The 72089-nt window shown below is 41.3% G+C and overlaps 1 protein-coding gene across 4 annotated transcripts; it reads left to right on the forward strand.

The window, feature by feature from the left end:
- The first annotated feature begins 623 nt into the window (after positions 1-623).
- On the forward strand, positions 624-46146 carry LOC104589806 (DNA-directed RNA polymerases IV and V subunit 4). Of its 4 annotated transcripts, none has more exons than XM_010248242.3 (12): positions 624-812; positions 1465-1539; positions 1720-1785; positions 1899-1973; positions 2133-2179; positions 2305-2359; positions 7688-7799; positions 7968-8045; positions 8122-8155; positions 8231-8299; positions 44499-44596; positions 45930-46146. In XM_010248242.3, exons 1-11 carry the CDS (start codon positions 743-745, stop codon positions 44571-44573), a joined length of 756 nt encoding a protein of 251 aa, XP_010246544.1. In that variant the 5' UTR covers positions 624-742; the 3' UTR covers positions 44574-44596; positions 45930-46146. The 4 variants fall into 4 exon arrangements, with proteins under 4 accessions (XP_010246544.1, XP_010246547.1, XP_010246546.1 ...); XM_010248245.3 differs by lacking the exon at positions 45930-46146 and adding an exon at positions 44756-45065; XM_010248244.3 differs by having other exon boundaries at positions 625-812; positions 45941-46146.
- Positions 46147-72089: the final 25943 nt, after the last annotated feature.

A 72089-nucleotide genomic window follows, 5' to 3' on the forward strand; every position in this document is an offset into this window, starting at 1 on the left:
GAATATATTATAATTATATGTATGATCTATCATATCCATAGACCAATTGAAATTTCTTCTTTAATAATTATTATTTTTTGTATTTTTATATTTTTAGAATTAGAAAATAAATAAATAATTAGTTATATTTTATCATTTGATTACAATGATTAAATATATTATAATTATATAGATGATCTACCATATCCATAAAGCAATTGAAATTTCTTCTTTAATAACTATTTTTTTAAATATATTATATAATATTTATTTGTTTTTTATAATTTTTGAAAATAAATAATAAATAATATATAATTATTAATTATATTTTCACATAGAAGTTGTGCTAATGCATGCTTTATAGTTGGATAGGAGAGTTGGGTTTTTCTCATCCCATAAAACATTAAAACTTAAGAATTATAATTTATAAATTATACTTAATTATAAGATTTTTAATGAAATTATAGTTAACTATAATATATTTCTTCATAAAACTATTAAATTATACTTAATTATAAGGTTTTTCTCATTGTTGTATTTTTATGATTTATTAAAGTATTTATAATATTTTCAGATGTATTATATACGTCTATTAAAATTGTATTTCCGATACACTAATAAATTTCCGATACTTTGAGGCTTGATTGCCTATACACAAGTGACGTTGCGGTGGAGGGAAAAAGGTAAAGAGGCTCCCTCTATCTCTGAAAAGCATATACAAGCTAGAAGTTGGTCTGCTGAATCCTGCTTACTGGGTTCCGTTATGGCGGGGAAAGGAGAGAAAGGGTTTAACATGAAATCTTCGCTTAAGTCGTCATCCGGTAAAAAGGAAGGTTTGAGTCTTCTCATTTATCTTCTTCTTCTTCTTCTTCTTCTTCTTCTTTTTTAACTTTTTTCGTTGAAGCTCCTCCGGTTTCCGACGGAGCACACAGACGCAACACCTTAATTGGACTAAATATTGTAATGCAATTGCTAAGACCATAAAACTAGGGTTTCTGTTCAGCTTGAAGAGAGTTTGTCAGTGCTCTATTCGCATTTCATTACTGCTTGAGAACCTCGTAATTTGGTTGCCAAGTTCGGAAATGCGGGGTTATTAATATCGATATCAAAGGCCCAGGATTTCTGTTGCATGGATTTCCGATGGTTTTTTGGACATATTTCCGTCACTTCTTTATGATCGAGAGAAACAATGGGTCATTAGCTTAACATGTTTTTCTGCTATCTTAGTCCTTGGAGGATGGTTTTGACCAGTTGGCAGCATAAAAACTCTTTCACCAAAGCCGCGGGAACAGGAACCAAGCAAATGTCTACTGAGCCTTTTTAAGGGAGGCCAGAAGCACAAATGCTGGAAAAGGGAGTTCGACTTTTCCATATCAACGAACAAATTTTTTCTAATTTTCTCCCTCCTCGTTCGTTGCAATAAGTGTTTTTATTTTTTCCCCTCTTTTAGTATTTTATTTATTTATTTATTTATTTATTTTGTAGCAGCGGCGAAGGGGAAAGATGGAACTTCGTCAAAGAAGGGAAGGACAATTCGGTTTGATACATCTGATCCTGAAGGTTACTGCATCATTTGCCATTTGCTTTTCATTTTCACATAGTGTGCATTGTTTTGGCTCTGCGCGCCTCTGCCGCGAATTTAGTGTTTTTATATGTTGTTACGATGCTAAACTTCACATTTCAACATTACTTGTTCACCAAATGAAACTTTCTTTCTCACTTTTTCTTTGGAATAACCAGAAGCAGAGATTGATACTCCATTAAAATCAGGTGGAAAAGTCATGCCTGCAAGTGTTGCTTCAAAAGGTATGATTCTTTTATCTCATTTGTCTTTATTTTTTTGACTTTCTTTGAACTCTTCGAAGTGGAACTTTAATGGGTCTTTTTCCCACAAATATCTTCATTCCGTTTTTCTTTAGAGTCATCCAACGCAAAAATCAGCAACTCATCAAAGTCGGGTGGAAAATTCTCGTTTGGTTCTCCAGTTTCAAAAGGTTTGAACCTTTTACACTTTTTATTCATTTCTCTCCAGGCTTTTCCTTGGCTGCATGTTGTGATTGGGATATCAAGGGTCTCTCGGATATATTTCTGTTTTGCATAAGCATTCTGCTTACATTTTAATAATCTGTAATGCGTACTTTATGATTGTTTAGGAGATTGGGGCAAAGGAGGAAAGGGAGATAAGACAGTGAAAGCTAGCAAGATAGAGAAAGATAGATAAGAGAAGAGAGAGATAGAGAGATTAGATAGAAGAGAGGAGAAGAAGAGAAGATAAGAAGAGAAGAGAGAAGAGATAGAAGAGAGAAGAGAGAGGAGAAAGATAGAGGAAAGAGTACAGTATCAAAAGGACCTACCATTCCTGAACTGAAAATCGAAGATGGTTGGTATTTGTCTTGTATGATCAGCCTTTCTTTTTATACTTTGTATTTTGTGGACATGTGTTAATTTCAGTATAATCATATGTGATAGTAATTGCACGATAAGTTTGCAGTTCTTTGGATGCTTTACCTTTTAGTAGCTACATAATTAAATATGTTTCCAATTTAACGTTGTCTTGAATGGTTGCTTCAGGGTTATTTTGGGTAATAGATTGCTTCTGAATTCTCAGCTACTGCATTTTCCTGTTGTTGTGTTTATTAGTTTTTTGATCAGCAATTGCTATGCACTACTGCATTTGGACTCCCCCCCTCTATTATCTTTACACTCCTGCATTTCTTTCTGGTCTAGAAGGGAAAACATGCTAAAGAAATATGCCTCAAAATTTTCCAAAAAGTTGCTGTGTCCTTGAGATTTAATTTGTGCTTTAAATTATTTGATTGTTTGAATTGTTTCCGGTCTAATCCTCCCAATACCCCTATATGGGATGTGGGAGCCCCAAACTAGCACTGCATAGTGATTAATGACTTTCTCAATAAGCAACACTTTTTGAGGAGAAAATCTCTAAGGTGGAAACTTTACCAAGTTTAGATGTGCAAGCTACCAAAAGATCAATGGTTTCAAGAAACCATACAAAAATAGTATATTATCTTGGTCTCCTAAGTCCTGCCTTGCACTAAAGCATCAACAGGACTCCCTCCCCAGAGCAAACTGGTTTAAATTTAAGGTTCAAGGTTGCAAGTTATTAATGGAAACAACTTGTTGCTAGGAATCCACAAAATTTGCTATCTTCCTGGTCTAAATTGTGAGTTATTTGTGGTTCATATATGATAAACTAATTTCAATGCAGCAGAATATGTGAACATGATGACAAGTTAATGATGAAATATAGAATATAGCTGGCGAGACTGTATGAATGTGTTGCTAAATAGAGATTTTAGCAATAAGAAAGAAGAAAACCCAAGATGATGATGTTAATGATATGTAGAAAAATAATATCATCATCATCATCATTCATGCCTTATCCCAATTTATGTGGTTGGCTATGTAGAGAAATAATAGAGAAGAGAAAAGAAATGCCTGGCTAGAACTAGAATTCACTAAACTAGAGATAAGAAATACTTGACTACAACCAGAATTCTCTAAACTAGTGTGCATCAAATAAAATCTTCTAATCTTCAATTATAATGACTGTTTATAGACTCAATGTAAGGGCTCAGATATCCCTTTAGTGACTCCAATTCCAACTAGCAAGCTAACCAGAATTAACTCCTCATTGCATTGGAAATAGGGTAAACTAATATATAACCCACAAGGACAGTCAAATATATAAGCCAATTTGTAACTCTAACAACCCATTACTAATATACTATAACTAGATAAATAAAAGATAACTCTAAAAAATAGACCCAAAAGGTAGAAACTTTCTAGTCCCATCATAGACTTTCACCCTATTACTATCAAAATGTTTACTTGGAACCCGGTAAACCTGATAAGCAGATTTGGGCCCCCAACCCTAAGGGATTGTTCTCTTGTGCTTCTTTGTTCAAGACATTTTGTGATTCCTCAGTTCCTTCCTTTCTAGTCAAAGAGTTTGGTGTAGACCCACTCCAACCAAGGTAAGAGCTTTCTGCTGGGAAGTAGTTCACAGGAAGATAAATACTATGGACCTGCTTCAAAAGAGAAGACCTAATTCGTGCCTCTCCCCAAACTGGTGTTTCTTATGCAAATCAAGTAATGAGAGTTGTTGTCATTTACTGATTTTCTGCCCCTTTGTTGCAGAGTTTTGGCTTTGGTTTTCTTCTTTGTTTGGGTGCAGGTGGACGTTACCTACGAAGGTTACTATGCTATTTGATCCCTCCTGTTTTACTTGGCCTAAGATGAGAGGGAGGATAATGTGGAGATGTGTCAGAGCAGCCTTGATTTGGACCATTTGGGAAGAGAGAAATGCAAGAATCTTCTCAGAGAAGGAGAGAAGCAAGGAAGAAATCAGGATTTGTGTGGTTAGGGTGATCCACTGGATCAAGACTCTGGAATTGTTCTCCTAGTTTTCCTTTGATGATATTTGGAGGAATTGGGAGATAGTCGCTAAAAGTTCTAAGAGAAAGGACAGAGTGGAGGTGGTCTGGACACCACCAACTGGAGGTTTTGTTAAACTGAATTTTGATGGGAGTAGCCGAGGTAATCCAAGCCCATGTGGAATTGGAGGGATGGTGAGAGGTTGAGAAGGTAAAATTATATCAATATTTTCTGGCCCTGTGGGTATGGGGGACTCTCTCAAAGCTGAATTGCTTTCTGCAATTCAAGGGGTGCAGATAGTTAGTGAGCTGGATTTGACAAATGTGGTGATAGAAGGGGACTCGAAAGTGGTGGTAGAATGGCTAAGGAACCCGGAGTCTATAATGTGGTGCTACAGAAGTGAAATGAAGATTATTTGGCTAACCAGGAATATGAATTTAAGGATACAATGGGTGAGAAGATCAGCAAATGGGATGTCGGATGCCTTGGCCAAACAAGGGGTGAACAGGTCTAGTCTATTCAGGGCACAATTGTAATATGCTTTTACTTGTATGAGAGGTAGCAGCTCGTGCCTCTCTAAGGGATGATTGTAAAGTCTTTACATAAAATTTTTAATAAATCTCTAATTATTCATAAAAAAAAGCTATGACTCACTCAAAATGTATTGGGTTTTCAAGATCTTGGTCCCATGGGATGGATAGCTCAGTAACCTCTAACAAACAAGTCGGGGCCCTTGAAAAACATGTTGGAAGAAAAGTGAAATAATTTGTAATTTAACTTACTTAAAAACCTAAGCTCTTTGAACTGTTGACTCTGTCAATGCGCCAAGCCATCAATCTCTTGGTTAGGGCCTTCTCTAGAGATCACCTATGCTAGTGAGACCAATAGAAGCCCAGTTGGCTCCACACGTGAAAGCCCATCTTCCTTGTTTCCCTTCTTCCTGGTTTTACATCAGCTAGTGTTTATTTAGTATGAAAGAGCCCCAACCAAAATGTATGTATTCCCCAAAGAAACTTTCATGTTGAAGCATCATAGTCCTCCTGGGGAAAAGGTTTTGGAGGTGTTAATTAGGTGGTTGAAGGAAGACAGCAATGGTTTGTGGAGCTACAGAAATGAAAAGAAAAAAACTTAAATGGCTGAGTAGGGATATTGAGGTGAAGTACAGCTGGGTGAAGAGAAGTGCTAATTCCATGGCTGATGGGTTAGCCAAGCAAGGGGTGCTTAAGGATTCTTTGTTTTGGGCCACTTTTTAGCTTTCCTTCTTGTTCTCTGTTGTGGGGGAGTTAAGATATTTTACCTCCCCTCTCTTGTACTCAAAGTTTCACAATTTTTATATTCTAATAAAACATTCTGTCATTGATAAAAAAAAAAGGTTTTGGAGGTATAACAAGCAGCCAAATAGTCTATGGTGATGAGTTATCACGGCGAAATATGGATCAAGGAATATGGAGTATATCCATGAAAAGTGAACACCTTTTCAAGTATGAAGTGGGGGGGGGGGTACAAGAGTGAGGTTTTTGAAAGACGTGGTGTAATGACAGACCGCTTATGGAGATCTTTCCATTTTTATTTGAAATACCACTTAACAAGGAAGCAAGGGTGGCAGATAACTTTACAATGAAACTACAGAATGGCATCCCCAGTTCAGATGATATTTAAATGACTAGGAAGTGGCTACAACAATGGAGCTGCTGCAGAAATTTCAAGAGATCTGAATTAACAACAGTGCAATGACGGAGCTGCTGCTGAGATGAGGCCTGCAGATTCAACTTCCAAGATCAAGCGTGTGGGATGTGTAGACAGGACCTAGAAAATGTTGATCACTTTATTGTCCACTGCCAACTAGCCCAGGGCCAGGGGCTCTGGTTGCACTTCTTGAGGGTGGTTAACCTAACCTGGGCAATGCCTTGGCCTCTTAATGAGCTGCTTTCAGCCTGGCCAGTTCAGGGTTTGAGTAGGAAAGCAACTCCAGAAAAGTGTCTCACCTTTGACAGGAAGATGGAAAAACATCTTTCCTTTGGGTCCATTTTCTCCATGCAATAGCTGCTGTCACCATCTCCAGAAAAGTGAAGTTTCTGGATCGGACAGCAACTCCAGAAAAGTGTTCACCTTTGTTAAACTTCTAAGCAGAGGCTGAGCTTGGAGAATGCCAACTGCTTCATGTGCTTCTGTTTTGAAGTCTGCAAACCATATTTTCCTGCTGTAAGGGCATGGACATGTCCATGCCATTGGTCTACTATGCGAATCCCTATCCCAAGTGTGTGAAATCCTTTGCCTAGGTTTCCCAACTACTTTGAATCTGTTATCTTAGTACCCAGTGCACGATAACATAACTGTGAAGTGAGGTTCAAGATGGTGACATGTGGTGGGTTCGTGTGAGAGATTGGGAAAAGCACGTTGTTCAGTACTGGTTCTCCTTAGTGCCCTTGTTTGTACCCACTTATGTGAGCTGGTGTAACCAACTGAACTACTTTCTGACAAAAGAATATTCCAGAATCATTCAGATCACACATGATCTGCATGGCAGGATTTTCTATATATTCAGGTGACAGAACACCTTGAGGGACATTTGTTCATATTCCAGTCAATAAGCTGATTTACTCCGATCTCACCACCTTGAGAGATACCATCTTCCTCATCGAGAAACCCTAATTCCCTCAGCTTGCAATTTCCCCCAGATCTTTCTTGCAGAGCTTCTTCACCTCAGTTCTCTCTTCCCAAGCCCTAAGTGTTATCATTAGTGGCATTCCCTTTCCAACTTTCAGAAATCCACTGACCACTGCCTCACACCTGCATTGTTCTTTCTCAACAAGGCTTTGGTGTTATTCTCTCTTATTAGCTACATTTGGTTGCGAAGTGTGCTTTCCTGAATCCATCAGCAATTTTCTGCTAAGCTGGCTGCTTATGGGCTTCAGTAGGAAAGGGGAAGTTGTGTGGGGATTAATACCTATGGTTGTGTTTGGGTTGTACGGATGAAGGGAATGTTAAGGCTTTTGAGAACAAGGACTGCACATGGAAAGAGGTGTTAAGAAAGATGAAAGGAAAGTTGTGTTTCTGGCTGTCAGTCCATAAATAATTCAATGGACTGCCACATGGTGGATATTTTTTTTTGACAAGGATATACTCTTTTTTTTAACAGCAATAGTCTCTATTGTATAGCTCCATGTAAAGATCCTTGGTTCACATGGCTAAAGCATAGTATTTATTTCTTGTCTTTAGTACAATACCTTAAAAAACTCGAACCATTGTCTTTGTAAAAAGATTTTTAATTTAATACAAGTTTTCTTTTTTACTGATCTTCAAAAAAAATCAGAACTTCCGAAGAACACTGAATGCCTGTTAGATTGTGAGGCAGCAATTATTTTACAAGGAATCCAGGAACAGTTGGTCATACTATCTGAAGATCCAACATTTAAGATGCCTACGTAAGAAATTCATTTAAAGTTTTTAAGTTCTTCATTTCATCTAATCTCATCTTTCTTTCTTTCTTTCTTTTTTCCTTTTTTTAATGAATGATAGAATTTCTACTTATTGTGAATTATGGAATTTCTTGATGTCTGAGTTTTCTTTCTGGGGACGTGTTTGCTTTTCAGATCATTTGACAATGGTCTGCAATATGCCAAAACCAGTAACCAGTATACAAGTCATACATCTGTGCAACAAGTGCTTGAGTATCCTTTAATTTGATATTTTGACAACCTTTAACCTCGTGGCTAAATTTTTTTGAAGAATTAACTCATATTTTAGGCCACTCAAAAGACATGGTGTCTCTGATGGCGAGGTTTGGAGCTCAGCACAAATGACTTAATTCCTCTGTGTGATGCGTCCATTCCTGATTTCATAGTTCTGACTGCAGATGTGCATGATTGGCAATATTTTTCCAGAAACAGTTGATGAAGTGTTTGCTCTTATTCCATCCTTGAAGGTAAGCATTATAGTTTGTTTTTTATTAACCAACCAAACAATTCTTTGGATTTTCATATGATTGATAGCTGCATGTCTATGTTTTATTGGACAAAGGGCAGTCCAATGCACAGGGCTCCTACCAATGTGGGGTCTGGGGAGGGACAGATGTATGCAACCTTATTGGGTGGTTCAAGAAACTGTTGTGACTATTTGAGCTCATCAAAGCAAAATCACCCAAGCATGCATTCACTGGGTGATTTGGTTTATAGCATGTTCACATTTTCTTGGAGGCCATAAGAAATTGTAATGATTATGTGAATTTAATGTTCCACATATTAGGCTACCTTCGTATTTCTTAAAATTCCTAGTAAGGTAGTGGATCCTAGAAATAGTCTGTAGTTTTCATTTGATAGCAATTAGTTCATGTATCACTTGGGGTAGTGACAACAAGCATGCACTTATTGGGTAATTTTGTCTTTTGTTTGATTGATAGGATTTTTTTTGATTGGAAATGGTAACTTCATTAATACAACTTAAGAATAACTTTCCAGATTTAAGTACAGCTGTCAACCCCTAAGTAGGAGTTGAGCCCCTAGTAATCTTTCTTACAAAACTGTCCAGAACATTCTCTCCCTCACAGTCCCTTGTTTAACCAACGTGCCAGCTAAACCATTAGCTGATCTCCTTGTCCATTTGAAGCATGCACCGATCTCCCTTGTTATGTTGAGGATTTCCCTTATGCTGTCTATAATCCAGGCTCCCAACTTACTAGATTGTAGCCACTCAATCAATAATTTAGTCTCCCTCTATCTCAATTTGGTGTAACTCTAATTGTTTGGCATATCTTACACCTTGAATCAAGGCCATCACCTCCGCTCTCAATGAGTCCTCCACTCCTATTGGTCTTGAAAATAAAGCCACAATTCTGCCATTTTCATCTCTGAATACTCCTCCTATACCTGAAGGGCCCGGGTTGCCTCTTTGTTTGATTGATAGGATGTCTATGTTTTATTGGTTTTAAATTTGATTAATAGCATGTTAGTATTTTATTGGCATGCTTGTGACTTGTTGGAGGGTCACAAGAAATTGTTGTAGCCACATGAACTCATCGAAACCAAATCGCTCATGCATGCATCATTGGGTGATTTGTTTTTTCTTTGATTGATAGCATGCTAGTATTTTATTAGAAGGCCACAAGAAAGTATTATGTGAACACATCACAATACATGTTAGGCTACCCTGGCATTCTTTGATTATCATAGTAGTAAACCTTAGAGGCAGTCTCTATTTTTTACGTGTTAGTGGGTTATTTTTGTACTATTTTTGGTAGGGAAAAGGCATGCACTCATTGGGTGATTCGATTTTTCATTTCTTTGTTAGCATGTTTGTGTTTTATTGTAGGGTTACAAGGAAGTGTTGTGACCATGTGAACTCATTGAAGCCAAATTACGTAGGCTTGCACTCATTCAATGATTTGGTTTTTCATTTGATAGATAGCATGCTTGTGTTTCATTGGAGGGTCACATGAAAGTGTTGTGGTCACGTGAATTCATCATTCAACATGTTAGGCTACCTTGGAGGCAATCTCTATTTTTTCATATGTTAGTGGGTTGTTAGTGCGCCATTTGAGGTAGCAAGAACATGATGCACTCACTGGATAATTTTCTTAGAACTGAGCAAATAAGCACACTCTAGCCTGAATTACAATTATAAGGTGACCCAAAACAGATCACCCCTTGATACCCCTTGTTTTGCCAAAGAATGCCATGACATTTGCCAATCTGCTGACCCACTAAAAACTAACATATTCTTTGTAAGCGAATTAACTTTCTTTAGAAGATCCCTGTAACCCCAAAAGGCTGTTTTTGAACTTGACAGCCAGCCCACTACCACCTTGGAGTCCCCTTCAACTATCAAGTTCTCAACTCCAAGTTGACTAGCAACATGTATACCTTGTACCACTGCTAGTATCTCAGCCCTTGTAGAGTCACCAACTCCCGTTGGTCCTGAGAATAAAGATAGGATGTTGCTATCCTTATCTCTCAGAACCCTCCTATTACTTGAGGGCCCTGGATTACCTTGACTGCTTCTGTCAAAATTCAGTTTTACTACTCCTTCCGGAGGGGGTTTTCATTCTGCTTGTAGTCTATTCTTTGTGGAGGCTGTGGATGCCATTACTGCCCAATTTCTCTTTAAATCATCATAAGCACGATTCACGAACAAGTTGATCAAAAAAAAAAAAAAAAATCATGAACAGGTCTGAAGTTTTCAGCCAAAAGGTTGTCCTTGTCATTATACACTCATTTACTTCAACAAGGCTTCTTTCATTTTCTTGAAATATTCTAGTATTCCTCTCCTCCCAAATTGTCCACAAGTTAGCTGCCCTGGTATACTTCTACATTAAATTTCCTCTCTTTGTTAGTCGCCCAAAGGAAGACGGTTCAAAAAGTAGATTTACTTCAGAGGGCAAGTTCCACCTACACCCAATGACCCAAATAACATTAAAACCCAATTCCAAATACTGGCAGCAAAAGAACAAGATATCAACAAATGTTGATAGTCCTCACTCTTCACTTTACACAAAATACAGCGGTTTGGGGACAAATACATATAAGTTCTCTTCTTTTGCATGTTTTCCAAAGTGTTGATATTTTTTTTTTTGATTTTTTTTGAGAGAAAAGGTAAAGTATTTCATTAAATCAAACTGAAAAGATACAACCTTGCTCAGTGAAGCATTGGGCAAGACAATAACACTGTACATCCCAAAAAACCACTATATGAATATCATACAGAAAGATTACTGTGCTCCAAAAAAGAGTTATAAGGACAATTCTTGAACAATTTGTGAGTTGCCACCCAAGAGTATAACCTTCCCCAAATGCTCTTTAAGACTTTCTCCTCTAACCTCAAATTGTCTTAAAAAAGCCTCAAATTTCTTTCGGACCAGATTGACCACACTACAACCGTTGGCAACACCTTCCAAACAATCTTGCCTCTCCTTGACAAACCCCTCAGACCCCAACCTTGTAACATTTCCAATACATTCCTTGAGAGGCACAACTGAACTCCAAAAACCTCTAGCATTTTCATCCAAATTTCCCAACTGAATCTGCAGTGCAGAAATAGATGCTCCATCTTCTCAGAATTGTTACCACATAGGACACATCTGCTTGGTTCCAAAGTATTGATCTTACCTCCAATAGAGCATCTAGGACACATCTTGTGACCTAGATGTATGATGTATCCGTTTTTATTTTTTTAACTTTCTTTTTACTATAAATAAATGTTTGTTGAATCTTATTTTATATTTTCTAGAAGTTACAATGTCAGAGGGTCATCATAAGTTTGATGTTCTCTTAACTTTGTGCTGGTGTAGAATGGTAAGTGTACCCAATAGAGCAAGCCCCCACAAGTTGCATCTAGGCTGCAAACTATATCTGTTTGTCCAAATTCAAGTTTGAATCCAATCTGACTAATTTAATCCAAATTCAATCTGTTTATAATTGGATAGAATAAGGATTCACCCATCCAATCTGAGATTATCTGATCTGATAATATATATTTTTGGGTGTGTGTTTGGACAATATTTAAATATATATATATGCTATCATATAGATCAGCATACTTCTACAGCCTCACTTTTGGGAGCTTCCCCCTCCCATTTTTTGGAAATACGATTGAATGTAGTATATTTATTAAAGAGTCAATGGTTCAATTCTCATAGAAGCAGCATTGTCAATGCAGTGAGGTGATAATAACTGGTCGTTTTGACCTCTAGTCAATGTGATTACTAGTCACTCTCTAAGTGCTGACTAGTTGATGATAAAATATCTGTTTTAATTGCGACTCAATAATAGCAGAATTTGAGGCTGTAATTTATGTTACACAAAAAGCGATGGAGATGAGGGTGGAGAAACTAATCATTGAAGGCGATTCAAAGGTGGTGATAAGTTGGTTTGTGAAAACAGAGAATGCATTATGGATGTTTAAGAATGAGATAAAGCAGTTTAAGTGGTTGTCAAGAAATATGCAGGCGAACATTTATATCGGTACAGAGGTTGCAAATTCACTGGCTGATTGATAAATTAGCAAAGAAAATGGTAAACCATAAACATAAACCATATGTTTGGGTCTGTAATGTAACTGGAGAGAGAGAGAGAGAGAGAGAGAGAGAGAGAGAGAGAGAGAGAGAGAGAGAGAGAGGCTATGCTTGCATGATCCTTTTGTTTTTGTATTGTAAGGATTGATCATCTCAATCTCTGGGATGCTGGATTATAATTTAAGATATTGATGCAATCTCACAAAAAGTCAGGCCATAGGCTAGGATAGGGAATTGCAGCCTTTGTTTTCCAAAGAAAAAGTTCAACCTTAACTATTTGATGTGCCCTTTGTTTGTGGCAACTCCATACCAGCACATCCTTGATTAGAAGAAAATTAAAAGAACTCCACTGCCTTTGTTCTGTCTTATATACCATCAGCCAATCATGTTCCATCAAATATATTCTAAAATAGTTTAAAGATTTTTTTGAGTAGGTTGACATTCTAAAGGCATCAATCCACTCTAAAACCATCTTCCAGCACATCCAAGTTTCCTTTCCTCTTTCCCATTTCTAAATTTAAAAAACTACCTGGTTTGTCTCGGTAAATAGTTCTTTTGTTTTTCAATGACAATCCTGCACAGGACCTCCTCAAATTTAAAAGCCCTTATAATTCTCCATTCCACTAAGTTTTGACAAAACTATTCTGCTTTAAATCTTACATTGCAGAATTTGTGTTAACTTGTTGAGCAGTCTGTTACCAGGATCCTATTTAGTGTTGAAAAATGAAAGAAAAAATCACAGGAAAAGAATAAAAGAGAGGCAGAAATGTATGAAAAGAGACAGAGAAGAGACTGAATGAAAAAAGGGAGCCAGAAAAAAGGAATCAGTCTGCCGCCCCAAACAACTGTATTTATATGATCTTATAAAAAAATGTACCAATAACCAAAATACCATACTTGTCAAAAAAAAAACCAAAATACCATGCCACCCTAATAAAATAATAAAAACATATAACAAAAGCATAAAAATAGTCATAGTAACCCCCTTCGATAACTGTAAAGCCATCCTAGATCCAATAGAGAATGATTTGGAAATATCAGCTATCAATGTTCAGGCTGAGTTCGGATCATTCACAGTCTTCAAATGGAATCCAACATCCAACTCCAAGGATTTTTTTGTCGAAGATGGTGTGGTGGTGCGTGTAATAGGCTTGCCATTCCATCTATGGAAACAAGAAATAGAAGAGTCTATAGCTGTGTTGTGTGGAGGAATCTTGAAAGGTGCTTTCTGGGGCGATCTCTATTCAGTAGCAATCTTGCTAAGTGGTGTGAAGCCAGAAGAAATTCCACGAAAGGTAGAGGTATGAACAGAGGGGAGCTTTGTCTCTGTGTGGTTAGCTTCCTCCATTGAAGCAGGGCTGTGGAAGGAGGCTCGTATGGTAGGATGGGAGGAGGAAGAAGAAGCACTACGTGGACTTGTGAGATTGGGTAATTCAAATGGGAAGGGATGTTTCACTAAGAAGGGCCAACAAATTCTGGGAAGCCAAAAAGCTTTGGGGCAGTTGGAAGGTCAAACTTGGAGAAAGCAAGAAAAAGGTTATGACAAATGGCAGATCCTTTGCGCAGGTGGTGTCAGGGGAAATAGACAAATTTTCCAGTGTCGAAAGGGAGAGGGCTGAACCAGCAACCTCAAATAGGGAAGGTTGCTGGTTCGACCATTAAAACAGGGGGGCGTGACTCTTTAAGTGGTCACATGGGACGAAAAGAAGGGCCCAATCGAGTGGATCCCTTTTATGGTGGGCCGGAGAAGGCATCTCAAGTAAAGGCCTTAAAGTTGGGCTCCTATAGTCTTGAGCCCAAGGCCCATTACAAGACAGATGGGCCGAGGGACACGTTAAGTAAGCACGTGATTGGGAGGAGGGATGAGCTGATAGACGAGATAAAGCGTCTATCTTCTTCAACCCCGAACCCCTCCTCTCGATCGAATAGATCAGGCGCAAAAAAATCTCAAGACTCGCAGTCTCGAGGCTCTCTACAGTGGGTCCCATCCAACCTGGTGAACCGTCTCTCACCAGATAGGCGCAACTCGAGATACCTAAAGCCTAGTGATATGAATAGAACAAGGCTTGAAGATTGGTTGAGTGAACAAAACAACAATGACGATTCTGATAGAGACGAAACGCTAGGTCTTGGAAGTCTGTCTCCGAAAAGCAACAATGATTTTCTTGAATTAGAAAGTTTGCATACAGAGCTGTTGTTTTTGGAGGAAGAGACTGAAGAGGCAGGTGGCGGGAAGACTAGAAATGGTGAAGAAAATGGTACTAAAGCTGTGAAAACTCCTCCTCCCTTCGTCGAGGGAGCTGACCCTGAGTCTAATGAATTACAGGATGTTGGTGGAGAGGGACAAGAATCGGCCGTGAGGATGGATGCGGGTATTCCAGTGTCGGAAACACAGAGAAAGGTTTTCCAAGTGGGTAGGTCGTCAGGAAGTGATTCTTTCACCATGTCTACTTCACAATCTTGTCCAAAAAGGGGAAAGGCTTTAAAACCATTTGCCGCCTGTCAACAAGTCATTTCCAGTGTTTCTAGTCCTACCCCTGTTCTATCAGGTATGGGTGTCAATTCTGTTTTAGGTATTGACTTGTTCGCTATGCCTGTAACAGATATCCCAGCTTCCCATCCAGGAGGTTTTGATGCAAGAGAGAGGGTGATAGTGGAAGGAGAGAGGGTGTTGGAAGGAAGTAGTAAGGGGGAGGCGGATAGAATTTGGGAGTTGATCTGTACAATGATGGGTAACTAAAGAAAAAGGAAGGACTCGTAGAAAGATGCTGTAGCCAAAATAAGTGTGAGCAGGGTAAAATTCTTTCTCAAACATTGGCTGGAAAGGATGAAGGAAAGAAAAAGGATGATTGCTGTATTGGGAAGGGGGGGAAAAGAGGAACAAATAAGAAAAAAAGATCTGAAGTGGAAAGGCTAATTTCAGACATTGAGGGGGATTTAGAATTCAGTGGTAGAGGGGATAGGAGGAAGGGCCTAAAATGAGGAGAATATGGCCTCTTATTGGGTTCCTTTGCTATTTTGTCTCGATGAAAATTATTAGCTGGAATGTAAGAGGGTTAGGGAGTGCAAGGAAGAGAAGGGCGATCAAAGACCTACTCCGAAGGGAAAAACCTGATATTGTGCTGTTACAAGAATCCAAACTGATGGAATTAGATGGGAGATGGGTGAGGAGTTTTTGGAGGTCTAGAGGTTTAGGTTGGAGCTCGTCTCCTTCTTGGGGAGCCTCGGGGGGGATTGTAACACTGTGGAGGGAGGATGTGGTGGAAGTAGTGGAAGAATTGATAAGCAGATTCTCAGTTTCCATTAAGTGCAAGAATGTAGAAAATGGGTGTGTATGGGTCTTAACCAATGTTTATGGCCCTAATTTCTATAGAGAGAGGAATGAGATGTGGGAGGAACTATATGCAATCAAGGGGCTATGGGATGGTCCTTGGTGCCTGGGCGGGGATTTTTAATGTCATTAGATTCTCTGATGAAACCAGTAATCCCAATAGGTAATCTCAACAAGCATGAGGAAATTTAATGGTTTTGTTGAAGATTGTGAACTGAAGGAAATACCTCTGCTGCAAGCCAGTTACACTTGGTCCAACCTTCAGGAAACCCCTTTATGCTCGAAGTTGGATAGATTCTTATTTAACCTTGCTTGGGAGAATAGTTTGGAAAACTTGGTTGCTAGGGCGTTACCCAGGGTCACCTCCGATCACTATCCTATCTAAATAGGAACTGAGTCTTTTCCTATAGGACCCAAACCTTTTAGATTCGAAAATATGTGGCTTACCCATCCAAATTTTGTGAAAAAAGTGAAGGAGTGGTGGGGTGAGGAGGAGAGGGGGGTAAGATGGAAGGGGATCAAGTTCCATAAGAAATTAAAAAGGTTGAGAGCCAAAATAAAAGAGTGGAATAGAGATCAGTTTGGTAGAATTGAGGAGCAAAAATTGGGCCTAATCTCTCGAATAGAGAATTTGGATGTAAAGGAATCTCACAATGGGCTGACCGAGAAGGACAAAGTGTTAAGGAGACAATTAGAAAAGGATTTGGAAGAAGTGTTATTGAGGGAAGAAATCAGTTGGAGACAAAAATCTAGACACAAGTGGATTAAGGAAGGCGATGGGAACACTAGATTCTTCCATGATTTGGCAAATGGGAGACGAAGAAAGAATTTTGTGACCAAGCTAGAGATAGGAGAGGAGGTGATTAACAACCAGGATGACATAGTCAGAAAATTTGTGGACCACTTCAAATCGATTTATAGAAGGCCTTTGAGTGAGAGAACAATCATGGAAATGGTGGATTGGCCAAGAATTGATGAAGGAGTGGTAAGGTGGCTGGAAAGGGATTTCGAGGAAGAAGAGATTAAGAAAGCTGTCTTTCTAATGGATAGATCCAAGGCTCCGGGTTCAGATGGCTTTACAATGGGTTTTTATCAAGATTGTTGGGAGGTGTTGAAAGAGGATCTAGCTGAAGTCTTTAAGGAATTTGCAGACAATCACACTATAAGCCCTGGAATTAATGCCACCTTTTTGGCCTTGATACCTAAGAAGAATGATGCCAACCACCCAAAAGATTATAGGCCTATTAGTCTGGTGACAAGGATCTATAAAATTCTGGCTAAAGTGCTCTATTGAGGATCAAAACAGTCCTCCCTCCCATCATTAGTGAAACACAGGGTGCTTTCATTCAAGGGCGACAAATAACAGATCAGAGCGAATGAGTGTGTGGAGGAAATGAAAAGGTCTAGTAAGAAATGATTCATTTGTAAATTGGATCTTGAAAAGGCCTATGATTTGGTGGACTGGGAGTTTCTATTAGAGGTTATGCGAAATGGTGGATTTGGGGACAAGTGGTGTAGTTGGATTTTTGGGCAGTACTTGTCACTACTCTATTCTGGTAAATGGTACGGTGAGGGACTTTTTTCCAGCTTGCAGGGGTGTCAGGCAAGGGGATCCACTTTCACCCTTCCTTTTTACCTTAGTAGCTGATGTGATTAGTAGGATCATTACTAAGGCTGACAGCGAAGATGCCATTAGGGGTTGGAGAATAGGGAGACACCAAGTCCCCGTCACCCACCTTCAGTTTGCAGACGACCTAATGATTTTTTGTGAAGGAGGTCTTAGTGAAAAGGTAGCAAACCTAAAGGAGCTAATAAAAGGATTTGAAAGTGTCTCTAATTTGAGAATAAATCTGGAAAAGAGCTGCTTGGAGGTAGGGGAGGTCGAGGCTATTGCGGAGTGTCTTGAGTGTTCCACCTCTGCTTGGCCTATGTCATATTTAGGGCTTCCTTAGGGGCAAATCCTAGGGAGAGTAAATTTTGGACCCCAGTGTTAGAAAAGTTTGAGAAGAGATTAGTCTCATGGAAGAGGAACTATATCTCTTTAGGAGGGAGAATTACCCTAATAAGAGCTACCTTGGCTAACTTACCTACCTATTATTTGTCTGTCTTTAGGATACCAGTTAGGGAAGCTAGGAAACTGGAGAAGTTGATGAGAGACTTCTTATGGGAGCCAGGACAAGAAAAAAAGGATCACTTGGTTAATTGGGAAATTGTGTGTAGAAGTAAAGAAGAGGGGGGTTTGGGAATTGGGAGTGTAACTAGAAAGAATCATGCTCTGTTAGGGAAATGGTTGTGGAGATGGCCTTTGGAAAGAGAGAGATTGTGGCATGAGGTGGTGGGAAGCATTCATGGGAGGTCAGAGAATGGATGGGATGCTAGTGTATCGAGGCAAGCTAACCTAGCAGCACCTTGGAAGGCTATTCACTACACCCTTCCTCAATTCCTCAATTTCTCAATTTTATCAGGTATGAAGTTTGTTTTGGCAACTCTATCCTTTTTTGGGAGGACATTTGGGTAGTTGACTCACCGTTAAAGGATTTGTTCCTGTTTTGGAGCAGCTACAGTAATCCGAACCAGTGAAGAAGGAAGAAGATGAGGAAGAAGACAAGAGAAAGAGAGAACAGGAGGGTTTAGTCAAAACTGATTAGTCTACCATTCAGTCGACCCCCTTATGTTTATTAGGTTCTAATTACACTTACAAAGACTAAACTGCCCTCACTTAAGTGTGGGGCAGAGTACTCTAATAAAACAGCCACATAAGCAAAGTACTTAACTGACATGAGATTACTAAACTACCCCTATTCGGCTCACTCTAACACTCCCCCTCAAGCTGGAGAATATATGTCATATAATCCCAGCTTGTTACATAGATGGTTCACTTTCCCTGAGTTTAGAGCTTTTGTAAACAAATCTGCCCATTGATCATTCGAGCCCACATGTTCTGTGTTCATCTCTCCAGCAAGGACCTTCTCCCTCACAAAGTGGCAATCAACCTCTATGTGTTTTGTTCTCTCATGAAATACATGATTGGATGAGATATGGAGTGCAGCTTGGTTGTCACAATACAGTCTCATAGGTTTATCCATGTGAAACCCAATTTTTTGTAGAAGATTCCTCAACCACACTAACTCACAGGTAGTATGTGCCATGGCCCTATACTCAGCTTCAGCACTACTTCTGGCCACAACCGTCTGCTTTTTACTCTTCCATGTCGCAAGATTTCCTCCAAGAAATGTGCAATAGCCCGTAGTAGATCTTCTATCATTCACTGAGCCTGCCCAGTCTGCATCTGTATACCCCACTACTTCAAGTTTTCCTCCTGGTTTATACAATAGTCCACGGCCTGGAGCTCCTTTCAGATACCTCACAATTCTAAGAATTGCATCCCAGTGAGGTATACGAGGGTCCTACATGAATTGGCTCACCACACTGACTGCAAAGGATATGTCGGGTCTCGTGATAGTCAGATAGTTTAGTTTCCCCACTAGTCGTCTATACCTTCCAGGATCTTCAAATACTTCTCCTGTATCACTGCTCAACTTAACATTTGGTTCCATAGGGGTCTCAGCCGGTTTTGCACCTAACAGTCCTGTTTCTTCCAATAGATCAAGAACATATTTTCTTTGGCACAGATTTACACTTTGTTTTGACATGACAACCTCTATTCCCAAGAAATATTTCAATGTTCCAAGATCTTTTGTTTGGAAATGATTTTACAGAAATACCTTTAATTTGCCAATCCCCAATTTATCACTGCCAGTAATGACAATATCATCCACATAGACCACTAATAGAATCTTCCCAGCTTTTGAGTCATAGCTGAACACTGAGTGATCTACCTGGCACTACTTCATTCCAAAACTCTTCACCACTTCACTGAACTTCCCAAACCAAGCACGCGACAATTGTTTCAGCCCATAAATTGCCTTCTTCAATCTGCATACCTTACCATCCTTTCCCTGAGCAACAAACCCAGGTGGTTGCTCCATATATACCTCCTCCACAAGATCACCATGGAGAAAGGCATTCTTTATATCAAGCTGAAACAGAGGCCAATCATACATAACTGCCAGGGAAATTAGTACACAAACAGAACCAATCTTAGCCACCGGAGAGAATGTCTCCATGTAGTCCACTCCATACAACTATGAGTAACCTTTAGCAGCAAGTCTGGCCTTCAGACGCTCCACACTACCATCTGGCAAGTATTTCACAGTATACACCCATTTACATCCCACAACATGCTTACCAGGTGGGAGAATAGTAAGTTCCCACGTTTGAGTATGTTGAAGAGCAGAAAGTTCCTCTTCCATTGCCTGCCGCCAATCAGGTGAACTGAGAGATTCTTGAACATTGTTAGGTATGGAAATAGAGGATAAAAGGGAAACAAACTGGCGATGTGATGTAGAAAGACGAGATAATGAAACAAAATTGGAAATGGGATGGAGGGTAGAACTGCGTTTACCTTTCCGTAAGGCAATGGGTAGGTCAAGGTTTGAAGGTTCAACAATAGGAGCCATGAGAGGATCCGCAGATGAGGTAGAAGCTGGAGGAGGGGCTGGTGTCGTTCGACGTGTATACACTTGCTGAATTGGTGGACGTTCGGTGGTGATCTGCACGGGATGAGGTGATGAGTCTACTCCAACAACAACATCTGGAACTGGATCACTGACAGGGAGAGGAAGAGGAAGTGCGGGTGGAGACGAAGGCGCTTCAGGACTTGAGAAGAAGGGGACTGACTCAAAAAAGGTGACATCAGGGCAGACATAGCACTTCCGGGTAATGGGATTATAACACTTGTACCCCTTTTGAGTCCGTGAGTAGCCAAGGAAGACACATTTAATTGAGCGTGCATCTAGCTTGTCTATTCCAGGGCTCAGATTGTGGACAAAGCACACACAACCAAAGACACGAGGAATTAATGGGAATGGAGATAAAGTGGGAAACAAGATAGAGAAGGGGGACCGACCATGAAGGATGAAGGAGGGCATCCGATTAATGAGAAAACATGCAATGAGTACAGCATCACTCCAAAAACGTTTAGGAACATTCATGTGGTGAAGAATAGACCGAGCAGTTTCAAGAAGCTGACGGTTCTTCCGTTCAACTACCCCATTTTGTTGAGGGGTGTATGCACATGATGTCTGATGAATAATGCCATGCTGTTCTAAATACTGTTGAAATGAAGTAAGAAAATATTCACGACCATTATCTGAACGGAGAATTTTGGTTGGAACACCAAATTGTGTGCATATTTCAGCATGGAATTTTTGAAAAATGGAAAACAATTCACTTCTTTCTTTCATTAAGTAAATCCATGTCATTCTTGAACAATCATCAATAAAGGAGACAAAATACTTGTACCCATTATAAGACTCTATTTTGATTGGACCCCAAACATCTGAGTGAACCAAAAAAAAATGACTCAACATACGACTCTCAACTCTTGGATTGAAGGACACACGACGATGTTTCCCAAACTGACATGAATCACATTGCAAAACTGACAAATGACTCAATGACGAGACCAAAATCTTGAGAGCCTTGAGAGATGGATGTCCCAGTCGGCAATGCCATTGTAGAGGAGTAAGCGAAGTCTGAAGAGCAATTGAAGATCCACCACCGTCAAGATAATACAGTCCACCAGCTTCATACCCCCCACCAATCTTTTTCCCCATCTTGAGATCTTGAAAAACACAAGTGGAAGGAAAGAAGGTAACAGAACAGTTAAGAGCTTTGGTTATTTTACTAACAGACATGAGATTGAATGGAAACTTAGGGACATATAAAACAGATGATAAGGGCACAGAAGCCATGTCAACATTACCAACACCACATATGGGAGATGAGGACCCATTGGCAAGTGTAACAGTTTGTGATGTGGAGGTTTCAGAAAGAGAAGAGAACACACCTGGAGTCCCGGTCATATGATCTGAGGCTCCAGAGTCAATAATCCAGGGAGAGGTTTTAGATGACATGCAAGCAATACCTGATTGGGCAAGTGTGGCAGTGGTATGCTGTGAAGTAGTTTGAAGGAACCGTTCATACTCATCACGCGGTACACTCACCATTTCCCTCCCAGAGGTAGATGTAGATGTGGGATGAGTTCGGTCTGCCGGTTTACTGTCATTGATATCAACCTCACCTGCTACAGCATGATTAGCCCATTTAGAGGGAGGGCCATGTAGATCATAACAGAATTTCACTGTGTGTCCCTCTCTACCACAATGAGTACATTTCCTTGTAGAGTTATTCTTCCCTCTGCCATGGCCTCCCCCTGAGTCACGACCACCCCGACTAATCATGGAACTGCCACGGCCTCCTCAGGGAGCATGACCTCCCCCTCTTGTACTATGTCCAACCCCTCGAGCTGTCACAAGTGCTGATCTATCAGACAGTGTGGAGTTCTCTGTCTGTCCCAAAGAAATTCTACGAAGCCTTGAGAATACTTCCTCAAGTGTAGGAAGAGTAGAGCCCCCCAATATTTGGGCTCTAACTGGTTCATATTCCGACTTCAGCCCCACTAAAAATCTTGTAACATCTAGTTGCTCCCTTTGCTGTTGCTGAACTTTAATATCTGGAGTAAGGGGGTGATAGACATTGAGTTCATTCCTTATATTCTTCATGCTGGCATAGTACTCTTCTAGTGTTTTGGTTCCTTGTTGTAAATCAAAATACTCTTGATAAAGTTGATACACTCTTGTTGTGTTATCTTGTCCAGAATATAGCTTCTTAGCATGCTCCCATATATCCTTAGCCGTATCAAGGAACATGAAGTTGGCACTAATTTTGGGTTCCATACTATTCCACAGCCAAGTCATGATTTGAGCATCTTCTTGCTCCCAATCATCAAACCCTGGAGAGTCCTCCGGTGGCTTTTCATCTCTTACATGCTTTACTTTCTTCTTTGCCTTGAGAACAATTCCACTGATTTAGCCCATGGAACATAGTTCTCCCCATTCAGCTTAATTGAGGTCATTTGTACCCCTAGGTAGTCGGAGGAAATTACCACATTAGGTTTCTGATCATTGTAGCCATCTCCTATTGCTGCCATTGTACTCTTTCACAGTTGCCTCTAACCTTACTTCTCAGCTACAAGCTGATTGATGTTGTTCACAGTTTGATACTTCAGCACCTATTGCAGCCCTTAAACACAACAGTGGGAGCACACACTTGTTCTTTTTCACACTACTGCTGACTTCACACACCTACGACCCACATAAGCATCACAAGCACCACAACACAACAGTAGGCCCTCTTACAACCACTCAATAAAAAAAATTGTGCATCACAGGCACCACAACATAGTCAAACTGCTACACCCAGTTCAGATTTGTTTAACACACTTAAGAGGGCATTACACGACCACAAGGAGCTTGGCAAGGTCACTGCATTCCACCTTACACCACTCGGCCACCTACAGCAGCCCTAACACCACTTAACAACTCACAGCAGCCCTACACCATTCGGCTACTGCACACACAGCCCTTCTTAGGGCAACAATGAACCTAGTTCTCTAGGTTCTAATCGGTACTAACTGATTCTTGAAGGGTTCCTACCCAGAAATACCAGCAACACAAAAGGACTAAATAACCAACCTTCCTTTGAGAGTATCAGCCAACCATTCACTGCTGAAATCACCTTCCTTGATGAAGAAAACTGTGCGCAGCAGAGAGCAACGAACTATGATATCTCAGACCTAGGGCGAACCAGCTCTCTCCATTAACTAACCAGAAACGAAGAAGAGGGTGTCACGAACACAGCTGAGATGCTTTGCAAGCGGAAGCAGGTCAGAAACCTCGCTCTGATACCATGTTTTGGAGCAGCTACAGTAATCCGAACCAGTGAAGAAGGAAGAAGAAGATGAGGAAGAAGACGAGAAAGAGAGAACAGGAGGGTTTAGTCGAAACTGATTAGTCTACCATTCAGTCGACTCCCTTATGTTTATTAGGTTCTAATTACACTTACAAAGACTAAATTGCCCTCACTTAAGTGTGGGGCAGAGTACTCTAATAAAACAGCCACATAAGCAAAGTACTTAACTGACATGAGATTACTAAACTACCCCTATTCGGCTCACTCTTAACAGTTCCCTTCGCTTTTTTCTATTTCTTTGTACAAAAAAGAGGTGGTCTCAAAATTTGTCTCACCTTTGGGAACACCCTTAGATCCTACTTGGGATTTTGGGTTTCGTAGAGGACTTAGGGATGCTGACATTGAGTCTCTTTCTATTTTGCTTGGTTGTCTTAATCAGGTTTGTTTGGATTCCTCCAAGCTAGATAAGAGGGTTTGGACTCCTAGACCCAATGAAACCTTCACTTGTGCTTCTTTCTTCAAGTCCATCTCTCAACTTTCTACTCACCAACCCTTTCCGTCAAAAGAAATTTGGTGTAGGCCAGTTCCCCCAAAAATTATGGCTTTTTGTTGGGAAGCTTTTCATGGGAAAGTAGACACTTTAGACAACCTACAAAAGAGAAGACCTTTTCTCTGTATTTCTCCTAATTGGTGTATCCTCTGTAGAGCTCACGGTGAGGATTGTTACCATCTATTAGTATTTTGTCCTTTTTCTGTAGACCTTTGGGCTTGGCTACTTTCGTTGTTTGGAGGTAGTTGGAGTCTACCAGCAGAAGTTCACATGCTCTTCAACCATTCTACCTTTTATTGGCCTACAAAAATAGGGAGAATTATGTGGAGATGTGCTCGTGCTGCCTTGACTTGGACTCTTTGGGAAGAAAGGAATCTTAGAATTTTTCAAGATAAGGAAAGGAACAACCAAGATTTGAAAGACTGTGTGTTAAACAGGGCAATACATTGGCTGAAGACCTTGGAAATCTTTCATCAATTCTCCTTTACTGACATTTGGAGAAATTGGTCAGCAGTAGCAAGGTGTTCATCTCTAAAGGACAAATCAATTACAAGCTGGTCTCCTCCACCCGAAGGCTCAATAAAGTTGAACTTTGTTGGAAGCAGCATGGGTAATCCAGGATTATCCGGAGTGGGGGGTGCTTTGAGAAATGAGAAGGGAGAGATTTTGTTGCTCTACTCAGGTCCCTTGGGAATTGGGAATTCCATCAGGACAAAACTTTTAGCTGCTGTACAAGGGGTCCAATTTGCAAACCAGCTGGGGGTACAACACCTAATAATCGAGGGGGATTCCAAAGTGGTGGTGGGTTGGTTGAAAAATTCTGAAGAGGCTATGTGGCGATACAAGAATGAAATGAAGAAATTTAGTTGGTTGACAAGGAATATTTTGGTCACTGTACAGTGGGTGGGGAGATCAGCAAATACCTTGTCAGATGTGTTAGCTAAGCAAGGGGTAAATAGGGAAGAATTATTTTGGGCTCAGTTGTGATTCTTGTTTTTCTTTCCTAGTTTACTTGTAAGTTTCAAGGAGGGGCTGCAGCTCGCGCCTCTCATTGGGATGATGTATGAACTCACTCTAATTCGCTTTTGAATCAATAAACTTATTATTATTCATAAAAAAAGCATAAAAATAGTATAAACAGAATATGGGAGCTAATAGTGATTAGTAAAAGTGATGCTGGAGCTAAAAAGGCAAAAAGAAAAACTAGAAAAAAGAACAATAAGTAGATCAGACAAAAACTCCAAACAAGGTGGAGGGAGAGGCATCTAGAAGAAGAAAAAAGAGGCTGAGCAAAGTGGAGAGATTAGGATGTGTAGTGTATTATGAAAGAGGAGGTACAGGGAGGAAGGAAAGAAAGTTGGGTTAAAATAAGGTGAATCTTTTGGTTTTTAGTAGTTCTATTGTTCCATGAAGATACTCAGCTGGAATGCAAGGGGTCTAGGGAGCTCAAGGAAAAGGAGTGTAATTAGGGAAGTCCTTAGGAAAGAGAAGCCAACCATTGTGTTAATCCAAGAATCAAAATTGCAAGAGGTGGACAGAAGATGGGCAAGGAGTGCATGGTTAGTTAGAGGATTAAGCTGGGCATTTGCACAATCTTGGGGAGCATCAGGAGGCATCATTACAATTTGGAAGAATGAGGAGCCGGAGTGTACTGAAGAACTGATTGGCAACTTTACAGTTATAATTAAGTTAAGAAGGAAAGAGGATGGATTTGAGTGGGCCTTAACCAATGTTTATTGGCCTAATTCGTATAGGGAAAGGGGTGAGTTTTGGGAGGAGTTGGCAGCCATCAGGGGTCTTTAGGATGGCTCATGGTGCTCGGGGGGTGATTTTTATGTCATTAGGTTCCTAAATGAAACCACCAATCCAAACCATAAGGTTACCTCTAGCATGAGAAATTTCAAGCACTCTTTTGAGTTTAGAGAGCTACCCATGTTGCAGGCAAACTACACGTGGTCCAATTTCCAAGAAGAACCCTTGTGTTGTAAACTAGATAGATTCTTAATTCTCTTTAGACCGAGAATCTGCTTGGAGAGGATTTGTAGTAAGGGCTCTCCCTAGACCTACCTCAGATCATTGTCTAGTTAGGTTATCCAAAGAAAACTTAGGAGGGGGACTTTGTCCTTCCCGGTTTGAGAACATGTAGTTGCTTCATCTTGATTTTGTAAAAAAGGTACAACTGTGGTGGGAAGAAGACCAAGTGGAAAGGATATAGGTTCTATAAAAAACTACAGGCTCTGAGAGCTAGAATCAAAGCTTGGAATAAGGAGGAATTTAGGAAAGTGGAAGAAAGAAAGGATTGGATTTCCAACAGGATTCAAGAATTGATGTAGGTGAGGTAGAGAGAAGGCTGATAGTACAAGAGAGGAAAGATCGTTGGAAGTTGAAACATGAATTGGAGGAAATCATTAGGAAAAAGGAGGTAAGTTGGAGACAAAAAGCTAGGTGTAAATGGCTTAAGGAGGGATATGGGAATACCGAATACTTTCATACCCTAAATAATGGCAGAAAGAGAGAATGTTGTGGAGCGACTGGATTGGAATGGAGAAGTGATTGCAGGAGAGGAGGAAATAGCAAGAGCCTTTGTGGAACACTAAATCCATTTATGACAGCCCAAGAAGAGAGAGAGAAGAACTCCCTGACTTTGATTGGCAACCGGGTAACAGAGATCTGATGGTTGCACTAGAAAAGAATTTTGAGATCCAAGAAATAAAAAATATTGTGTTATCAATGGAAAGATCTAAAACCTTAGGCCCAGATGGTTTCACGGTGGCCTTTTACCAAGATTGTTGGGACATTATAGGTGGTGAGTGGTGACTTATTGTAGGTTTTATGTGAGTTCTTTGAGAGAGGTAAGTTCAATTCAGGAGCCAATGCTACATTTATAGCCTTGATTCCTAAAAGGCAAATGCAAGTCAGCCAAAGGATTTTAGGCCCATAAGCCTAATTGGTATTATGTATAAGGTAATCTCAAAGGTTTTAGCAGAGAGAATAAAAAAGGTGCTACCATCCCTGATTTCCCCAAACCAAGGAGCATTTGTGTCAGGAAGACAAATTGTTGAGCAGATCCTTATTGCCAATGAATGTGTGGATTACAGAAAAAGGCAAGGAGAAAAGGAGCTGATTTGCAAACTCGACTTGGAAAAGGCCTATGATTTGGTGGGTTGGGGTTTTTTGTTTGAAGTGTTGAGAATTAGAGGTTTTGGAGAGAGATGGTGTAATTGGGTTAAGGTTTGTAACTTGTCTTGCCACTATTCCATCCTGGTAAATGGGGTAGCCAAAGATTTTTTCCCTGCAAAGAGAGGTCTAAGACAAGGGGACCCTCTTTCCCCTTTCCTTTTCACTCTTATAGTGGATGTAGGGAGTGCTTAGATCACTAGAGCTGGTGCTAGAAATTTGCTTAGAGGGTGGAGTGTAGGGAGGGAGGAAATAGTTGTTACCCATCTTCAATTTGCTGATGACTTGATTCTCTTTTGTGAAGGAGACCAAGAGGAGATGGAAAACCTAAAGGTGTTGGTAGAGAATTTTGAAAAGGTCTCCAACCTGAGGGTAAATTGGATTAAAACTTTAGCTGGAGTCAATAGGAAAGAAGCAGAGGTGGCATCTTTGGCTAGATCTTTAGGTTGTGAGGTAAGTGATTGGCTTTTGAACTACCTAGGTTTACTGTTGGGGGGAAACTCAAGATCAGAAAGCTTTTGGTACCCAGTGCTAGAGAGATTTTCTAAGAGATTAGCGAGTTCGAAAAGGAACTACATTACCTTAGGGGGTAGAATCACTTTAGTTAAGTCAACACTAGCAAACTTGGTGTTGTACTTTTTGTCTACCTTCAAGATGCTTGTTAAGATTGCAAACCAGGTTAAAAAAAATAATGAGAGATTTTCTTTGGGATTTTGGTGGTTCTAAAAAGGATCATAGGGTAAAGTGGGAAGTGGTGTGTAGAAAGAAAGACAAAGGGGGATTAGGGATCAGAAATATTAGATTAAGAAATACAGCATTGTTAGGCAAATGGTTGTGGAGATTCCCCAAGGAGCAAGAAAATTTATGGCACAAGGTTATAAGAAGTGTTCACGGAATGACAACAAATGGATGGGATGTTGAGGTCGACCCTAGGGCTTCTTGCTCCTCCCCGTGGAAGGACATTGTTGGTGTATTGCCTGCGTTCTCAACTTTCATAATGTATGATGCTTGTTTGGGTAATAAGGTACTTTTTTGGGAGGACACTTGGATTGGAGACTCTCCCCTTTAGGATAGTTTTCCGATCATCTATTCTCTTTTGAAAAAATTTTTGAGTTATTTCTTCTTTTCATGTCTCTGAGGATTCTTGGGATCTAGGGCTAAGGAGAGCCTTGAGGGACTCAGAAGGGGATTGGTAGATGATCTGTTTTCTCTTCTCAGTTCAATCTTCTTGGACCTTTCTTGTCCTGATAGTAAAATTTGGACTGGAACTTCTTTAGGCTGTTTTTCTTGTTCCTCCTTCAATGCTTGTTGCCCCCTACAAATCTGATTACACCCTTTCCTGTAAAAGAAGTCTGGAGTGCTCAGGTGCCTCCAAAGGTAAGGGCTTTCTGTTAGGAAGTGGTTCTCCAAAAAATTAATACCTTAGAAGTGCTTTGCTTGTCTCCACATGTCTATAACCTTTTTTTTTTATCAATAACTGTGAATTGCATTAATATTATGAAAAGTTATAGAGCAAGGGAGCTAAACAATCTTAGCTCTCGAGAACAACCATTGAATGCCAAAAAACAATTACAATACAGCCTAAAATATAGAATTTCTGTTCACCCCTTGTCTAGCTAGACCATCTGCCAATGAGTTCGCACTTCTTTTTACCCATTTGTATTGAATTTCCATGTCCTTAGTCAGCCATTTAAATTTCCTATTTTCATTGCTGTAATTCCAAAGTCTAGAGTTATCCTCTTTTATCCAGTTTACCACCACTTCAGAATCTCCTTCTATGATCAGCTTGTTAATATGCATATCCTTAATCCTTTGTACCCCTTCAAGAGCTGCAAGTATCTCAGCCCTCAAAGAATCTCCCACCCCTACTGGTCCAGAAAACATAGCCAACAAATTCCCTTGTTCATCTCTTATTACTCCTCCTATTCCGGATGGCCCTGGATTACCCATGCTGCTGCCATCAAAGTTCAGTTTAGTAAAGCCATGAGGTGGAGGGAGCCAACAAGAGTTTGGGGCCTTCTTTATTGGAGCAAGTTCTGCTATCTCCTTCCATTTCTTTGCAACTCATCAACTGAGAATTCTGCAAACAGAGCCAAGGTTTTCAGCCAGTGTATAACCCTAATATGGATGACCTCCAATGTTGATTCCAAACTTCTCTCCTTATTGGGGAAGATCTGTGAATTTCTCTCCTCCAAAATAGTCCAACAGACTGCAGCCCTCATACACCATCACATAATCTTAGCCCTTTTTGTTGGCCAAATCGGCATAGAAGTGAATAAGCTTTGTACATTCGAAGGGGGGGGGGGTCCACCAGCACCCAAACAAAGTACACCATTCCCAAATGACATTAGTAAACTGACATGTCTATAGCCTTTGCTTGAAGAATGGTGAGACGACAAATCATCTATTAATTTCTTGTCCCTTTGTTACTCTTTTATGGGATTGGTTCTCCTCTCTCTTTGATTGCAGGTGGAACTCTCCCTCAGCCTCAAGTGTAGATGATCTCTTTGGCCCTAGCTTCTTTCGATAACCAAAGAAGGGAAGGGTGATGTGGAGAACAACAAGGGCAGATATCCTGTGGGCAGTTTGGGAAGAGAGAAATAATAGGATTTTCCAAGGAAAGGAAAAATCAGCTCGTGAACTTATTGAAGGGGTCACCATCAAGGCTGTACATTGGCTGAAAACTGTAGATTTGTTCAAGGACTTCTATAGATGACTTGACTACAGGGTGGAGTATAATAGCAGGGTCTTCGGTATCTTGTTCTACCTTACAAGCAGCTTGGTCCCCTCCTTTACAATGTACTGTGAAATTAAACTTTGATGGCATCTTTGTGGGGAACCCTGGACCATCTGGAATAAGGGGTGTGTTTAGAAATGAGGGAGGAAGAATCCTAGCTATGTACTCCGGTCCAATAGGTGTGGGGGACTCCCTTATAGTAGAAGTGTTGGCCCTCCTTCAGGGGCATTGGATAAGCAATTGGTTATGCAACAGTTAGAAGTGGAGGGAGACTCAAAGTTAGTAGTAGGGTGGGTGCAAACAAATAATTTGGGAACTTGGTCCCTAAGACAAGCTGTAAGAGAATTATCGAGCCTTACAAGGGAGCTGGGTGTAGTTGTTAATTGGACTAGGAGGTCAGCAAATGCTTTAGCCGACTTACTAGCAAAGCAAGGGGTGAATAGAGAGTCTTTGTTTTGGGCTGTGTTGTAACTTGATTTTTGTTTCTGGGGTCACCTTGTCCTTCTTTAGGTGACAGTTTGTAATTCCTGATTTTCTATTTAATGAAAGTTACCGTCTCCTATTAAAAAAACAGTATAAACAGAATATATAAATGCTAATAAAGTGAATCTCTACCAGTCCTTTTGTGCAGAACCTATGTGGAAGCCAGAATCCTAGAAAACTGGTTGCCCCTTGTGATCCTTTATCCTAAATTTCAAAGAAAAATTTCATTCTTAGACCTACTTTCTTGGTTTTTCCAAAAATTTCATTCCTGAAGAGAAATTGATAGATTGCCAAACTTGATATAGAAATTTTTATAGGTCAATTTGCACATATTAAATATCTCCAAGAAACTCTCTTAAATCTGCAGTTCATCTCCATTCATTTCTATATGCTCTTGGTGCACCTAGCTCCTGTAGGGCCTAGTCATTTCTACATCACTTGGTGAGTAATTCTCAATAGTGGTGGTTCATAGGGACCCTGCAGTTTAGGGCCTTTCCCTTCTCTATTATGTTTCTCCAAATCTCTTAGTTCTGCTACTCTACTTCTGATTAGTACAAGCTAAACGCAAGAGTATGGATATACATTATTTGGGCTGATAAATCACAGGAAACAAGTAATAATTCATCACTTTCAGAATTCTGAATCCATATTGAATTCCCATGTAGAGAAGCCTTCTAGTATTGCACTATGCATTACTCCTTGAATGCTATACAAGCTAGCATGCATTTTTCTTAAGAAATAGGTGCTGTGAAGTTTGCATCCAGTACCATTTCATTTTTGGGGTTATCAGTATAAGCCAAGATAGATTAGGTTCCTATAATTAATTATGCAATCAGTTTTGCAGCTTGAGTGAGCCTGTGTGGTACCAAATTGACCAAAGGCTTATGGTGAACAAAGGGTGAGCCAAGATGGTATCAATTATCAAAATACAGAAGCTAGTTTGTTGACTGCCAGGTTGAAGAACTTGTTCCAATGTATTCCTAGATCAGCAAATTCTATGCAGATGGTAAGGTAGAGATGGGGACGGGAGGTTTGAATTGTACTCGGGGCCATATATGCCAAAGGTTAGGATTGCACCCAGTCTACTCCGGTCCTCCCAAGACCCTAGATAGCTTGGACCAACATTTGGTAATGGCCATGTAGTATGGGTTCTTTAAATGCCCATGTAGTATGGGTTCCGAGGGAGCTAAACTCTGAAGCTGATAATCTAGCTAAATCTGGTGTTCACAGGGATTCTCTTTTTAGTGATAGCTCTATGCCTTTGTAATTTTCTGAGAGTTTTACCTGTCGTGTACACTGCCTCATGTACCTCTTCTTTTTGAATAAAGTTAACTTTTTCTCAAAAAAAAAAAAAAAACATTTGGTAATGGCTCTCTCTCTCTCTCATTCCCATATATTTGGGACAAGGCTTAAATGATGTGATGTTATTGGTTTTCATTTGCACCTTTTTTCTGATAAATATTCATTTGCACCCTTTGTCCATATGGTGAATGGATGTAGGGGATCTACCTTTTTCTTTGTTTTTGAAATATACTCACTGATGCTTATAAAAAAAGGTGCTAGACTGCATGGTTTAGAATGCCCCTAAATTTCCTAATATTTCCATGACATGTTTTCCATTTCCATGGGTAGCAACACAAAAATTTTACTGAAGTTGACATATTCCCCAATGAACAATACTAGCACTATGTGGAGTACAAGAGATAGTATTATAACATGCATGCACAATTGTCATATAAGCTCAATCTTTTGTATGTTGTCCTATTCCTAGATGTGAATGCTGTTTGCTGGATTACAGCAGTCGAAGAAGAGGGAGAGGAAGAAGAAGAGAAGAAGATCTGAGAGAGGCGACTTCAACTCTTCAGCCGGCCCAACAAGTTTATATAGATGATTATAAAATAATATTACATGAACGGACTAGAATGCCCCTGATTAGTGATGGGGCACCTAGACAAATAAAACAATTAAAACATTAAACAGGTTTAGGCCCAATAACTAAGGCCCAATAACTAAGAACATAAGACACAAATAAGACCAACTTAAACACTAATAATAGCCGAACCAACACTCCCCCACAAGCTAAGCATGGATGTCAATCATGTTTAGCTTGCCAAGTAAGTCTGAGAACTTCGTTGAAGCTAGTCCTTTAGTTAACACGTCTGCAATCTGCATCTCAGAAGGAGTACAAGGAATGCAGAGTTCTCCTGAGATAATTCTTTCTCTAACGAAGTGCCAGTCAATCTCAATGTGCTTCGTCCTATTATGTTGCACTGGATTATTTGCAATGTTGATGGCAGCCTTGTTGTCACAGTACAGCCTGAGAGGACACTCGACCTTTACCCCGAGCTCACCAAGGAGAGTTCTAAGCCACAGTAGTTCTGCAACACCATGGGCCATAGCTCGATATTCAGCCTCTGTACTCGATCTGGCTACCACATTCTGCTTTTTACTTCACCATGTAACCAGATTTCCTCCAACAAACGTGCAATACCCAGAAGTAGACTTCCTATCCCCAATAGAGCCAGCCCAATCTGCATTAGTATACGCTTCAATTTCAATTTTGTTGTGTTTTTTGAACATAATTCCTTTTCCTTGGCAAGTCTTCAAGTACTTGAGAATTCTTTCCATTGCTCTCATATGAGGAATTTTTGGAGAGCATGAACTGGCTGACTACATGTACAACATAAGCAATATCCGGTCGAGTGAGAGACAGATATATCAGCTTGCTTACCAGTTTTTGGTATCTTTCTCTATCAAGGTAGTCCTCTCCAACTGATTCCTGTAGACCATGGTTCTGCTCTATTGGAGTATCTGCTGGTCTACACCCCATCATACCTGTCTCCCCTAGTAGGTCAAGGACATACTTCCGCTAACATATATAGATGCCCTCTTTTGATCTAGCAACTTCAATTCCAAGGAAGTATCTCAGATGGCCCAAGTCTTTGATCTCAAACTCAGAAGCCAAGAACTCCTTTAATCTTTTTATCTCTTCCAGATCATCCCTTGTAATCACCATATCATCCACAGACGATTAACACCGTAAGTTGGCTATTTTGTTTCCTTATGAACAAAGTATGATCTGCACCACTTTGAGTGTATCCCATTCTTTTCATGGCCCCACAAAGTCTCTCAAACCAAGCCCGAGGAGACTGCTTAAGGTCTTATAATGCTTTCCTCAGTTTACATACTTTCCCATCAAAGCCATAACCTGGTGGAGGATCCATAAATACTTCTTCACGTAGATCACCATTTAGAAAAGCATTTTTTACATCCAATTGATGTAGTTCCCATGAGAAATTTGCAGCCAATGACAATAAGACCCGAATTGTGTTGAGCTTCGCAACTGGAGCAAAGGTCTCTTTGTAGTCAATCCCTTCCTTTTGAGTAAACCCCTTTGCCACAAGTGGCCTTGAATCTTTCAATGGACCCGTCCTCCCTATGCTTTACAATGAACACCCACTTGCATCCTACATTGCTCTTCCCTTCTGGTAGATCCACTAATTCCCAAGTCTTTGCTTTCATTTCCTCATTCATAGCCTCTTTCCATCTTGGATCAGACACTGCTTTTGAGTACCTAGTAGGAACATGCTCTGAGGAGAGAGCAAACACAAAGGAATAATAACGAGGAGATAAACATGAGTAAGAGACAAATTCAGCAATGGGGTGTCGGATAGTACAATAGCGGGTAGACTTACGAAGAGCAATAAGGAGATCCAAATCAGAAGTATGAGTGATAGGATTACCTGAAGTTGCCGAGGCAGATTGATCTGAGTTCGATTGATTGCTGCCATGAGTTGGAGGGTCTTTTTTCCTTCTGTTGTAGGTGATTCTTATATCTTTTTGTTGCTTACTGGTGTCTCTAGTTACATCTGCAACATCAAGAGTGGTAACAGGAGTAATGGGAGTCTCACTAGGTTCACCCAGGATGCTACAACTAAGAGGATTGGGAGGAGAGGATGGAAGGCCCGAGGCAGAGAGAGGCACAAAACAAAAGGGGGAAGGAGAATCCAAAGAAGAATCCTCTTCCATCCCACTAGTCTCCCCCTAAAGAGGATTCTGGGAAGAATGAAAATAGGAGTGAGACTAAAAAATACCACATCTTTTGTGATATACTTCTTCTTGGTGATGGGATCATAACACTTGTAACCTTTTTGGGTAGGAGAATACCCTAGAAAGATTCCTTTCATAGACCTAGGATCCAACTTGGACTTCTTCGGGTCCTTAACATGTATAAAGCACACACAACCAAAGACTCTAGGTGGAAGAGCAAAATCTGGAAGATTAGGGCAAATGACAGAGAAAGGGGTTTTCATACCCAACACCTTGGATGGCATCCGATTTATCAGATATGATGCGGTAAGGACAGCTTGAGATCAGTAGTGCTTGGGCACCTTGTGCTAAAATAATAAAGCTCGAGCGGTCTCCAATAAGTTTCTATTTTTGCGCTCAACAACCCCATTCTATTGAGGGGTACTAGCACAAGATGATTGATGTATCATGCCAGCATCCTCCATGAACAGGTTTAAGGACCTTTCAAAATATTCCGCAACATTGTTTGAACGGAATTGCTTAATCTTCTTGTCAAATTGAGTCTCAATCATTTTACAAAATGCCATGGTTATCCGTGGCACTTCATCACGTCCTTTTAACAAGCAGATCCATGTGCATCGTGAATAGTGATCAATAAAATTGATAAAGTAACGAAAGCCATCCATAGAAACAAGGGGTGAAGGGCCCCAAACATCAGAATGGACCAAATCAAAAGGAGCTTGAATTTCATTACTAGAAATTGGATAAAGGGTTCTACATTGTTTTGACAACTGACCACTTCACAAACTAAACTTTGACTCGAAATACCCTTAAATAGTTCAGGAAACAACCTTTGCAATGATGAAAAAGGTAAATGACCTAGCCTAGCATGCCACAAGTGTAACCTAACTATTGACTCCTCATTATTCTGACTACTAGTTGCAGATGATTGTAAGGCCGAACTTATGTCCGCATCAAAATAGTAGAGACCACACTCATGACCGCTCCCAATCGTTCTCTTCGTGAATCTGTCCTGAAAGACACAATGAGTAGGAAAGAAAGTTACACTACGGTTTAAATTCTTGGTAAGCTTCGAAACAGATAAGAGATTGGAAGTAAGATTGGGAACATGTAGAACAGATTTAAGAGAGAGGTTCTTGCTTAGGTCAACTCCCCCTTTCCTCGAGATGGTGGAGAGGGAACCATCAACAACCCTCATCTTATCTTGGCCAGACATCAATTGGTAAGAAGAAAATAAAGAGGACATGTGTGTCATGTGGTCAGTGGCACCAGAATCAATAATCCAAGAAGTAGAGTCAATAGAACTAGTTGTACTATAAGCAGAGACAATACCTGATTTGGCAAGAGAGGTGGAAGCAAGAGAATTAGTCCTTAGACGGGTTAAGGCCCGGCTAAGGACCTCTACCTCATCAGCAGTGAAACCCAAGGATTCGGATGTGGGGAAATTAGCAGTCTGTCCCATGGGAGAAGATGCGGCTATAGATGTGTTCTTCGAGCTATCACCACTGTGACTAGTAACATGATTCCCACTTGCTGTTTGATTCTTCTGGGGCTTCCTGTCTTTCCTTAAAGCAACTGATTTCATATGAGGATAAAGAACCCAACAAGTCTCTTTACATGCCTTTCACCACCACAATGAGAGCACTTAAGATGCCTCTTGTCTGAATGCTTGCTCCCCTTTTGGTTTGAAGAAATTAGGGCTGAATGTTCAACAGGCTCTTCGGCTGGTTGTGTTTGAGTGTCAACTTGCATCTCTTTCCTCCTAACCTCTTCGTTCCTTACTAGATAATAGACATGATGTAAATCTGGCAGTTCATCCCTTCCCAAAATTTGAGACCTTATGCTCTCAAACATTGGGTCTAAGCCAGCCAAGAACTTAAAGGCTCTACCCTCCTCAATTTGTTTATCATGCCTCTCATTGTCTTTTGCATTCTCCCAATCAAGAATAAGGTGGTGATTGAGTTCTTCCCATAATCCTTCTAGGGTTGCAAAATATGTTGCAACTGTCATGTCTCCTTGTCTCAATGCAACAATGTCTTGGTTCAGCCTATAAATTCTGGCATTGTTCTTTCTTTGTCCATAAGTTTTAGAGACTTTCTCCCAAATCTTAGCAGCAGTCGGAAAGTGTTGAACAGTCCTGGCCACTCTTGAAGTCATTGAAGCAAGCAACCAGGACATAACAGTAGCATTTTCCCTACGCCATACTGCACACTCCGCACTACCCACTGCAGGTTCCTTCTTATGTTCATCTAGATAACCCGTAAGATCCCGGGAAGTAATGAAGAGCATGGCTGAAACAGACCATTCTCTGAAATTATATTCATCTAACAGTACACTGGTGATCTGCAAGCTGTGCAGTTTTGGATTTTCCAGATTAGGAGACCTCCCGCCAGGTCTATTATCCCTAGAAGACACTTCCCCTGATATTGAAGACATCTCCTTCCTCTTACAATGATCACAATTGAAAAACTCAGTGCAAGGAGCACAATTTCAGACTTACCGAAGCTGTTGCAGGCCTGAAAACCCCTTGTAACAGAACTGAAACCAAGAACACTCCACTTCTGTACAGTGCAGAACTCTTCTGGACTGGACTGGACTTTGATTTCTGCTGTAGTAGACTGTGACCAACTGTACGAACCGAACTAGGACTGTTGAAGTCAGCCCTTCCACCTAGATGTGTTGGCCCTCCTTCAGGGGAATCCCCCACACAGATCTCTCTTAGCAGCCGAATGGCTACTACCTGTTGTAAGGTGTCTAGTAGGGCATCAATTTCTGGAACAAACTCCCCTTGGGCCCTACAACCAAGGGAAACCCTAGATACAGACCTTGCTGTGCTCTACGGTTAGCCCTAGGGTTTCTTCACAGCGACCAAGACAGAAGAGAGAAAGGAAAAGAAAGAAAAAAAAGAGAAGGGCCAAAAGGTGGCGGCTGTAATCAGACAAATGAACCTTGCTCTGATACCATGTTTGCTGGATTACAGCAGTCGAAGAAGAGGGAGAGGAAGAAGAAGAGAAGATCTGAGAGAGGCGGCTTCAACTCTTCAGCCGGCCCAACAAGTTTATCTAGATGATTATAAAATAATATTACATGAACGGACTAGAATGCCCCTGATTAGTGGTAAGGCACCTAGACAAATAAAACAATTAAAACATTAAACAGGTTTAGGCCCAATAACTAAGAACATAAGACACAAATAAGACCAACTTAAACACTAATAACAGCCGAACCAACAAATGTAGCAGGTAGGGCTCTCCCCTTCTGGTGTTAATCTTCTCCCTATTGTATAAAAAAACATAATTTAGTGACAATATTGCAGATATGTGGAATAGCAATGTTATTACCTACCTAATGTGCATATTACCACTTTTAGCCAGCTGAATATTCATTTCAAATATAAAGTTTGTTGAGTGGGCCGACTTGTGTTTAGTTTATTTCTTTTTAAATTAAAAAGTTGTTGGGCCTTGGGCCCATTAGTTTTTATTTTTTAAAGAGCTGTAATTACTTGGTTGAGTTGCCGCCCTACTAAGGGCATCTTTGTAATATCTCATACTTAAGTTAATTATAAATAGAATGAGGGGCTGGCGGCTAGGGTTAAGTAAATCTATCCTAGTCGACCTTCTCCTTTTTTTTCTTCCCTTTCCTCTGTCTCTTGTTGAAATCCCCAACTTTCTACTCTTCCTTCACAAGAAGCTTGGCCGAAATCAGCACATAAGGTTTTCTACTTGGTATCAGAGCGGGTTGAAGGTTCTTGAAGAGATTCGTTCCTGCAGCCGACTGCATGGAGATTTAAGAGGCTGATCGAAGCTTTCAGGTAAGCCCGGTTTTTGGATTTTCTTGGTGGATCTGTATGCCCTGTAGCTGGTCTAGGGTTTCTCATCAGAATCAGGAAAAACTGGAGAAAGGGGAAGAGTCCTGGTTTTGTTGGACTCTTCAATTTTGACCTAGGTAGTGGCGCCCTATTTTTTTAGGGTTCCTCTGGGTTTTTTGTAAGGGGCGATTCAAGTTCCATGTGGTTTGGAGGCCTCTAGAGAGGGCGGTTGCTTCTTCTCTTTCTTCTCCCCATCCCACCGAAAAGGAATCTTTCGTGGGAAGAAAGTCCATGAAACCAAAGGAGTGTCGTTGGTTCCAGAAGGTATTCTATTTATTCTTGTTGCATTTTTTAGTTGTTTTCTGTTCCTCTTTGAGACACATGGAGGGACACAGAGTTGAATATAAGCCCGGGAATGAAATGAGACCAGTGAGAGTAGGTGCTGGAGACCCCTTCGGAGCCGGAACCATTACTATAGTTAGGCTGGATGGTACAAATTACTTGGAATGGTCTCAATTTGCAAAGATGGCCATTGGGGCTCGTGGAAAATTGGGATATATTACTGGTGAAGAGGTAAAACCCGAAACTGGCAACTCCCGGTGGGTGCTGGAGACCCCTTCGGAGCCGGAACCATTACTACAGTTAGGCTGGATGGTACAAATTACTTGGAATGGTCCCAATCTGCAAAGATGGCCATTGGGGCTCGTGGAAAATTGGGATATATTACTGGTGAAGAGGTAAAACCCGAAACTGGCAACTCCCGGTGGGTGCAAGAAAATTATATGGTAATGACATGGTTGTGCAATTCTATGTTGTCACATATAAGTAAAAACTTTTTATGGGCAAACACTGCTAAGGAGATATGGGATGGGGTGGCAGAGACCTATTCACAAAAGGAGAATGTTGCTAGGGCTTATCAACTAAGAAATCAGATTATTGCTACTAGGCAGGGAGATAGATCTGTTGCAGCTTATTTTTCAGTCCTCAAGACCCTGTGGCAGGAGATTGATCATCTAGAGACCTTTGCTTGGGAAACCACCAAGGATGCAACTACCTATCAAAGACACTTAGAGAAGTATAGGGTGTTCGAATTCCTTGCTGGCCTTAACCCTGAGTATGACATTGCACGACAACATCTTCTTTCCAGGGACAGTGTCACTCTATCCCAAGCATATGCATTCGTGTCAGGAGAGGAGTGCAGGAGGGATGTAATGATGAAGAATCTCATGTCTGATCAGTCTGCTATGGTAAGTGCTGTGAAACCTAAACAGAATGGCAATGAGAACAAGAAGGAAGACAAAAGGGACTTAGTCTGTGACTACTGTAAGAAACCGAAGCATACAAGAGATACTTGCTGGAAGCTTCACCCACATCTTGTGCCGACCAGATTGAAGAATAAGAAAGGAAATGCACATATGGCAGTTACTGGTGACACTCCGGCCCCCCCTACTACAGCTGCCTTGGAGTCTGTTGCAGCTGCTGCAGTAAGGGCCGAGCTTGAGAGGTTTGGGTTACTTCTGAATCAGAGGGATACAACTAGTTCCAATTCAGCCGCAACCGGACAACAAGGTACAGGTAGCACAGGTGGAACTCACTCTACCTCCCTTGCCCACATAGGTAGTCCACATGTCACTGCAAACTATGTTTCTGCTTCAGGTAAGGAGAGATCTCCTTGGATTATAGACTCTAGAGCCTCAGAGCACATGACCCATTGCTCCACCATTTTCTCCTCTTACCAACTCAGTTCTGGTAGAGATAGGGTCTCCACAGCTGATGGATCCCATGTTCCTATTGCTGGGAAGGGATCTGTCAAGATTAATGATTCCATTTGTTTACCCTCTGTCCTCCACGTTCCTAGATTGAGCACCAACTTGTTATCTGTTAGTAGTTTGACTAAGAATCTAAACTACTCAGTAATTTTTTCTCCTGGACATTGTATTTTGCAGGATCTGGATTCAAAGAGGATGATTGGGAGTGGTCGTGAAGTGAATGGAATCTACCTCCTGGATACTCTTCCAAGTCACCAAAGTCATCATGTTTGCAAGGACAGTGAGTCAAAACTTGTGGATCAGATTATACTTTGGCATAATCGTCTGGGCCATTTGTCTTTTTCTTCTTTAAGTTCTTTGTTTCCAAAACTGTTTGAGTTTGTGAGTCTGTCAAGGTTGAAGTGTGAAGGTTGTGAACTTGGAAAGCATTGTAGACACTCTTTTAAACCAAGTAATAAAAGATGTTCTTCTCTTTTTGATGTTATTCATTCGGATGTGTGGGGCCCTTATCATGTTCCCTCTATGGGCGGCTATCGCTATTTTCTCCTGTTTGTGGATGATTTCTCTCGATATTCCTGGATTTACTTGATGAAATCACGTGATGAGGTACCATCCTTGGTGAGACAATTCCATCAGATGGTATTAACACAGTTTGGAACTAGAATCAAGATGTTCAGATCTGACAATGCTAGGGAATATTTTGAGAGACATCTTGCCTCGTATCTGTTGGAGTATGGTGTTGTCCATCAGAGTAGTTGCTCCTACAGTCCACAGTAGAATGATGTTGCAGAGAGAGAACAGACACATTGTTGAGACGGCAAGAAGCATGATGATCACAGCGACAATTCCGGTTCGTTTTTGGGGTGATGCTGTTCTCACGACAGTGTATCTAATTAACAGGATGCCTTCTCGTATACTTGGATTCAACACTCCATTCAGCCTTCTTTTTCCTCAGGGGGAGATGTTTCATATTCCTCTAAGGGTGTTTGGGTGTGTCTGCTTTGCGCATATTCTTGGTCCTTACCGTTCGAAGCTTGATCCCAAGGCAAAGAAATGTGTCTTCCTTGGATATGCAGAGAATCAGAAAGGGTACCACTGCTATGATCTAGTCTCTGGGAACCGGTTTGTTACTATGGACATCACCTTTTTCGAATCTACATACTTCTTCTCAAGGAATCCTTCTTAGGGGGAGTGTTTTGGGGAAGTAAGTCAACAGTCTATCCCTCTCCCAGTTCCAGTTCCTGTGCCTACTACTGTGCTTGACAACCATCCGATGTCACCTACCTTGCCCCCCCCCCCCCCCTTTGCGTTCCGTCTCACAGTATTACTCACGGCAGAGACTTCATAAGGAGGTTGATTCCACTACAGCAGAACTCACACCACTTCCTGTCGATCCCTTGGAGACTCCAGATTCGGCTGATACAGATCCAGGTATTCCTCTTGATCCCTCTACTATTTCAGTTCCCATTGGTCCCACTAACACTGTTATAGATAACCTTGATCTCCCTATTGCTCTTAGAAAAGGGAAGAGGAAGTGCACTGCTCATTGCATATCACAATACTTATCCTACAGTGGATTTTCTCCTTCCTACCGTGCTTTTCTCTCTTCTCTTGATTCCGTGTCTATACCCAAGGGTGTTAGTGAGGCTCTCTCCAAACTTGAGTGGAAGGCAGCTATGCAAGAAGTGATGGAGGTTTTGATTAAGAATCAGACATGGGAGATTGTGGACCTACCAGAAGGCAAGGAGACAGTTGGATGCAGATGGGTTTACATAGTAAAGTATAAGGCAGATGGAAGCATAGAGAGGTACAAGGCAAGACTTGTTGCAAAAGGATACACACAAACCTATGGCAATGATTATCTAGAGACCTTTGCACCAGTTGCAAAGATGACCTCTGTTCGGATACTCCTTTCTCTTGCTGCCTCGTACTCTTGGCCCTTGTTTCAACTGGATGTGAAAAATGCTTTCCTAAATGGGGATCTGCAAGAAGAGGTGTATATGGATCTTCCAGCTGGTTTTTATGATAATGCTAAAGAGGGAAAGGTATGCAAGCTGAAGAAGTCACTATATGGCTTGAAACAATCCCCTAGAGCATGGTTCGACAGATTCAGAAAGGCCCTGATTGTTTTTGGCTACACTCAAACTCAATCTGATCACACCTTGTTTGTGAAGCGTAGGGGATCCTTGGTGTCAATCCTAATTGTTTATGTGGATGATATTGTTGTCACTGGAAATGATCTGAGTGAGATTGATAGTCTGAAGAGGAACCTGCACAAGGAATTTGAGATTAAGGACCTTGGAGAACTGAGATACTTCTTAGGCATTGAAGTTGCAAGATCGAAACATGGAATTTTTATCTCTCAAAGGAAGTATGTCTTGGACCTTCTCCAAGAAACAGGGAAACTTGGAACAAAGGCAGCTAGCACCCCCATTGATCAGAACCATAGAATCAGTGCATCAGAAGGTGAACCAGTAAAGGACCTTGGGAGGTACCAAAGACTTGTGGGTCGGCTACTATACTTGTGCATGACAAGACTGGACATCTCCTATGCAGTAAGTGTAGTGAGCCAATACATGCATGCTCCACGAGACCAGCACTGGAAGGCAGTTGATAGGATCCTTGCTTATCTGAAGGGACATCTAGGCAGAGGCATATTGTTTACTGATCATGGATAGCTCAAGCTAGAGACCTATACAGATGCGGACTGGGCTGGATGCCTCGATGACAGAAGATCAACTTCAGGAGTGTGCACCCTAGTTGGGGGCAACCTAGTCTCATGGAAGAGTAAAAAGCAAACAGTTGTGGCAAGATCAAGTGCAGAAGCCGAATATAGGGCCATGGCGCATGGAGTTTCAGAACTTCTCTGGATCCGTTCTCTATTGGAAGAAATCGGTGTTCAGGCAGAAGAACCTATGATGTTATACTGCGATAACCAGGCAGCAATTAATATTGCTCATAATCCAGTTCAGCATGACCGAACTAAGCACATTGAAGTAGATAGACATTTTATCAGAGAAAGGGTAACTTCTGGAGAAGTTTGTCTTCCATACATTTCTTCTGATCTGCAGCTTGCTGATGTCCTCACAAAAGGCGTTGCAAAGAACAAGCTGGAGCATGATCTACGCAAGTTGGGGATGTATGACATCTACTCCCAACTTGAGGGGGAGTGTTGAGTGGGCCGACTTGTGTTTAGTTTATTTCCTTTTAAATTAAGATGTTGTTGGGCCTTGGGCCCATTAGTTTTTATTTTTTAAAGAGCTGTAATCACTTAAGTTGAGTTGCCGCCCTACTAAGGGCATCTTTGTAATATCTCATACTTAAGTTAATTATAAATAGAATGAGGAGCTGGCGGCTAGGGTTAAGTAAATCTATCCTAGTCGACCTTCTCCTTTTTTTTCTTCCCTTTCCTGTCTCTTGCTGAAATCCCCAACTTTCTACTCTTCCTTCACAAGAAGCTTGGCCGAAATCAGCACATAAGGTTTTCTACTAATATTAGTTTTGGTTTGTATAATAGATTATTTGATTGATCTACTAGAATCATTTCCATTTTTTTGAGTTCAATTTTATTTGCATTCATTCTATCATGCAGTTTTGAATCTTAAGTTTTACAGTACAACTTCACAACATATTATTGTCTATAACCTTAGTTTCTTAGCTCTGTTTAATGTTTTGAAACAAGATAATAATTTAAAAAGTTGTGCTTTTTTATCATTTCATAAAATATCATTCTATATTTTTACATATTTTATAATGTTTCTACCATGTCTATAGTTTTTACAATATTTCAATATGATATTTCTGACATTTCCATCAACACCTACATTTTAAACCTTGTAGACTGATGATAGTCAGCACATCTTATGGTGTCAAGTATCCTAGGTTTTTGAATGGCTGGAAAAATATTTTGGGATGGTTGCAACAGGTGTTGTATCGATACAGAATTGAACTTGATGAATTTGAACCATTTCATTAGGGCATGGAGGTAGGAAAAACTACTGGTACAAGCAGAGTTATATTGAAATTAGGATATAAAGATAATTAAATAGCTAGGAAGAATTCGACCAAAGGTCTTAAGTTAAATATTTAGTGGGGAAATTCATTATACGTTGAAACCTTAATTGCAACACCGCATGGCACTGCTTTTGTATAATTGCTTGTCATCTGTGTCATCTTATTGGAACTACATCAGAGTTGATCATGGAGAGAAGGTAGACGGCCTATATGAACTCTCCATTATTTCCTTTTTGCCCTTTTCCATTCCCTTTTGGATCTTATTATCTTAATTCATGCTTGAACATACTACAATGGTTTTCTTTTAATGAATAAACATACTACAATGTTTTATCAATTAAAAAAACATATTACAATGCTTCTCTTCTGCTTTTGTTTCTCCCAGGGCAAAAGACAAAATATAGAGGAACCTATGAAGGATGTTGTGTACAAATTAGCTAACCTTAGACACTCAAAGTAAATCCGTTACTTGTACTGGTCCAGGTAAGCTGTCCTGATTTTCTAACCTTGTCAGGCCCATCTTTTTGGCCTTTTGAATTTATATTTGATGACATTTCTTGAGGGATAAAGGATCTGTGTCACACATCTCTGTTGCTATAATACACAAGGTCTTTGTGAAAATGATCCTTTTGGCTTGATCAGATGAACCTACAATTTGCTCCTTCAATCAATGGCACTGCATCCATCAGAACATCCCTGGGACGGGCATGTAACCGGGCATCAATATACTTCCATGAAGGATAAGAAGTTGAACTTGTGAAAGTACATTTTTGGTTTACACATACACATGCAACAAAACACACATAAGTTTTCTAGGCAAGTTGTTTAGAGATCCCTAAAAGACCAAGGAAACTTTCATGTGTCGAATTAATTTGGGGCTGAAGGGGTTTCCCTGAATTCTTTTCCTCACCCAAATAAATTTTGGAAGCCACCTTGCATGTGCTAAAGAAAACCCTTCTTGTTGATGCATGGCTTTTTAGATTATCAAATTATAAATTCTGACAACTACTTTTAATTGGGTTGAACTCCGATAGAAAGATGGGGCAGGGCTAATGTGGACCGCAAGCATGCGCATATGGCTGATCCAGAGGCTTCCCATCTGGTGAATGGGATGAGCCTGGATCTCCTGCAAGCAAAAACTCTGTTCACATAGCATACCGACCACACATTAGGAATAGCTCCTGTACATGATGTTAAATTCATGGGGGAGATGTTCCCAATGTGCAGCTGGATTCCCATGCTTTCAGTGTGTGCAGAGATTTTGCTTTAAGGGAATCCTGTTGTGAATGGGATAGGGCTATTGTGGACCACAAGGGTTGGGCACCCTCAGACAGTGGGCATATCATCGCTATGTAAGCAGTTTTTGGTTCTGAAATTTGCTCCATGGCAAAAAGCTGGTCTATAGAAAGGAACAAATAGGTCATGTTTTTACCCAACCATTTAGTCACATGGAAGACTCCTTGTTTGTTTTTGAAAGCTCATAAAATGACCATATTATTAAACCTGCTTTCTTCTTAATGGCTGATTAATGCAATTGGTCACATGTCATCCAGAGGGGTTGATCTTTCAGCCTAGCCAGCCTATGATTTGATTTGTTCAGATTGGTGATCAAGCCACTTTTTGCAGTATATATCTTTACTAATTGTTATATAATGCCGCCTTGGCCTCAGAAGTCCAGACTCCAGACCACTTGATTTTTTTTTTTTTTTTTTCTTTTCATTGCTGTAGGTCCACAACTTCATTTCTTCTTTTCATTTCTGTAGTAACAAGCATAATCTTGTTGCTCTAATTTATTCCTGTTTACCTCAATATCTAGTTGACATGCAGGATTGGGAGGTCTGATATCAATTTCTTCCTGACGGTTTCTGATATTATGTACATTCTATGGTTGTTACCGTAGTTGAATGGGCTGCTAGTTTTTTGTTAACTGATGTATATATAACACCTTTTAACTAAGAATATGATCTTTTTGGTAAAGTGTAAAACTCAGAATATGGTCTTCATCTACCAATCATGGGTCTCTGATTTTCGTTTGTTTGATGATCAAGGTTGAGTTCAGATAAGCTTTAGGGCTTGTGCTTTTAAAATTCAAAAGCACAAAGCCCTAATTTTAGGTTTTGTGCTTTGGGGCTTAAAAGTGTTTTGGGTTTTAAATTATTATGTTTCTTACTAATTATTTGTTACGAGCCTACTATGAACGTGGATAACATGCAAGCCTTGCATGGGCCCACGAACATTCTAACGACTCCAAGGGAAGGCCAGTCAAAGTTGTTAGGTTCATTGTTATCATTTTTACGTTAACTTTCAAATTGTAGATGCCTAGGGCGACTTTCTCGCCACTTTCTCTTGTTAGTAGGAGCTAGTTTCTATTTTGGAGCTGTTTTCGGTAGGGCTGTTCATAAGAAGGCCCAACCCGACCAATCTGGACCGACCCAACCTGAGTTAGTCGGGTTTTCATCAGCACCAGTTGGTTTCGGGTTGTACAAATTCATAAACCAATGGTTTGGGTCGGTTTTGGTTTTCTTTTGTGAAAACCGAAACCGATTCGAATCGAAATGACTTAGTTCCTACTTAACTAAGTTGTTCATAATCCTTTGTGTGGTGCATACAACTTGATATAATGTTTGAAATTCATGATTTTAGTTTTCTAGGTGAAACTAATCTCTAATCCCATATGCTTATCATTTATCAATTTGTCATTCTCGCATTGACAACCCAAATTTGCACCACACAAGCACATAGACCATGGGGGGCATGAATGAACTTAGAGCCGAAACCGACCCAAACCAACTCAAACCGATCAGGTTGGTTTCGGTTTCCATCTCAGGTAACTTGACCAGGTCGGGTCGGTTGGAAAAACCTTAGTAAATTGACCCAACCCGACCTATGAACAGCCCTAGTTTTCGGTTGTGGGGGTGTAACTCGTCAAATACTCTTATTTTCTTTGAATGAACATCATCATTATCTAACATTTAACTTATCTTAATTTGGGAGGCTTTTTCTGAGTTGCCTTGAACTAACCTAGAAATATTGGTTACCTTCTTGCCAAGATAGGGAAGACGAACTGAGAACATCCTCTTGTAGACTCTCCGGTAACCTATTTCGGATAGTTTGCTCTCCTGTAGAGACCAGTCACACATTCAGTTATGGTAGCTCGTAACAAGGAGGTATTAGAGCCAACGATGGATCCTAATCATGAGCGAGGCCTCTCACAGATTAAAGGTGAGATGGGATCCCCGATGGCTACCCAAGAGCGGATGATGGAGGAGGTACGGGGAATATTTGCTTCAATCGCCACAAGATTTGACAAGCTAGAGAAGTGGTTTGACCATCGATTTTTGGGCTAGTGGTTTGACCATTTGGGTCAAACGGTTCAAGTGGTTTGACCTTTAGAATATTAGGGTTTAGGGTTCTATACTTCTATTTCTCTTCTTTTATGAGAAAAGAGAGCTAGTTCTAGGATGGTTGTTGACTGAGCAGCCAAGAAAGAAAGGAAATAAAAGGAAAGGAAGGAGGGAAGGAAAGAAAAATAGAAAGAAAAGAAGGAAAAAAGGAGGAGGCATTTACTGATCACAACGATGGAGACAGCGACGATGACCTTTCTCTGATCTCAGATCTAAGATCTAGCTTGTTTCTCTCTTTCTCAGATCTTAGATCTGAGATCTTGCTCCCTCTCTCTCTCTTTTAGATCCCATTGATGAGTTCATGTCTTAGACTCTTAGTCCCTCCCCCATCTCTGAATCTCCTTTTTTTTTTTTTTTTTTCTATGTTAATAAACCGTAAACTGTTGCTTGGGTTGAACAGTGTAACGATTCGACTGTTTTCTGACCAAATCAACATTTTTTTTTTAAATGGTTCAATCTAAAAATAGATCCAGAAATATGACTGGTTCCTAAGTCAAACGGTTCAATCGTCCGGTCTTATCCGATTTTAAAACGGTTTGCCTGATTATGAACAACTAAGAAAGTACCATTGGGGTGACCTATTTCAAAATCAGGAGCTGGGCCTCAGGCCCGACATTTTTAGAGATGCCAACAAATTTCAAGTCGTTGCCCTTAGCCAATGAGGGCATTTTAGTCAATACATATTAAAATGATAGAACAGCATAAGCATCCGTTCACTTGCCCTTAATCCTAGGGGTGGACTGAACTATAAAAACCCCTTTTTTTCCCTCCCTCTTTTGGGTCAAACAAAGCATCCGTTCACTTGATCCGAACTCCTAAACCAGCAGCTCATAGTATTGGGCAAAATCAATTTTCCAATTTCTTCCAAAGTGGCCATTTGATATGTTTTATTTGAGGCTTTGAACAATTAGTCCACGTTGTCTTTTCCAACATATTCTTTCCTCTTCAAAATTCATAGGGTGCTCTGATTGGTCAAAGCTATCCTGGTATCATGTCTTTTTAATGTTATAGATTTTTCCTACATATATGTGTATAAATAATATTATATACAATAGATAATTATAATGTTTATTATTTTAGGCCTAACAGTTTTTTTATTTTATTTTTAAATTTATATAAATATAAAAAACTAAAATGGGGATTTAAGGCCAAAAAAAGGTTATTTTTTTGGCAACAATAACAAGGTCTGAAATTTACTCAAACTAAAAAAAGATTACCACAAATGAACAACCAAATGCAAAGTTATGGTTTTTGAAAGTTTTAATATACATATAATGTGTGACTCGATAACTGGGTTGAATGGGCCAATGGTTCAACCATTTGAGTCAAAATCAATGATTTTGATTATTTTCTTAGATTTTAAAAAAGCGAACCTAAAAAAAAGGATTGGTTAAGGGTTCAAACGATTCTACTGTTTGGATCAATTGCAGGTTAAAAACATTGGATATAAGCACATATATGCATTTACCCATTATAAAAATTTCAGTTATGAATAAGACTGAGATTTTGGATGTTTATAAAGATCTTCCGAAAGCTAGAGATGGAGGATGGCATAATTTAGTTATTCGTTATCCAAAAACTCTAAGGTCTCATTTGATTCACGGGAATAGGGGTCTAGATTCGGAATTCGAATGGGCCATTTCAATTCCAACTGTTTGGTTGGGCAGAATTGGAATCCCATTATCATTCCTAGTGGAATGACATTTCACCTTTTCAGGGAATAGCCATTCTTTTTTTCTTCTTGGAAATGAAATCCCATTCCAGTCGATTTCAATTTCCATTATGATTCATGTCTAAACCAAACAGATTATGGGAATAGACCATTCTGATTTTGAATTCAAAGGATTTTGATTCCCAATGGTGCACGATTTGGTTGCTCCTAACTGGAGGGCAGTTCAAATGTCGGTTGCTTACCTGGCCGGTCGAACTACAAGGAAGTAGAGCTCAGAGGACTTGGGGTGGCTAACTTGGTGTGGGCGCTCCGATGCTTAAGTTAGTATAATCTGTGTGCGAGCTGAAAGCTTGAGAACAAGAAGGTTAGAATGCAATAAATCGTGCGCACCTTGTGTCACTAGGGTAGAGGCTCTTATATAGGTGAGGTGTAGTGGGTCTCATGAAACACCTCTGAGATCCTCGGCCAACGCTGTTAGGAGTCTGTTCCGTACCAGAAGGTAGACTTCGTGATAGCCGATAAGGCTTATCGAGTCTATCTGATCCTGGCGGGATGAGGATAAGGCCTACAGTCGTGCGGTGTGATCCCAAAGAGCTTGGAGACAGTTGACTTGCTTCTAGAAGTCTGCTACGTGTCACCTCGGCAGGTTGGGCCATCCCGGGCTACTCGGACCTCGGTCCTGGCCGAGGTGCTCGAGGCGACTTGGCCTACTAAGGTGGCAGGAAATGTCGAGTCACTGTCCAATCAGCAAGTCACATCCACATGTCCGCTATTTAGTAGGTCGGGCCAAATCACCCTTCATCAATTGTCCCCCACTTCCTATGCCAGGGGTCCCGACCTGCTACGGGGAGTTCATGATGAGCTTAGGTGGGTTTGGCCTAGCCTTCTCCTGGGTTGAGGTCTGGTCCGGTGGTCAGACCACGATGACCTAGAGGTGTAAAGTGGGCCATGCCGGGCCGACACAACACGGCCCATGGGCGGCCCACCCTAAAGGCGGGGGTGGGCCGTGCCGTCCTCCCCGGTTGAAATTTTGGTGTCGGCCCCGCACGGCCCATGGCCCAGGCCCAAGTGGGCCCGTGCCATGCTGTGTTGGCATGCGGGCCTGGGCCAGGCCGGGTTGCAAGCCATGCCAGGCTACGCCACAGGGCGAGCCTTGGGCCTAGGCCGAATTGGGCTGCACTGCTTTATTTTTTATTTTTTATTTTTTTTTGAAAATTTTGATTTCTTTTCTAAGTAAAATTGTAAAACTAAAATATTTAACTTTCCTATGAACTTTGGGAATTAGGAACTATTTAAAAAATTAAGAAATGAGAAATCTATGTTATTTAATACATAAATGAAAAAAAAAAACTTAACCAAATTGAAATAAGAATGATGGAATAACAAATTGGAAAAAAATAGGAATTTTATTTCATTTAAATTTGAATGGTACAAATTAGTGAATTACAAATGCAATGATTGGGTCATTGCATACTTGGATGAATGAAATATAAAAATGGATTAAATTAATAAAATATATAAAATACAATATGGTTACAAATTGAAAATACAAAATTACATTGTTAAAAATTAAAAAAAATATATCAAATAAATTAAATAAAATTTAAAACTTTTACAATAATTTGAAAAAATGAAAATTTTTACAAGTAGTCAAATTCATGAATCATCATTCATGACTTTCATCATCTGCTTCGGGTGAAATGTTCGGTGTTGTATCATGCCCTCCCTTGTCTTGTAATCTATCTTCTGCATCTAGCTAATCCTTAAAGCAAATGCACATCTCTATGCTCTCATCGTTCATGCAACTTCTTTTGTCATCCAGCACCTTGGTACCTACACTAAAACAAGACTCCGATGGAATTGTAGACACTAGAGGGGCTAGTAGAACTTGTGCCACGGGTGCGTGAACCGATAATTTTTTGAGTGTTCACTCCACCAAGCTAAAATATCAAAATTATTTGATACTTCACCTAAATTAGAAAAAATTGCTTGCAAATAAAAATTACGTTCAGTAAATGAACTTGTAGAACTAGCAGATTTCTGCCTTCTACTTATTAAATAAAAAAGCTTTTCACTTCTACTATTGGGCTCAAATTCAGAAGGAGAAGAAGAAGAAGATGAACAAGTTGTAGGAATATTCCTACAACTTCAGATTCATACAAACTGTACATTTCAAATAATAAATTATTAATTTCATCTTTTTTATTTCCTATATCAATATTCATATTTTCATAATGTGTTTCAAGTAAAATATCTAAACCATCTTTCCTAATCCTAGGGTCTAATATTGTAGCTAAACGATAAAGGGGAGAAATGTTCTCCCAATATTTTTTAAATTTATTTTCTATAATTTCAACAATACATTGAAATTGTGGATTATTTCTATATTTGGAAAAACATCACTAATTACCATTAATTGATACGATAAATTACAACTAGTTGGATAATAACTTCTAGATAATTCATTTGTTGCATCATAAAAATGTTTTAAAAAATCTCTTATACAGATTGCCATTTCCTAGTCTTCCTCAAATATCATATCATTAGGCATTTTTAAATTATAAAAATCAAAAAGAATTTTTTTATGAGATATACAACTTTAATACATAAATTTAAGATGTGACATGCACATCTAAGATGAAATAATTTACCATTTAAGCATTATTTTAATTGAGATTTTAAAATATTTATTGCAGAATCATTATTGCTAGTATTATCAAAACTAATAGAAAACAATTTGTTTTCTATTCCGTAAGCAAGCAAAGTATTTAAAATACTTGCAGCAATAGCTGGGCCACTATGTGGCCATTCAAGCCTAGTAAAACTTAAAATTATTTTATTCAAAAGCCAAATTTCATCAATGAAATGGCCGGTAACAGAAGTATAACTAATATTAAATTTGGATGTCCAAACATCTGAAGTAATTACAACTTTAGAATTAAGATTTGCTAACAAAGAAATTAAATTTTGTTTATATGAACAAAAAATTGTAAAGCATCAGTTCTTATAGTATTCCCAGAAACTTTTTTATATTGTGGGTTTACAAAACTACACAACCATTCTTCTAGCTTTGGATCTTTAGCTAACATAAATGGTTGTTCTGCATGTACAATATACTTATCAAGTTCTTATCTAATTTTTTCTTGTGAATATCTAAAAGTACCAAAGCTAGTCCCCCTCCCAATCTGTGTTTGGGTTGTTTCTCTCCCTTCATCTTCCTTTCGCTCATGTGTGAGCAGATGTCTGCTCAAATGACACGTACCACCCTTGCTACAATAACTAAATTCTTTCCTACATTTTTGGCAAACGGCCCTTTTCCCCTTCCTCTCAATATCCTCTACTTTGAAAACTTTCCAAACCGGGCTACTTAGCTTATAAGCCCTCCTTTTTCCCCTAGTATCACTACTACCGCGGGTGAAAGTTCCACATCCATCGACATCAAACGCATCGGCAACAGTGTTAACACTAATACTATCGTGATGCGATTGAATGTCATCCATGGTGAGCATGTTGGGGAATCGGTTTTGAGAAGGGCCAGCCATTTTTTATAATTCTAAAAAGATAAAAATTAATCTAATTCGACTTACTCAGATTGCCGGTTCAAAATCCCAACTTGATTTCAACGGTTGAAGCCTTTCAACATCCAAGCCTCCTGAATTGAGATACTTGAACTAGTTGAGCAAGCCTTCTTGTTGAAAGTCGAAACTTCAATAAAGTTGAGACTTGAGAATTGGAGAATGCAGAATCAGACAATTAGCTAATTAGAATTTCTCAGATTGCAGATAATTGAGAATGTATGAGTATGAGAGAGAGAGAGAATTAAGAGAATTGTTGAATTGGTGTGATGAGAATGGTGGAGGATAGAGCTATTTATAGGAATTGAACATAATTCAATTGCCTAAAATACCCAAAAAACTATTTGTTATTTATTTGTTGGGAGGGGTATTTTGGTTATTGTAAAGTTACTTATAACTTTACCCAAAATGCCCCCCTAAAATAGTTGTTATATAGTTGTTGGGGGGCATTTATGTCATTTTTTTAACTCCCCATAAGCAAAATATAGAAATACCCCCATAATATGGCTGTTTATAGCTATTGGGGGGGTATTTCTGTAACCCCCCAAAAGCTAAAACTAGTCGTTGGGCCCCTTTGGGAGGAGGGCCCAATGGCTATATTCCCGGGTGGGCCGTGCGTCGCACGTGGTAGGCCGTGCTTTGTGCCATGCCGCGGGTTGGGCCATGCCGGTTCATGGGACTCAAACCCCCGGCCTAGCATGTCACGAACCTCTGTGTCGGGCCTGGCATGACCGTTAGCCGTCGTGCCGTTCCGGGCCGCGGGCAGCCAGGCTCGATTTACACCTCTACGATGACCCAACTGGATCGACCACAAAACCAGGTCGTGTATCGGGGATGTGCGGAGGTCACGCAGATTACAAACTCTGCAGACGCCAAAACACGTGCTCAACCGATTTTGACCACGGGATGCGTGTGATCAGTTTTTACAATGCCTATAAATAGGGGCCCTAGGGTCCCATTCGCCTTGTCTTATTTTAGGTATTCGTGTTTGGAGGTCGCGCGTTGATGACTCTGTATTTTGATGCCTTAAGGACATCATTTCAGGGGTATTTTCGGCCTTAGAATAGTCAAAGTGTGCCCTTTTCCCAGTTAAATTCAATGTTGTGACCTCTGAGGGTTTTGTGCAACTTTTGTGGAAAACTGGGGAAGTTACATGGCTTAAATGCAGTTTTTGGGAAGTTGGTGTGAAGTCCAGTTGAGAGAGGGGGTGTTTTTGTGAAAAATTGAGAATAGGAGGGCGCCTCCTATATGCTAAACCCAGAATGGAGCCCCTCCTACTGTATTAGCATGCTCCCCTCTCATTAGCAAACCCTAGGGAACCTTCTAATTCATTCTTTTCATCCTTAACAAACCCTAGCCTTCCCTAGCTACTCAATCTCTACCTTCCATCCCTTCTAATCTCCACCATCCTTTCTAGGGCACTATCTTTTTAGCATTCTAACCCTAGGGAGCCACCTAACTTCTAATCTTCACCATTCAGCTTTTAGCCATTAAATCTCAGCCCTACATAATATTGGGTGCCCTCTCCTCGATGCGATTCAACATGTCCCGGCCTATGCCAAGTTTCTAAAAGAGTTGTGCACTCAAAAGAGGGAGCCACAAGCGGCCCCACAAAAAGTGATGCTCTTGGCAGACGTTAGAGCGGTCCTCCTAAACCAACTACCCCGAAAGATGAAAGACCCGGGTGATCCTCTCATAAGCTGTGTCATCTTTGGAATCACCTTTGATCAGTCCCTATTGGATCTTGGGGCCAGTGTAAATTTGCTTCCGTTCATTATCTATGAAAGGTTTAGGATCAGTGAGTTAAAACCTACCCAGGTAATTCTACAACTCGTTGATCGGTCGGTCAAGACTCCTCAAGGTGTTATCAATGATGTCATTGTCAGGATAGAGAATTGTTATTTACCTATAGACTTTGTTGTCCTAGACATGACCCCAATCGAGGAACTGAACCATAACTCGATAATCCTAAGACAACCGTTTCTTGCAACGACCAATACAAACATTAATCGTAAATCGGGAGAAATGGGCATTTCATTTGGGGAGCAGAAGGTCCATTTAAATGTTTTTAGTGCCTCTAAGTATCCAAACCTAGGGGAAGATGAGTGCAATGTGGATATAGTGGACGATATTTTGGAGGACTTGTCTACCCCTTGGTTAGCTAGTCTGAACCCTGTTTGTGGGAAGAAGAAAATGAGCCTGAGAATATAGATGAAAGAAGTGTGTGAATGTGTATGACTGAATACGTTAAACTTAGCGCTGATTGGGAGGAAACGTAACGTAGTTTCCAGTTATTTTTAGGATTAGAGTTTTGGTTTCTTGATTCAAGACTAGTTGGCAGACTTTGAACCCCTTAGAAAAAACCCTCTTGATTGTTCCCTTTGGCCCAAGTCCCTTTGCAACATTATAGTCATGCCATTAGGGGCAATGGCACTTAAGTTGGGGGGTGAGGAGAGAGAGAGAGAGAATTTGAAAAAAAAAAGATTGAAGCTAAGCCTTTATAAATGCAGAACTAAAAATTTCACTAAAAAATTTAAAAATTCTTTCCATTAAAAGAGATTCCCAAACAGAAAAAGTTGAGGAAACTGATAAAAGAAAACTGAATTTTGTAGAAATTGGTAGGAGTGAAAATTGGTATTATTTGAATATTGTCAAAACCGTTTAGAAATTTAAAAATACTCCCAAATTTGCCCCTGGAAAGATAAGAAGAGAAAGATTGAGAAATTAGACAAAAAAATTCTTCAAATTGTTAGAGACAGTGGACTACCCTTAACAGTGTTTCAAAAAAAAAAGGTCGATGGACACCCTAGACTTAGTAACCGGGTCTCTTCACCTAAGTTAAGTGTCGAGATTCACGTCAAACGGAAAAAGGGAACGCCAAAGACACTTACTTAACACTTAGTAATCGGGTCTCTTCACCTAAGGCAAGTGTCGAGATTCGCGCCAAATGGTGGAAGGTAACAATAAAAATCAATGTGCATATCATGGATAGATATTCACTGTAAAAAATGATAAGAAGAATACTCACCTGATTTCAAAAATCAATCTCAGCTTATCAAGACAATTTGCAAATGAGAGGGTAAATAAGATTTTTAAGCCAAGTTTCTGTGATATTCAAAGTAGGATAGTAGTACCCATTAAGCCCAATACCGATCTATACAAATTTTGAGAATTTTGGAATTAGGATACTTGGCTAATTTTGTGAGGGATGATCTTGCAATTGGAATGATCTCTTTACTCAAAATGTAATTTTAAGGTTGCATTGCTAAGGGACTAGCAATGGTGGGCTGTACACAGGTCGGGTTGGGTCGGTTTACTGGGGTTTTCCTAACCGACCCAACCTGGTTGGGTTACCTGAGGTGGAAACCGAAACCGACCCACTGATAGGCAAAATCGACCTAGTCGGTTTGAGTCGGGTTGGGTCGGTTTCGGTTTGCTCTTGTAGTCAAACCTTATTTCTGAAACTTGTTTCACCTTTGGTCCAGTGTCAACCTTACTAACCCCTGTTTCACTCAAAAAGCTTTTGTATTCAATAAGACAAAAGACAAAACTGTTTTATAGAAGACAAAAGTTATCAATATTCAATATTCAATAAGACAAAAGTTAGAATACAAAAGACAAAAGTTATCAATATTCAATAAGACAATAAAATAGAAAGTCAAACTGTTTTATAGAAAGAAGGCTGAAACATTTATATTTAAAGAAACTTTCTAAATTCTAATCTAGGTAAAAGGACACTTAATTCTAATTGTAATTGCCTAATGGGTTGCCTATTTGGTGTAAAAGACTATAGAAACTAGGATATATACAGTTTAGTTAAGTAGGAACTAGAAGATAGGGCTGTTCTAGTTCTAGTAGAAGACTAGTTAAGTAGGAAATTAGGAACTACCGAACTAGTAGAAGACTAGTTCAGTTTGGTTTCGGGTCGATTTTGGTTTTTACACAAGAAAACCGCAACCGACCCGATATTTCGGTTTATAAATTTGCCCAACCCGAAACCGACCAGCGTTGATGAAAACCCGGCCGACTCGGGTTGGGTCGGTCCAGGTTGGTCGGTTTGGTCAGGTTGGGCCTTCTTATGAACAACCCTAGCGTGTGATAACTCTGTATTTTGATGCCTTAAGGGCATCATTTCAAGGGTATTTTCAACCTTAGAATAGTCAAAGTGTGCCATTTTCCCAGTTAAATTCAATGTTGTGACCTCTGAGGGTCTTCTGCGAAAAACTGGAAAAGTTACATGGTTGAAATGCAGTTTTTGGGAAGCTGGTGTGAAGTCAAGCTGAGAGAGGGGGTGTTTTTGTGAAAAACTAGGACAGGAGGGCGCCTCCTATCTGCTAAACCCATAATGGCGTCCCTCCTATTGTATTAGCATTCTCCCCTCTCATTAGCAAACCCTAGGGCACCTTCTAGCTCATTCTTTTCATCCTTAACAAACCTTAGTTGCCCCTAGCTACTCAATCTCCACCTTCCATCCCTTCTAATCTTCACTAGCCATTCTAGGGCACTCTCTTTTTAGCATTCTAACCCTAGGGAGCCACCTAACTTCTAATCTTCACCATTCAACCTTTAGCCATTAAATCTCAACCCTACATAATATTGTGTGTCCTCTCCTTCTCTTTTCAGCTTTAGGATCACCTTAAAACAATCCTAACCCTCCATTCTCAACCCTAGGACACCCATATTTTTGCAAAAACCCAACTTCCGCCCCACTCTTTCTCTCTAATCCTAGTTATGTCCACCCTTCTCTATAAAAAGGACCCTAGAGACCCTGAAGAAAGGGTTGGTCAATTCACCCAGTTCACATGGCTAAGGTTTCTTGAGGAGTTTAGGGGTTTTAGAAGGGAAGGATGCCCAACTCTTGTCAGGAGAGGTTCCTGCAAGCAGTCCAACCAATCTATAGCTACCGCCACTGGATCTGATCAACCACCCTTTTATTTTCTTTATTTTCTTTCATGTTATTTTTATTTCAGCAATCTTTTAGATTTAATTTCTGTTCATTTGTGTGTTTTGCAGATCCAAATTCGTTCGGTCCAAGGCTAAGGTGTCTCGAGGGGTTCGAGCGATGAAGAATGGAAGGACGCCCAGATCTTATCAGGAGGGGTTCCTGCAAGCCGTCCAGCCAATCTACAGCTATCGCCACTGTGTCCGAATTTTTGATCACTTTTATTTATTTCTTTTGTTGATTTTAGTGTTCTTTTATTTCTGAATTTTGATTATCGTCTTGTTTAATTCCGAACCTTTAATTTCAGCATTATTAAATTTTATTTTCTTATGTTCTACAATCCCTAGTTCCATTTTCTTTTTATTTGTCTGGAACGAGAAAATAATAATTTTCCCCGCACTTCCCTGTGGGTTCGATCCCTTCCTCACCACGTACTACGTTGTCTAAGGTTACGTGAGGATTGGAAAAATTTATAAATCTCTATACTGGTGTTCCGAAGTGGTTAACGATTCACTTTCGGCTACACCACGCACTAGCTTCCAAGTCAGTGGTCTCTGTCTAGTTTCTGAGCTTGCTTTCTCTTCTTTAGTCTTATGTAAGTCGCCTTCCCTTTCCTTCATTTTCTGTTTGTTTCTTGCCTTCAATTCAGCATTTCTAGTAGTAGCATGGGTAGCTTGCTTGATATTAGTAGTGAGTCCGGTGGGGCCGAGGTGGGCACCTCGGTCCAAGACATAGAGTCCGGCCCGACCAAGATAGCCACATCCGCCCACAACTCGAAGTCCAGCCCAACTGAGGTGGACACCTCGGTTCAAGGGCGTAAAGCTTCTGGTAAAAAGTCTTCTTCTTGTTCTTGCCGCGCTCGTCCTTCTCAGGGACCTGATTGCTTCGGTCCTTCTACTCTAATGCCGAAGAGGATTGAGGTGTTGGTCACCCAATATAAGCTCCCCGACTACTATGGTTACAACCTTCCCTTAAAGAATTTTCCCTGGGAGCACGACGACGACGAGATCGCCATCTTTGAGGAGTAGTTGATCGCCATGCTCCAGTTTCTTCTTCACCCCTTTATTGTCAAGGTCCTAAACTTCTTCGGTGTCACCATAGATCAGCTTCACCTGAACTCAATTCGTACTGTGGTCGGTACCATTTCCTTGTTTCATGACTGCAACCTCCCCTTAGATATAGAGACCTTCATCTCTTTGTGCTCGATCAAGAAGAACCTTGTTGGCCCCAAAGGGGGTGACAAATTAGCTATTATATCGCCTACCAACCTAGATACTGATAACTCTACATTTTGATGCCTTAAGGGCATCAATTCAGGGGTATTTTCGGCCTTAGAAAAGTCAGTGTTCCATTTCCCTAGTTAATTTTAATATTGTGACCTCTAAGGGTCCCTGTGCAAATTTTGTGCAAAATTGGGGAAGTTACATGGCTGAAATGCAGCTTTTGGGAAGCTGGTGTGAAGTCCAAGTGAGAGAGGGGGTGTTTTTGTGAAAAACTAAGAACAAGAGGGCACCTCCTATCTGCTAAACCCAGTTTGGTGCCCCTCCTACTGTATTAGCATGCTCACCTCTCCTTATTAAACCGTAGGGCGCTTTTTAATCTATTCTTTTCCTCTTTAGCAAACCCTAGCCGCCCCAATGGTTTAATCTCCACCCTTCTCTCCTAATCTCCACCACTCATTCTATGGCACTCTTTTTGTAGCTTTTATACCCTAGGGCGCCACCTAACTGCTAATCCTCACCATTCAGCCCCTAACCACTAGATCTTAGCCCTCCATTCAATCTTCTTTCTCAGCCATCCACTCTAGGGCGCCACCCCCCTCTTTTAATCTCCACCTTTCAGTCCTTGGCATCTCAATCTCCACCATCTATTTCTGGGCGCCCAAATCTCAGCCCTACATAATGTTGGACGCCCTCTCCTTCTATTCTCAACCTTAGGATTACCTCAAAACCATCCTAACCCTCCATTAGAAACCCTAGGGCGCCCATATCTTTTCTAAAACCTAGCTACCACCCCCTTATTTCTATCTAATCCTAATTGTATCCACCATTCTCTATAAAAAAGGACCCAAGAGCTCCTGAGAAAGGGTTGGATTCTGCCCCTAGGTAAAATATAAGGCTAACCTTGAGAAGTTTAAGGGTAGAGGAAGAGGAGGACGCCCAGGCAAGAGGAGGGGTTCCTACTTGCAGTTCACCAACACCACTACTGCCTCCTCTGGAATCGGATCCTAACCACTTTTACTTTATTTTAGTTTTAATTCCTATTCTTTCAATTCTAGTTTCGTTATTTCCTTTTTGCAATTTATTTTCTTTCTATTTGATCTTCGTTTTCTTTTCTGCAGATTTGCGATTCGGCCAGGTATGACGAAAGGCGTAGCTCGAGAAGTTCAAGGGTCAAAGGAGAGATCTGGAGACTGCTACTTCTGATCGGATTACAAATTTTTTTTTCATTTATTTATTTCTGTATTTATTTATGTTTTTGCACGTTTAAGTTTCAGTACTATTCGAATTCTATATTTTCCTTAGTTTAATTAATTAATTTTTATATTTCTACACTTTCCACTTGTGCTCTCTTGTTCAGATTTGAGTATGTATTAATTTTTCCCTCGCTTCCCTATGGATACGACCCATTCTCACCCTTTTACTGTGTCTGTAATTGTTTGAGAATTGAAAAAATTTTATAAATAATTAAACTAGTGTTCCGAAGTGTTTAACAACACGCTTCCGCCAACACTAGATACAAGTTGCTTCATAAGTACCCTTCCAAGGTCTCGACCTAGAACACTAGGTACTTTAGTGTGATTGTTGAAGGGAGCTGGCCCTTCTAGACTCAATGGAGAACTGCCATCAGTGATCCCGAAGATTCCTTGAGTAGGAAGATGAAAAAGAAGGTGCTGACCTTAGTAGATATCAATCTGGAGTTGGGAGACTATCTGGTCGAGGACAAGCTTATCGCAGCCAGGCTGAGTCCTCCGGGTAGGTCGCCACCTCGGCACGCACACACTTTACTTTTTTTGTTATCTTCTCTTTATCACTTCATCTAACTCGGTGCTTGCTTTCCACAGGCATCATGATGGGTGTCCCGATAACTAACCTCTTCTCGAGCATGAAGAAGAGGAAGAAGAGAAAGACGACCCGGGATAATACTTCTTAGGATCCCACAGTTGAGCCCACAACCCTACTGCAATTGAGGACCCTCTGATTATCAACTTGGTCGAGGAGGACCAAGGAAAGGATTCTCTGCTTCGCCAACTTGAGGCGATCCCAACATCCATGCCTTAGACTGCTACTCTCAGGGTCGATTTTCTACTGAAGACCCCGAGATGGTACAAAGCATCTTGAATGCCTGATCTAGCCTCTTGAAGAGTAAGGATGCGGTCTTCCCCAAGAAGGTCCCCACGTTTGCCGGGTTTTCTGTTGCTCAACTCAGAGGCAAAGCTGTGAATCACTGCATGGTGGCAAGTCCTCGATCTTGGTGCTTTGCTTTTGCTCGTTCCATTTTGATACTTAGAAAATTTTCTTCTTTTTGCAGGTGAACACATTGATCCATTCCCTCACACATCAGTTCGAGTAGCACCTGAAGAGGGCACTGGTTGCCGAGTCGAGGGTCGACAAAGCTAAGGGAGCCCTTACGGAGGTCTAGAGTCCATTGATGAAGGTTGTTGAGGCCATTCATAAGCTGGAGGCCGAGGTGCGAGCAAAGAAGGACCTGAATGATCGTCTAGTGAAGGAATTCAAGCACTTGAAGGAAGCTGCTACCGAGCGTTAGGCCGCTATTACCTTGGGCATTAAAGACGCCGAGGTCGCCGTTGTTGCTGCCTACAGAACCTCGATGGCATACAAGAAACTAAGGGAGGAGGAATGCTCAGATGCCTTCTAGAAGGGCTTCAAGGTTTTCCGTTGGTTAGCCATGAGTAATTTACCCAAGCTCGACTTCAGAGCCCTCGCCGCATTTGGGGTTAGTATGGAAATGGTCTTTGAAGCTGACCAAGATCCAGACTTCGAGAAGGAGAGTGATGACGTTCTCGACGAGGGAGCAACATAGAGGAGCCCCGATGCTACAGTTGACAAGGTCTTGTTGACCAATGAGGTTTCTGCAGCTAATGATGTTATGGAAGTCGAGCCAGCCAAGGACCCCAGAAACGTCGAAGGTGGGGGCAAGGAGCCCCGTAACGATTAACTTTCTGCCCCTTTTCTTTAGACCTCCTTGTAAATACAATGTACGCTAAGCCTCCGAGCTCGGTTCAATATACTTTTCTTTCTCTCTTTTTTCTTCTGTTTTTTTGCTGAATGTAATAATCATCTTTTTTAATGTAATACACATTTTGTCACTTCGCATACAATAATTTGAAGTTGAAGATTTTTCTAAGTATAGGTTTCCCCGAGGTGTCGAGTTGACGAACTAGGCACAACAAAGAATAACCCGAAGTCACTGTAAGCTGAGGTGAACATACATTGTAGGGTATGTGCCCGACCTGCTTGTGCACCGATGAGGCATAAGTTGAGTTTGCTCATGTTGCCCATATGTTTAGAAAGCGATTGGGTCTTAGCCATTTTTGGCACCGAGGTTGCTATTGACTCAGTACCGTGGCCCTTAGGCTTTGGGAGCGACTCGTAGTCTACTCTCTAACATTTGTTTTAGCTGACGTGTGGCCTGACCAGGTTGCCTAAGTGGGTGGTCATATAGACTTAGAAAAAATTTGGTAACGGATGCTTTGCTCCCGAGCTCACAAGTAATATCTTCTTAAGTTGTTGACGTTCCAAGCACGGGGCACTTGCCTCCCTTCCAACGTCTCGAGCTCGTACTTCCCTTTATTGAATACACGCCTTACCCTGTACGGACCCTCCCAATTTGGTCCAAGCTTACCCACACTGAGCTCAGGTACCATCACCTTCCAGAGCACAAGGTCACCAACTCAGAATTGGCGTCTCTTGACTCGAGCGTTGTAGTACCAAGCTACCCACTGTTGGTAGGCCGCAGTTCGGATGTAGGCCAGGTCGCGTAGCTTTTTGATTAGGTCAAGGTTTATGTGCAACTCATCATCATTGGCCTCCTCGTCATATGCCTCTAGCTGTAAGGTCAGTACTTCGATTTCAGTGGGGATGACGGCCTTTGTACCATGGGTCAAGTTGAATAGTGTCTCACCTGTTGTGTTCTTGATGGTGATCCTGTAAGCCCATAGGATGTTGGGCAGCTCATCGACCTACAAACCCTTAGCTCGTGCTAGGTGAGCTTTCAGTCTGCAGAGAATCGCCCTGCTCATCACGTCAGTTTGTCCGTTCGCTTAAGGATGTGCCACCGACGTGAAGTTTTGCTGGATCCCCATCTCGGCACACTAGTTTTGGAACTTAATGTCTTCGAATTGCTTCCCGTTGTCCGGGATCAACACCTTAGGCAGTCCGAATCGGTAAACTATATTTCTCTAGAAGAAGTTCTGGACATTCTAGGCTGTGATCTTTACCAAGGGCTTGGCCTCCACTCACTTCATAAAATAATCAACTGCCATGATTAGGAATCTTCTTTGCCTGGTTGTAGGTGGGAATGGACCGAGGATGTCTATTCTCCACTAGGCAAAAGGCCATGGGCTTGTCAGATACTTCAGGTCGGCGGTAGGCTTGTGAAGGATGTTGGCATGCCTCTCGTAGTTGTCACACTTTTGGATGAGCTCGGGTGCATCCGCTTTCATTGTAGGCCAGTAGTATCCTTGCCTTAGCGCTTTTAGGGCAAGCACCCTGCCCCCCAGGTGTCCTCCATAGAGACCTTCGTGGATCTCGTATAGTACCCGGTTTGCTTCTGAAGGTCATAAGCACTGCAAGTAGGGAAGCGTGAAGGATCTCTTGTACAACCTACCCGTCGATGAGAACGTACTGTGCTGACTGATGCTCTACCCTGCAAGTTGCGTTACGGATCTGCTAGTAGGGTCCCGTGGAGCAGATAATTAACAAGCGGGTCGACCCAGCTCGGTTCTGCTTGCAACACGGGAGGACCTCTTCTGCCCCCCAAGGATGCTAGGTCGGGGCAGGTCTTCGGTGTACACCATCCTCATGGTGTTGTCGCTTGTGCTTGCCAACTTAGAAAGTGCGTCAGCCTCAGCGTTCTCCGACCTCGGTACTTGTTAGATGAACTAGGAGTTAAAGTCGGGCAGGAATTCCCTTACCTTGTCTAGGTAAGCCATCATGGTGGGTTCTTGAGCCTCATATTCGCCATTCACTTGGTTCACAACCAACTAGGGATCGTTGCATACCATGACATGCTTCTCTCCGACCTCTTTCACCAAGTTCAGCCCAGTTATCAGTGCCTCATACTCCGCTTCGTTGCTCAATGCCTCGAATCCGAACCGGAGAGCATATTCCAGCTTCACTTCGCTCGGCTCGTACAGTATGAGTCCATCTTTACTTACTCATTGATTAGATGAGCCATTGACGTGGAGGATCTAGGGCTCCTCATCCCAGGTCGAGGCTTCCCTAACCGGAATTGGTGTTGCACTGGTTGGTGCCTTCGACGTACTGGTCGGCTTAGCCACTTCAGGGGTCAGCCTACTAAACGTGCATTTTACGACAAGATCCGCCAAGACTTGAGCTTTAATGGTTGGGCGCGGCTCAAACCGGATCTCATACTCGCTTCGCTCGATGGCCCAGTTCGTCAGTCTGCTTGAGGCCTCGGGTTTCTGTAAAACATGCCTCATAGGTATGTCGGTGAGGACAATGACGTTGTAAGCTTGGAAGTAGGGGCGTAGCTTCTGAGCTACAATAACCAGGGCGTAGGCCAGCTTCTCGATGTCGAGGTACCTTGTCTCAGCTGCCTACAAAACTTTACTTATATAATAGACGGGCCTCTGAACCCGGTCTACTTCTCGGATTAGTACCGAGCTGACTACCTTGTCACTCGTAGAGAGGTATAGTCTAAGTTCGTTTCCAGGTTCATGTCGGGTTAAAACCGGTGTTGTACTTAGATATTTTTTGAGCTCGTCGAACGCGAGCTGGCACTCTTTTGACTATTCAAAGTCCTCGTTCTTTTTGGTAGCCTTAAAGAATGGTAGGCACCGACCAGCCGATTTAGACATAATCTGGTTTAGGGTGGCAAATCGGCCAGTTCGCCTTTGTGCTTCCTTTATGTTCCGGGGTGGTCTCATATCTAGAATAGCCTTTATTTTTTCCGGTTTGGCCTCGATGCCACACCGGTTCACTATGTAACCGAGAAACTTGCTTGACGTGACCCCGAAGACACATTTGTTTGGGTTGAGCTTCATGTTAAATTTTCTTAGGATTTAAAAAACAAATTTTAAATCATCAATTAAAGAAGAGGAAAACTGGGTCTTCACGACCATGTCATTAACATAACACTCCACTTTATTGCCTATCAAAGGCTCAAAGACTTTGATTACAAGTCGCTGGAAAGTTGCTCCAGTGTTTTTCAATCCGAAGGGAATTACTTTATAACAGTATAGCCCTAGTTCAGTTACAAATGCTGTCTTTTCCTGGTTGGCTAAGTCGATCCTAATCTGGTTGTAGTTAGAGTAAGTGCCCATGAAGCTCAGCAACTTGTGCCCCAAGGTCGCGTCTACTAGGCGATCTATTCTAGGAAGGGAGAAACTGTCCTTTGGGTATGCTCTGTTGAGGTCGGTGTAGTTGATGTACCATTTGCCATTAGCTTTCTTCATGAGCACAGGATTGGCTACCCAGCTCGGGTATTAGACCTCCTTTACAAAGTCTATTGTGAGGAGCTTCCCAAACTCCTCATCTACTATCCTCCACCACTCCGGAGTGAGGTTCCTTTTTCTCTATGCCAAGCATTTCTACAGCCGACCAAGAGAGCATCTAAATTACTTAAAAAGAAGCTTACCAGTTGCGAACAAAGTGGTTCGTTTAAGTGAGCTCCGATATGGAGAGTCTTTGTGGGCTCGGCTGAAGGGATGAGAGATCCATCATATGGATGGCCGAACCCTGCAGGTAGGTTGGGTGAAATTTCAAAAGTTTCTCTCTTTCCCATGTGGGAATCACATTCTCTATTTTAGAAACTGCATTTTCAATGATCAATCTTGAACCTAAACCAGACTAGATCTGAAACCAAAAGGGAGTGGAGGGAGATACCTGATAAGAAGTAGTAATAACCTCCAACGAAGGTGTTCATTCCCAAGGAAAAATCCAAAGACTGCTTCCTCCGAAGATGACACGGTGCGGGATGAAGCAGAATCAACAAGATGGTTCTTCAGCAAGAACCGAATTCTTCAGCAAAAATCTAATGGAGGGCTAGTGAGCACGACTTCAGATTACCTTTTCTTCCAAAAGGTAATATTAAGAACTCTTCTTGATCGCTCCCACAGGTGGAGAATAAACTGGTATGGCGGCAAGAGCAGGAGAGAAGGAGACAATGCAGTCAAACTGTGTTGTCTCTCTCTAGACTTCAGCAGTCAGTCAAATGATTTTTGATGTTTTTTGAGGGTTCGCCCTGCTCTCCTATTTATAGCCTTAAAGTGAGGTTCTCTTAATCCCATTAGGAGTTTCCTAATCCAAATCTTGTATTTGGATCTGGACTATCTTTAAGAGATAAGGATAATCCCTTATCTTATCTATAGATAAAGATCAACCCTCCTAATCTAATTAGGTGTTTCTTGATCCAAATCTTTATTTGGATCTAGACTCTCTGAGTGGATAGGGATAATCCCTTATCCTATCTGCTGATCTAAATCCCAGAACCACCCCTTTTTAATTAATCTCATTAACGCTAGTTTGAATTGGGCTTTAGGCCCATTAAGTCTATCTACTCACTTACCCTCCAAACTGCTGCCCGGTTGGATATCCTTGTATGGTGTGGGACCCAAATATTGATCTACACATCAGCCACAAGGGTTCAGCCCAGCCTCTGTTATAAGTTATGGCCGAATTCACTGTAGAAGACAGTGAACCCTGAGTTCATCACCATGGGCTCTTAATGGGCCCAACATTTACACTAAATGGTCCCTGGGTCAAGCCACCTTATAAAAACACAAGGACTATGGGCAGATGCAAGATTAGCCCATCGGGTATTACCCTCAATGGTCTTACATTTAACCTCTCAGCCCATAATGATCAAACACTGCCCGACAAGAGAGAACCTCTCCCTCGGCTACAAGGTACAGTGCTGCACTCTCTACTCACATGGATATCAGGAATTAAAACCTTTTGCAAACATTTTGAAACCATAATGAATATATATTGCAAAACAAATTTCAACGGTTGAAATCAACTGCCGACAGTTTTGGTTTTCATCAGAGATAGTGCATCCCCGATCATTCGCTTTGTTCGACAAAGGGACTGATCCTATCACTATGATCACCCACTCAGATGAATTCTCGGACTATCCCAACATACCCAAGTTTTGACCCCCTCTAAGGATCTCACTGATTGGCATATCAATGACAGCCCAATCCGACACCTAGTGCAATATCATAATCTTGTCTAGGGGTCAGGTGTAACATTCCAATTTTGCCGATCAATCTCCAAGGTCCAGGGCAATACTGAATTCTGGTCCGGTTTAGGGTTTCAAGAAAACCCACACTGCATGTACCTCAGGTCTCACCCTTGCAGTTGAGACAAGCCACCCCAGCCAACATGGCGGCACATCAGTGTCAGCCTTGGCAGGATAAATCTCCCCAGATCTATCCAACGGCTGTGAAGATTCTAAACTAACACGAGTCTCATATGTGTTCGGTTTAAGGGTATTACACAGAAACACACCATAATAACATGAATCAAATATGTACTTTATTCATTTACATTAAATGTCATAATGTACATCATTCTGATTGGAGCTAAGGGTATACACTGTCTAACATCGGCATCGGAGACCAGGACCTGGATTGTCTCCTCCATCGATGCAGCTCACTCGTCAGTGTGCTCGGGGGGTGGTTCCAACGGCACATCATCTGCTATCTCCACCTTGCCCTTCAATGCCGTGACGTAGCACTTTCGTGACTCCAATTGATTGCCCCATACAATGTCCACTCCGTAGCTCATCGGGAATTTCATCGCGAGATGATAGGTTGACACCACTGCATGTAGTGCATGTAGGATGGGCCGACCTAGGATCACATTGTAAGGGGACGGGGTAGTGACCACGAGGGACGTGTGCTCGAATCAGACTATGTTGGGCCTCATTCCTGCTGCTACCGGTATCATGATTTTGCCAAGGGGCTTCACCACATTTCCACTAAACCCGACTAGGGGCGTGTCTGCCGGTTGAAGATCTTTTCTTTCTAGCTTCAACTTGTCAAAAGCCTCTAGGAAGATGATGTCCACTGAGCTTCCTAAGTCCACCAAGATCCGCTTCACCTCAAAGTAGTTAATTATCATTTTGACAACGAGGGCATCATCATGCGGATATTGGATCTCGCGAGCGTCGTCCTTGGTGAAGTAGATCACTTCCTCCACCCGAGGGTGCTTCAATGGGTTTTCTTCTTCGTGGGTGAGCTCCCGAATTGATTGCTTTCCTGTTGTCGTGCTACAACCCGCTACAATGGATCCACTAGTGATCATGTTGATCACCCCGCGGATCGGTCTATTTTCTGGTGGCGGCTACCGAGGTGGTTGCTGGTCGCGGTCATTTCGTTTGCTCGATTATGGGGCGTCTCCCTGCTGGTCGACAGGTCAGTTCACCGCTTCCATGTCTTCATACTTGATGAACTGCTTCAAGTATCCTCGGTGGATCAGTTCTTCGATCTCATCTTTCAAGTTGCAGTAGCCTTTAGTGTTGTGTCCAACGTTGCGATGGAAGTGGTAGTACAGAGTGGGATTTTTGGTGGTTGGATCTGCTCTCATCTTGGGTGGCCATTTGACGTAGCTGGTGTCCTTGATGGCCATCAGGATTTCGCCCCGCTTAGCATTCAGGGCGGTGTAGCTGGATCTCTGGATAGGAGGGGTTCTAGATCGCCGACTTGACCTAGAACCCCAAGGTGGTGACCGACTCTTCTTCGGCGACTTGCTTCGCCTACTGTGTCGTGACTTGCTTCATTTTGGCGACTTGCTCTTTTGTCGCCAGTGTTTGCTGCTGCTGCTCTTTTCTTCTTCTCTCTTTCTCTTTCTTCCCTGGTGTAGCTCTAACCTTGACCCGGGAGCCTCCTTTGCCTTGATAAACTTGTCGGCCTCTTCAAGGAATGCCTCCATGGTCCTAGGTGGGTTCAACTCGAGATGCCAATGGAAGTATGCATGGCGAAATCCCTTTTGGGCCGTAGTGAGCTACACGGAGCGGTCGAGGTTGGGTACTTGCAGTCTCTTCGAGTTGAACCTTTTGATGTAGCTTTTGAGGCACTCGTTCTCCCGTTGGACCACGCTCAGAAGGCTCGCCATTGACTTCAGACACTTCTTACTAGTGACAAAGTGGGTGTTGAATAGGTCCACGAATTGCGCCCAACTCTTGATCAATCCCGGAGGTAGGTTCCTGTGCCACAACCTAGCTGTGTTTCTGAACGTCATCGAGAATGCCATGCAGAGGCTGGTGTCGTCCACCCTAGCGAGCAACATTAAGGACTGGAAGCTGTCAACATGGTCGTTGGGGTCAGAGTTTCTATCATATGTCTCCAGGGCAGGCGTCTTGAAATTCTTTGGTCTCAGGGCCGAGATGATTTCTAGTGCCAGGGGGGAAGGCCGACTCAACAGAATAGGAGTCGGCTCTACAGCTACTGATTTCACTTCTTCCCTCCCCTTCTCTACCATTATTGCCGGGGCACTGCTCTTCGCTGAGGTGCGACGCGCTTTGTGACGACGTCGCTTGTTAGTTGCTTCCTGATTGGTGCTATTCACCGTAGTGCTGGTTGGGACCTCAACCCTGGTATTCTCTCGATCTTGGATGTTGCCGCTAGGAGGGAGGTGATATTTATTGCTAATGTTCTCACGAACGCGAGCCGGGTCCTGACTGTTATGGGGAACCGAGGGGTCCCAAGCTGGGTCCACGCCTCTTATCCCGGGCTGTTGGTTGTTGACTTGTTGTTCATCATGGTGGTGTTGTTGGTCATTACGCGATCGTTGATGTTGATCGCTATGACGGCTACATTATGGCTAGTTTCTCTGATCCGCAACCTACCGAGGTGGCGATGGGCGCTGACCTAGTGAGGGGTCCTGAGGTGGTGTCTGGTGATGAGGTGGAGTTGGGACCCTAGGAGGTGTTTAGCGTTCATTGTGGTTTTGGTCCTGATTCTGGTTCTACTGATTTTGCTGGAGAGGTGGGAACTATTGTTGGTAGTGGAACTGCTGATATTGGTATTGCTGGTACTGGAACTGCTGTACTTGCTTCATTTGCAACTGCATGAGTCGGATTTTCTGCATTAACTCATGGAACTGTCGAGCATCTATCCTAGTAGGAACCACAGAAGGCTCTACAGTTGGGAGAGTGATACTCACATGAGGCATGGGGGCAGTGACTGGCTAAGTGACGAAGGTCTAGTTCTGAACCACCAATACCCCCGGAATGGCAAGGGGGATGGTGAGCCGGCCAATGGTTACTAAGGGGAACTCAGGGTTAAGCAGGCTGATCCTGCCCCCCAATGATAGTCACTTCGGTGTTATTTCCAATGTTTCTTGATGATGCCATTAGTAAAATGTTGCAGGAAAAGTAAAGTAACTAGAAGTGAGAACTTAGCTTTTTGTCGCAGTTCCCACAAACAGCTTCAATTGATGGTGTGTGATCTGGTTGCTCCTAGCTAGAGGGTAGCTTAGAAGTCAGTTGCTTAGCTGGTTGATCAAACTATAAGGAAGTAGAGCTCAGAGGACCTGGGGTGGCTAATCTAGTGTGGGCACTCTGATGCTTAAGTTAGTATAATCTGTGTGCGAGCTGAATGCTTGATAGCAAGAAGGGTATAATGCAATAAATCGTGCATACCTTATGTCGTGGGTCTCACAAAACACCTCCGAGATCCTCGGCCTGCTCTGTTAGGAGTCTGTTCCGTACCAGAAGGTGGACTTCGTGATAGCCAATAAGGCTTATCGAGTCTGTTCGATCTGGGCGAGAAAAGGATAAGGCCCATAGTCGTGTGGCGTGATACCGAAGAGCTCGGAGATAGCTAGCTTGCTTCTAGAAGTTTGCTATGTGTCACTTCAGCAGGTTGGGCCATCCCGGGCTACTCGGATCTCGGTCCTAGATGAAGTGCCCGAGGTACCAGGGGCAACCTGGCCTACTGAGGTGGTAGAAAATGCCGAGTCATTGTCCAATCAACAGGTTGTGTCCACGTGTCCGCTATTTAGTAGGTTGGACCAAATCACCCCTCATCAATTCTAATTATGACTACAAACCAAATGGACCCTAAAGTCTTTTTCTTCTTGTCTCCCTTGGTCGTGGCTAATGCCTTTATTTATTTATTTCGCTGGATAAATTTTTAGTTTCAAAATGTGGACTAGTACATTATTGTTATGTAAATAGGGCCTTTAATACTACTGCACAAACGATGTTTGTCAAAAATATTGGCCCTAAGTCATCCTACTGACTAAGGGTGAGCCAATGGGTAGGTTCTATCTAGAACCAAATGGAATTGACTTCGGTCTGGTCTTGAATTGACCTACTCAATTTGTTACAGGGTAGGGTCTGGTTCCAAATTCTTGGAACCAACCCCAACCCAAGCCAGCCTTGGTTGGCCCTACTTGAACCGACTTGATGAGCCAGCCTTGGTGGAACCGACCTTGTTGGAACCTGCCTTGGAACTGAACTTGCCTTGAAATAAACCCTACAATACTTTTGGGGATGTAAAGATTTGAACCCGAGCATTCATGGTTACAAAGGCCATGGTCTCACTTGACCATTGAGTTATTTAAGTGATTTGATAATTTGTTTTCATTTTAATATTTTAATGTGTACAATAAGTAGCGTAAAGGGTAATATATACAAAATTTAAATTTAATTTATGTTTTTAACCATATAATGCTAATCTACGTATTATGTGATCCAATTTAATCAATAAAGATAATATAAGTATTAAACTATATTATATTTATTAAAAATCAAGGTTTAAAAGAACATGCTCTTTTCTGTGAAGGGGAAAGTAAAGAAAGTAAAGGTTCCATGGATAGACCTTGTAGCCAACCTCGAAACCACTAAGGCTAGAACCAACCCCTATAGGGTAGATTCCAGGTTCTGCCATGAAACCGAACTGAACCGGCCCATATTACTGCAACAAACTCCTTTGTAATCTCCTTATTTTACTTATCTTACCTACTGTAACAAACTCTTTTGTAATCTCCTTATTTTATTTATTAAAATCAAAAACAAAATATAGATAAAGGCATAAAGCTCATTGAAGTAAGTTTTAGGGTCATTTACTAATTAATATATCTTACAATTTACCTTATAATTTGTGTCTTACTAAAACACCTACTATAGTTACTTAATCCATCCTCTATAGATGGCATTGGAAAATAAC

The sequence above is a fragment of the Nelumbo nucifera genome, chromosome 1 (assembly GCF_055504915.1).
Source record: "Nelumbo nucifera cultivar China Antique chromosome 1, China Antique-T2T, whole genome shotgun sequence".
Taxonomy (NCBI): domain Eukaryota; kingdom Viridiplantae; phylum Streptophyta; class Magnoliopsida; order Proteales; family Nelumbonaceae; genus Nelumbo; species Nelumbo nucifera.

Excerpts from the sequence above, each read along its gene's own strand:
- LOC104589806 (XM_010248242.3), top strand. The coding sequence starts at position 743 with ATGGCGGGGAAAGGAGAGAAAGGGTTTAACATGAAATCTTCGCTTAAG. Across the intron at positions 2,180-2,304 it reads ATAAGACAGTGAAAGCTAGC|GGAAAGAGTACAGTATCAAA; the intron begins AAGATAGAGAAA and ends GAGAAAGATAGA. Across the intron at positions 8,156-8,230 it reads ATGGTGTCTCTGATGGCGAG|ATGTGCATGATTGGCAATAT; the intron begins GTTTGGAGCTCA and ends TTCTGACTGCAG.